The 72,089-nt window shown below is 39.7% G+C and overlaps 1 protein-coding gene across 1 annotated transcript; it reads left to right on the top strand.

The window, feature by feature from the left end:
- Positions 1–13,722: 13,722 nt before the first annotated feature.
- LOC119523758 (norrin cystine knot growth factor NDP) lies at positions 13,723–38,365 on the top strand. Its single transcript, XM_037822575.1, has 3 exons — positions 13,723–14,024; positions 28,242–28,619; positions 37,907–38,365. Exons 2-3 carry the CDS (start codon positions 28,446–28,448, stop codon positions 38,132–38,134), a joined length of 402 nt encoding a protein of 133 aa, XP_037678503.1. The 5' UTR covers positions 13,723–14,024; positions 28,242–28,445; the 3' UTR covers positions 38,135–38,365.
- Positions 38,366–72,089: the final 33,724 nt, after the last annotated feature.

The raw sequence follows: 72,089 nt of genomic DNA, 5'->3' as shown, positions 1-72,089 counted from the left end.
GCCTGAAGCTCTATTCCATATAATATAAGAAAAATATCTTTATTCTGGATGAAAAGTAAGTTATTCCCAATAGTACAAGAGAACTAAATGAAATAATTTATATGGAATTTTTTATCTATACACTAATTTATAATTTGAGGGAGATCTGCCAGAAAGAATGTCTTTAACTTTAGAAAAGCTTTTTCTGTACTTCTTATTACCTAGAGTTTCAGTAATCTTCTCAAACCTTAATATATGTATATAAGAAAATATTTGTTATATTTGTTATATTTGTTATATATAAGAAAATATTTGTTATATTCAGCTTGTTCAAGAGTGGTATCAGATCACTAAGAAACAAATTATCCATTTGTACTCTGGAGGACTGTAATTTTCAAAGTGAGTTGCACAGATATCTTTGTGTATGTGTATATATATGTATATATGTGTATGTATGCATATACATATGTATTTATTTATATCCCATCCCTCATGCTCTTTTTACAATAAGACATTCACAGTTCTCCATTGAGAGGTAGGATCTGTGTTCTCTCCCTTAAACCTGGGTAGACCTTTGTAACTGCCTTGATCAACAGTGTATGGCAGAAGTGACACTGTGTGACTTCCGTGGCTAGGTCATAAAAGATGATAGGCTCCCTCCTGGTTCTTTCTCTCTTGCTACATTCATGCTTAAAACCCAACCACCATGATGGGAGGATGTCCAAGCTATGCAGATGTGGGTGCTGCAGCTGACAGTCCGAGCTAGGCCCCCAGCCAATGGCCAGCATCAACCTCAGGCATATAAATGAGTGAGTCTCCAGACAATTCCAGCTGCCAGCTTTTGAGCTGGCCCAGATGAGGCCCAGACAACATAGACAGAGACAAGCTGTCTCTACTGTGCTGTGCCTGTATTCTTGATCTAAAGAATTCTTGAGAGATAATAAGCGATTGTTATTTTGAGCCACTAAGTTTTGGGTTAATTTGTTAAATGAGACATGCCCCAGTAATTCTTCTTTCCCCATTGATTTATGACATCATTGTTATATACTAAACTTCCAAATACACCTAGGTCTATTTATGAACCCTTTATATTTCATTGATCTATTTAGTAGTATCTATTGAGGAAGGTTTCCCTTTGTCTATGTCAGTATAGATAATGCTATGGTAAAACACACCCCCTTAAATCACTGTAGCTTAATATAACAAAGGCTTATTTCATACTCAGAGAAATTCCAGTATGGAATGGTGACTCTCCAGGTCAGTTGTCTTCTAGGCAGAGACTCAGTGTTACAGGCTCCTTCCACGTGGTGATGCCACTATTTCAGTATATGGCTTCCAGTTCACCAAAGTATGGGAAGAGAGAGCTGGAGAGTTTGTGCACAGGATCTTTTTTTTTTTTAAATTAAATTCAGTTTTATTGAAACATATTCACATACCATACAGTCATCCATGGTGTACAATCAACTGTTCACCGTACCATCTTATGGTTGTGCATTCATCACCCCAATCTATTTTTTGAACATTTTCCTTGTACCAGAAAAAGTGGAAATAAGAATTAAAATATAAAAGTAAAAAAGAACACCCAAATCATCCCCCCCACCCTATTTTTCATTTAGTTTTTGTCCCCATTTTTCTACTCATCCATCCATACACTAGATAAAGGGAGTGTGATCCACAAGGTTTTCACAATCACACTGTCACCCCTTGTAATCTACATTGTTATACAATCATCTTCAAGAGTCAAGGCTACTGGGTTGGAGTTTGGTAGTTTCAGGTATTTATTTTTAGCTATTCCAATGCATTAAAACCTAATAAGGGGGGGAAAAAACCTAAAAAGGGTTATCTATATAGTGCATAAGAATGCCCACCCAAGTGACCTCTTGACTCCATTTGGAATCTCTCAGCCACTGAAACTTTGTTTTGTTTCATTTCACATCCCCCTTTTGGTCAAGAAGATAATCTCAATCCCACGATGCTGTGTCCAGATTCATCCCCAGGAGTCATATCCTGCATTGCCAGGGAGATTTACACCCCTGGGTGTCAGGTCCCATGTAGCAGGGAGGGCAGTGATTTCACCTGCCAAGTTGGCTTAGCTAGAGAGAGAGGGCCACATCTGAGCAACAAAGAGGCATTCAAGGGGAGACTCTTAGGCACAATTATATGTGCACAGGATCTTAAATACTTTGACCCAGAAGTGACACCTTTTCTGTCCATTGACCAGAACTAGTCTCATCATCCCATCAAAGATGGGAGAGTATATGGGTGCTGAGTGAACAGTAAATATTTTTGCCATGGCCTTCATTAGTTATTGTTTTTATTTTCCCAGGCATTTCTTGGCTATTCTTACACATATATTATTCCTGAACCCTTCAGAATCCAATAAATTAAATTTTAATGGTGTTTATAATGAGAAAAAATGCAGAATTTTTTTTGTTTTGGGAAGGAAGGAAATAAGTTAAAACAAAGAGGGACCTAAATGATTCTCTATTTTATACTGCTGCACATTTTTATTTATTGTACCATTCCTACCAACCAGGACTCTTTCAGTTCCTGATTAAGCATTACAAATTATGATTCTCAGTCTAGTTCATTTAGTTTAGCCCACAACTAATTTCTGACCACAGAGCCAAAAGCAAAAGAAAGGTCAATGACATTTTCAAATTTCTTTGATGATTTCTCCTCAGAGTAATAAAGAACATAACAGTTATCTGAAGTGGAATAACCATGTCTGAAGCATCAATTGCTCCACAAATGAAACATTTGTCTGAGAAATCTAGACCTGAAGTAGAAAATAGACATATATTATGTGAATGGAATGTCCAATAATTTAATAGTTCTTTAGTTTGGGAGAGGGGAGAGTAAAATACAGCCCTATTAAAGATAAGATTAAATGTTATGTTCAAAAGAAAAATAAATCCTTCCCAAAAAGCTCTGAAAGAGGAGGTAAAGTATGGGATTTTGTCAATGTCCTATTGAGCTGGTAGGAGATTCTCTTTAGAAGAATAAGGAAAAAAGCCACTTAACCAGGCTTGGATCTCAGCCCCCTAAGCATGCCCAGATAGGGGCTGATGCTTCTTCAGTAATGAGCACTGATGTGGCACATCCTGCTATTAGTTTTCTATATCATACAGCTGTAATGCATGGCTTGGATACTCCCCTCACTTCCATAGCACCAGAAGAGGAGCTGGCAGGATAAGGACAGAACAAGGTTCTGCTGTATCATATTATTATCATATCCTGTTATGATATCACACCAGAGTAGGAACTGGTAAGCTAGGGATAGAGCATGATTGTACCGGATCGTGTTACTATCATATCCTGGCTCCTGATCATATCAGGAAAGAGGCTGGTCCTTCCCTAATCATTCAGCTTAAGAGCCCAACATCTGAAAAGTCAAGTCGCTTCCAACATCTGCCATCTCAGGTGAAGCCACCCCAGGTTGAGAGGCAATGGGGAACTCAAAAACCTGCTCTGATCCCACCCCCATGAGTTTTCCCCAAAGAACACTGTTAGAGCAGGTCTGGTCTGTGTGACATCGCATCATTTGTCCTTGTTGTGTGATAGGTGTTCTATTATGTCCAAATCAGAACTCTTGATTCTGCCTCCCACACCCACTATATGCATCGTCCAATCCTCCCTATTTCAATTAAGTGGGAACACCATTCAATCAATTGTTCATGGCAAAACCTAGGTGTCACTCCCAATTCCTCTTTACTCCAAACCATAAATTTGCCCATCAGCAAGTTTTGCACAAGCTCTACTTTCAAAATATATTCAGAATTCAATCACCTTTCACTCAACTAGCCTCCTAACCAGACTGCCTGTTTCCACAAAAGGCCCAGGGTCATCTTTTATAGAAATGAATCAGATCATGCCACCTCTAGTTCGAAACTCCCAAATGGCTTCCCATCACATGTAAATAAACTCTAAATTCCTTGCCATAGCTACAAGGCTCTAATTGATTGGGCCCTTGCCTTGTTTTCTTCTACTTCAGTCCCAGTGGCCTCCTTTCTGCATCTTGAACATTCTAAGCTGGCTCCCTCCCGAGGCTGTTCCCTCTGCCAGGCATGCTCTTTCCCCATCCCTTGCATGATTCTCTCTTCACCCACATCTCTGTTCAAATACCACTTCCTCCTGGGTGCATTTCCTGATCACCCAGTCTAATAGTATTTCCCTTCACCCTGTACCCCTTTATGCTTTTGAATTTTCTTAATTGCATATTTCCTTACTTGAAAGTGTATTATGTATTTGTTTATGAGTTTATTTGTCTTCTTAATGGAATGTCAGCTTCATGAAAGCTGGGACCTGCTCTGTCTTATTTGTTGCTCTATCCCCAAGGCCTAAAACTGTGATCGGGACATAGTAGGTGGTCAAGAATTATTTGTTGAATAAATTCATGAGTGGCACTGAAAAAAAGGTCTAAAAATCATTTTTCAGATTTCTTGGAAAATCAGAAGATATTTCTGAAAATACAATTATTCAGCAGTTTGGTAAGGAAAGGCAGGGTTTTCTACACTTAATAGGTGCCTAATAAATACAGATTGAAGTGAATGGATAAAATTAATCTGCCTTTATTCATCACACAGAACAACTGTGGAATACCTCTAAGCCTGTTATTTTTTTTTCTCAACTCAAACCACCAAATATGTTTTGTAAAATCTAGATTTAATTGAAAAAGTTATAAAATGTAGGGAAAACTGTTTAAATGTGAAAAAAAATCTCAGGAAAAAATACAGAAGTATCAAATATGATGAGTTGTACCAATTTTTTTTGTGGGAGATTAAGAAATATGACCTTTCTTTGAATACCCAATCACTATTTATTGTTTTGAAAGTATGCATTAACAATAAACATCAGTACAAACTCTTGCATTAATTATTTCTATGTGAAATTGACCTTAAGTAAGATTAAAACTGAACTAACACAAATATGTTGGGATACTAGTGAAGGTAGTTTGTATGTGATCCCTGATATATGCAAAGTTAATTAAAAATATATTTTTAAGTGAATGTCATTTTTTATACTAAAGGAAGTGATTATTTCTCAATACTTCAAAATTTAATAATTTGAGAAAAATAAGATGTGATGGTAGAGTCTATTATGTTATAGCAAGAACATAAGAAATTGAAATTCAAATATGGCTGAAACAATTCTATAGAGAAAGTTATTACTTCCTAGCCTGCCAGTAGTTTTATAGTCATCATAATATGGAAGTCAAAGTTTGTGGGCCTGTTTATAGCTGGGACTGAGTTTACCATTTCCTTAGGTGATCTCCAGTAGGGCTTTGTCTAACAACAACAGGGAGTGATAATGTTTTATATCTCAAACCATGGCAGTTCAACATCTCAAATAACCTTCACACTGAGCCTCTTAAATTAGTTTTCTTTACCCGTAAAACAGATGAAGTAACTGAGGCTGTAAGAAGTTAACAACTTATCACATAGGTGCAGAGCTAATGAGTTCCTAGGCAGGGGCAACTGTAGTGCAATTGAATTTGGGAATACAAAAAATGGAGCAGCATTAGAGAAGTTAATCAGTTTGACTTGGTACCCCATTGAGAGGTGGCAATGAGAGTTTTAAATGGAGATTTCTATTTGAACTTCAGAAAGTAGACTAAGAATGGCTATTGACATAGAAGTAACACCTGAACCATGAATTAGATAAATCACTCAGGTGGCTTAGCAATGTGAAAGGAGAAGTGAATTGAGGCCATGAAGGAAAAGAATGTCTTTGTTTACAGGTGGAATAGACTACTATAAGCCAAGGTAGAAGTGGCTCCTATAATATAAGTCTAAGGGAAGAAAGAATTTGAAGGAAGAAATGCTAATTTGTGTCAAATATTGAGAGGTCCTGTGAGAAGAGGGGAGAGGAATACTTTTGACAGAAAATAGACTTTGGGGTCCTTAACCTCTAACATGGAGCCACCTAGTAGCTTGGCAGAGTAATTATGGTTTTAATAACCCTGTTTGCATTAGCCAAGTTTCTCCGGAGAAGCAAAACTGACACGGTATATATATATATTTATATATATATATATATATATATAGGGAGAGAGAGAGAGAGAGAGAGAGAGAGAGAGAGAAAGAGAGAGACTTATTACAGGAGTTGGCTCATGTGACCAAATTCTGTAGGGCAGCCCATAAGTGGGGAACTCTTTGGTGATGTTGAATTCCTCAAGAGAAGCCACAACTTAGGAACTCTGATGAAGATGATGATAAATTCTGGCTGGCTGAAGTACAGATAGTAAATCTTCTTTCTGTCTGCTGAAATCCTGAGTTCTCCCTTTAAGGCCTTCAACTGATTGAATGAGACTTCTCCCATTGCTGAAGGCAATCTCCTTTGTTGATTGCAGATTTAATCAACCATAGGTGCAATCTGATTTAAGTCCATGAAATACCCTCAGTGTAACAATCAGGCCACTGTTTGCTTGACCAAACAGCTGGACACCATAACCTAGCCAAGTTGAAATATGAAATTAACCGTCACACTGTTTCTCACCTAAATAAAGGAAGGCTAATTTTAAAACCACAGGGAAGCAAGACTAGACACATTTTTAGAGGATTTGTGTCTTCCTTAAAGACAAGTCTTTCCCCCCTAAATGTTCTTTGGACAGCTTTGAATCCTTGTATTTTTAATTTTTGTATAAAAATAATTTTTACTATGTTTATGGAATAACTCAGGACAGAAGGATTTGTTTTTTAAAAAGGGGCAAGATAAAAATCTTAATTTTTCTATTACAGTAACAATGTTGCTCTTAAAGTAATTTTTAAAATAAAGTTCAAAAGGTGCTTAAATTTAGAGCCAAGAGCCATTTTTCTTCTGTCGTCTTTTTATAAGCCAAAGAGTGTCCCTGATTTATGTCTTTGAGGAGCTGTACAGTATGTTGTAAGAAAAGATGTCCTCTCAATGTTTTGAAGAAGTTCATAAAATGGTGGAAAAGATGCCAAAAAGATTATTCACTAAAATCAGCGCATACCTAGTTGGTACATTAGCTTGAATATCCATTATGGAATTGTTCATCCATTGAATTCAATGACTGGTGACATTTATAATGACTAAAGAAGGATTTTTAACCCAAATTCCCCTTTAAAATCTCTTGAGGAGCTTTCATAAATACCCAATGCCCAGCCCCCATCCCTAGCGATTCTGTTTTAATTAGTCAGGGTGAAGCCTGGGCATTAGGATTTTTTAGAGCTCTCCAGTCAATTCTAAAGTAGAGAATCAGAAAGCCAAAGTGCCCGTTCTCTAGTTTTAGGCAACAGCTTTCTAGGATTAAAAAGCAAAAGCAAAGCTATTTGTTTTTATCTTGACAACCCCCTCTCTGCCCTTTGCTTTTCCATATCACTCAATGTAGGTGAGCTCCAGGGCTCCATCCTACTTCCCAGGATCTTCTTTAGCTATTTTCTCTCCCTAGGTGATCTTAAATCAGTCACATAGCTTTATAGATCCTCCTCAGGTTTACAACCTCCTGATTTACAGCTCCAGCTCTGAAATTGCCCCTGAAATCCAGACTTGTATATTAAATCATCTTCTCTAAATTTTGACTTGGATGTCTAATAGGCATATCAAACTGAACCTGTTCCACACTGAGTTATTGATTCCAGTCTAATCTTCCACCAAATCTGGGTTTCCCTCAGTCCACCATGGGTCAGGATTTATCCTTGATTTTTCTCTTTTCATCATCCTCCATATCTAATCCAGAAGAAAGTCTTGCATATTCTACCACCAAAACACAGACTAAATCTGTCTACTTCTCTCCATCTCCACTACTTCAACCTTGATGCAAGGCACCACCTTCTGGAAGACTTCATCAAGCTCTCCCTTCAACTCTGTATCCCTGCCCACCTCTTCATCTATCTGTGATCCATCCCTACATATGAGCCAGAGTGACTTTCTAAAAATGTAAATCATTGTTTTAAACCCATCACTGGATTTCCACCTAATTACAAAAAATACCCAAACTCCCTAGAAGGATTTATGCGATATATATGATTCCTGCCTCCATTTCTTGCTGTATCTCCACTCACTTGTCCCTTTCACTGTTTCAGCCACATTGACACCTCTGCTTACCAAGCTTGCTCTTATCATTTAAATTCAAATGTCTTCTCCACAGAGAGACCAGCACTCATTATCCTATTAATTTAACCCCTCTTCCCATACTACCCCAGTTACTTTCAATCTCATTACTATTTCATTTTCCTTGTAGCGTTTGTCACATTCTGAAGTCACTTCATGTATATATGGTCTCTCTCACTGTGGCAGATACTACTGGTACAGGTTATCTCCCCAATAGCCATTTATCCTCATTCATTGCTAACAGAATCTCACTGTGTTTAGTCTGCCATGTACCCATCTCCAGGGCATGGATCAAAATTGGGCAGGGCCAATCAGGACAATTGTGTTTCCATTTGCAGAAATTGCTGTTGGGGTGGGCATGTGACCAGGCTCTAGTCAATGTGATGTAAGAAGTCTTTGGGGCTTCTGAAAAGATTTTTTTTACTGATTGAAGAAACATGCAAAGAGCAATCTCTTTTCTCCTTTCCTCTTAACTCCCAAATTAGCAGTAATTTCTAGAGTTCCACCAGCCAGCTTGTGTCCATGAGTTGGCCTGCCTGAGGAGAACAGAAACCAACATGTTGAGCATGATGGTATTGGAAGGAGCTTGGGTCTTTGATGATACCAACCCTAGAAGTGCCTACATCCTGACATCTTGTCATAAACCATAAATGCCCTTATGTTTTAAGCCAGTGGTAATCTAATTTTTGGTTGCTTGCATTATAAATATAGTTTCTGACATACTCCTTTTCCATTACCACAGAAACTTTTTCTTAGTCAATGCTGAAGCCCTAAGGATGAGAACAGTGTCTGGTATGTAGGAGACATTCAAAGAATAGTTGAATGAATGCACAGATGAATAAAAGTACTATTTGCACCCTGTGATGGTTTGGAGGTGTATGTACCCCAGAGTCATGTTCCTAAACTTAATCCATTTCTTATGAGTGTGAACCCACTGTAAGTAGAAACTTTTGATAAGGTTATTTCAGTTAAGCTGTGGCCAAGAATGGGTCTTAATCCTATTAATGGAGTCCTTTATAAGCTGAATAAAACCCAGATAGAGAGAAAGTTGTGGCAAGTAAGAGTTGAAGGTCAAAGGAACCCCAAAGAGAAAGGAGAGGCCAGGAGAGACCACCATGTGCATTGCCATGTGACACTGGAGACAAGTACCAAGGATCATCAGCAGCCAGCCCCAGATGTCAGTCTTCAGGGAGAAAGCATTGCCTTGATGACGCCTTGATTTGGACATTTTCCTAGCCTCAAAACTGTGAGCTAATAAATTCCCATTGTTTAAGCCAACCTTTTGCGTGGTATTTGCTTGAGCAGCCAAGGAAACTAAAACACACCCTTACTTGGCTTTGCTCTTCTGCTTCAGTCTTCATTTCCATTTACCTAACTTCTCCTCTATCTCAGACTGTCTTTTCACTCTGTTCTCTTTTTTCAAACCCCATATGGCTCCACCCTTGCTCACTACATGTTTCTGGACCACCATAGCATATATTTAGGCCTGGCCAAAATGTCCAACTGTGGATCACTCCACAAACTCACCTTTGTCCTCTGATTCCTACACATGTTCCTTCAAAGCCCAGGCCCAATGGAGTTCTCCTGCTTGCACCACCTCCTATCCTACTGTACCTTTTGCTTTTCTTGTGGCTCTGATCATATTCTACCTTGCAGTGTATTCAACATTTCTCTCTCCTCTACAGTCTCACAAACATCTTGAGAAATGGAACCCTGTCCTACTTTTATTTGTATTCCCCACAAATAACAGAGCATTACCATAAAGCAGCTGCTCAGAGAATTTCTGTTGAATGGGGGCAGCATGACAGAGTAATTAAACTATGGTCTTTGGAGACAGGAAAGCCAGAGTTCACGTGTGCCATTTGTTTGTTGTTAACCACAGGCAAGTCACCTGACTTCTCAGAGTCTCAGCTTCTCCATCTGTGAAATAGGGACAATAATAGCATTTATATTACAGGGTTATTGTATATCTCTCTGAATGAGATAATGCATATAAAATACATGGCACAGAGCCAAGCAGAGAGTAAACACCCACTAAATAGTTGCTGTTATCAATAGATATTTTTGAATGAATGAATACAAATACAATCATATTCATGAAGATGACTGTCTTAGTGTGCCAGAGCTGCTGTGATAAATACCACACAATGGGTTGGCTTAAACAATGGGAGTTTATTGACTCATGGTTTTGGAGGCTGGAAATCTAAAATCAAGGTCTTGACAGGATGAAGTTTCATCCTAGAGTCCATAGCATTCTGGTGCTGGCTTGCCACAACCCTTGGGGTCCCTTGGTTTGCATCTATGCCTCCATCACATGGAGATCTGTCTCATTGGTCTCCTCCTATGTCTTTCTCTGACTTCTGGCTTCTTCTGACTAACTGCATCTGAATTTCCTTTGCCTTATAAAGACTCCAGTCATACCAGATTAAGGCCCACCCTCATTCAATTTGGCTTCATCTAGACAAGACCTTTGAAGATCCTATTCACAAATGAGTCCATGAGCTAATTTAACATCGTCAAAGGTCCTATTTACAAATGGGTTCACACCTACAAGAATGTGGATTAAGATTAAACATGTCTTTATGGGAGACCCAACAATGGTAAAGACTAGCAGTTTCATAGATAATTGTAAACCATGTCTAGTAGTCAATGCTGCTATATTAGGATTACACACACACACACACACACACACACATGGCTATCTGTAGCCATGTAGATATGATGTCTTTCAGTGGGTATCTTAATAAGTACTTATATGTAAGAACCATAGATCTTGTATACTCATATAGGAATTTTCTACCTTTGAAATGTTATAGCCAAGAGTATAGCAGAATGGCAATGAATCTGAAACCATTTGTTAGGAAAAGTCACCAGGAGGCTACATTTTCATTTGTCTTAAATGATGTTAGCTTGCCTAAATTTGCCTAGATTTGGAAAATTCAATGTTCAGAGTAGGATTCCTGTTGCTAACCTCTGAAACTATCTCTAGCTAATTAAAATGGAAAGGCATTTATTGGCAGGATCTTGGCAGTGTTAGGATTGGGGGATGGTTCATAGAGTCACCAGGAAGCCTGGAGATCCAGGCTCATAAAATGGGGGCAGACATAAATGCAGTCAGAAGACCTGACTGCTAAGGATGCTGTCACAGGTCCTGTGTCCCCAGGGCACCCATTGTCACATTACTGGACTCATGCCCCACGGACAATGGCTGCTGCAGCCTGCAGGCACTCCAGTCCAGTGCAACTAACACTGAATAACCTCAGAATGTCTGCTAACCTTGGTCACTCCTCCTGGCTGCCACATCTGATGAGCCAGGCTAGGCCACAGCTGGCTCTCTAGTTGTCCTGAAGAGGGAAGAGGAAACACTTGCTCCCTTTAAGTTCTACTGAGAGGAGATAGGTCCTGCCTCCTACCTGCTTTGGGACTACCCATCCCACCAGGGGTGTTCAGATTCCTGATGTCTCCTACATATGTCCACTACACGTGCAAAAAAAAGAGAGATGCAAACTGGAAATAGGACCAGAAATTAAAGGCTCAGAAGTGGACCCCTGAAGGATTTCCTGTCCAGTTGTTGATGTCTCATTCTCCAAACTCTTCCTGCCCTAGAGTGCACATGAAATAACAGCAGGGGTATTTTCCTCCCTTCCTGTGAAGATGAAAAATTAAATGGAGCCCTTCTTTCTCAGCAATGTAAATAATGATCAGTAAAGTAACCATACGTGGCATAGTGACCTTTCTAAAAAGCATGGAGACTGTATTGAAAAGTGTTGCTCTTGCCAGGTACCTTATTGACAGGCTTAGAAATGGGTCCTTTGGAGCCCAATGGGCAGAGGCAAAGTGCCCCTCTTGAAACAGGCAGCAGATGGTATTCTTTGCCATCCCTGACAGTAACGGCTGGAGGAAACAGTGGGGTTCCATCTGGGAGAGAGCCTGCCTTCTCTGGCCAAACCGTCAATGTGTTTGCAGTCTTTTAATGCTTTCTGTTGTGCTCTTTCAGAAGGGCAGATTGTAGAAGGTCGGAAAATTCCGACCAGGAAGAACCACACCTTTTCATGCTACTTCAGAGAAGATTCAGTGACTCTGAGAATCAAAGGAGAAAGATGGCAGGGTGGAGTGGGGAACACATGTTGAGAATGCCACATATTATTTATTAAGAGAAATGAAAAGGTGGATGGACCTCAAGCTCCAATATTTGAGAGTGTTGGTGGCCAAGGGGTTTATCCTCCCCCCAAATTTGATCCACAAAATTTAGCCAGAAAATATATTCATGACTGTTTCCATGGCTCTTACTCAGCTACAAGTCATTTCCCCTTTCAGATTATTTCCATTTTTAAGGTCCAATTTCCATTTGCTTTTTGATCTTCTGATTTTGAGACATTTAGCCAATATTGTCATCAGCCAAGGGCCAGGTTTTCTTTCAAGGCTTTGAACCTATCCTGTCAGTGGATTCTGTTTGTGACTGGCTGGTCCAAGGTAGACTGGGTTTTCCTGACAGAGCAAAAGAAAAGGGACTTCTTATTAAAATTAAATTATTACAATTAAAGGGAAAATTTTAGTACACTTCTTGTAGACCTGAGTGATTGCTTGGGGTAAAGGGTCTGTGGAAAAGTGTTAATGTAATTATCAATTTATTAATGAATAATAAAGGATTTGATACAAGAGGAACATGACAGTTTCAGCATTAACAATTATATGGTGCTTCCAAGAGAAATTTCTTAAGTTTTATGATCTAGTTACTCCTCCATGAGCTATTGTTTTTTATATATCAGTTTAATTCTTCACCAGTGTTAATAATAAAAAATATATTCTTATGGGGCTGTGCCTACCTGACAGACAGATTATAAATGCTTCAATGGATCTTTGTATTACGCATAAAAATTGCTAATGGTTTTCTGTCTTAATTTTAAGCTTTTTAAGGACAAGCATTATGAAATATTTCCCTTTGTGAAATATTTTTTGAAATATTTCCCACAACTCATAGCACAGCATTATTCAGCTAGCAGGCACTTAGCCCACACCTTTGCCACTATTCTAGTCGTGATGTGGTCGGCTGGCCTTACCTGTTATTCCCACACTCATATCTCTCAAGAAGCCCAGGACCACACTTTGTCATTGTTTCTAAATCCTATCTCAAATTTATTCTAAATCATGCAGATGAAGGCGCTTATTAAAGTGCCATTGTGGATTTAATCACGTATACACTGCAAAAAAAAAAAATAATAATTTAATGGATGAACAACTCAGAAAGAAAGAACTCACACCGCCCACACACTTCTTGATGAAACAGGGCAGCGCTTTGCACTTGCTTCAACAACATTGCCTGGGAACTGTTTCTGATTCTCAGCTTTCCCCTCTGTTACTTAGAATTTCAACTTCATCACAGTCAGCTGCTGAACGGTTAAACGAAATGCTACTGTCTTTGTATTTCCCCAACTAGGTGTCTTTATTGCGGATTGCTCCCCTTTATGGCAGCCGCACGCTAGCTGGCAAAAGAATTAAATTCAGAATAGTCATTTAGCTCCCTATTATTTCCATAATGCCAAAAAAAAAAGAACCCCCCCGTCCTCCCTTGTCCTTGTTCTTCTGTGTTGTTCCCATCATAAAGATGCTCCGTGGAAAGGAGCCGAGTGGTGGGCAGCGGCTGCGAATCCCCGATAACGAGCGCCTCACATTTCCGTGGCATTCCCATTTGCTAGTGCGCTGCCGCGGCCGCACGCCTGATTGATATATGACTGGAATGGCACTTTTCCATTTGACATTCTCTCTCTCTCCCTCTCTCTCTCTCCCTCTCCCTCTCTCTCTCTCTCCCTGTGTCGCTTAAACAACAGTCCTAACTTTTGTGTGTTGCAAATATAAAAGGCAAGCCATGTGACAGAGGGGCAGAAGAACAAAAGCATTTGGAAGTAACAGGACCTCTTTCTAGCTCTCAGAAAAGTCTGAGAAGAAAGGAGCCCTGCGTTTTCCCCAAGGTAAGCAGGAAAACAAGCGCTGACCGCTTTCCTAGGAAATTACTTCTTTCCAAACGGAGCATTTCATCCTTCTCTCGGACAAAGAGGCAACTTTTAAATACCACTTAAATCTGCATTAACTTAATTTGCATTAATCTGTAGCATGCTAGCATTGTGGGCTTTTTTTTTTTTTCAATTAACGTGTCTTTGAAGTCTGTGACAGAGCAGGGGAGACTCACAGAGAGGTTCGAAAAATATCTTCTGGTTTGATTTAAAGAGATTTTCTTTTAAAACTCTCTGTGTAGTTATAAATACCTTTGTAATGGTTCGTATACTTGACCATGTGAAAGGGGACTGAGAAGCAGCCTTCTCGGACATGGAGCCCCAGCTATCTTCCCCTCATCCCTCTACAATGGGGGCACTATTAACGCAGGCGAGTCTGCAAGTTTAAAAGCGCACTGTTTACTTTTATTACTACTTATGTATGCTGCTGATCTCCTGCCAGGGCTCTGCCGGAGTGCTTAGAATGACTTCAAACAATAGGCAACATTTATTTCTAGCTTTCTGTGTCATGCTTTGCAAGAATCCTGTTCCTTTGCATTCTTCTCCCAACGTGCAGGACTCCACTTTCATAGATACTTTCAAGAGCGTGGGGCAGAGATGAGGATGCATTTACTATATGATTTTGATTGGGTGGAAAGTCTGAGGAAATGCATGCTATTTGCCTTGGCCTTATTGCAAAGGGTTATATATTTAGTAGTCAGCTTGTCCCTGCAGCGCTACTGACACTACAATGTGGCTGTCCAAGGAGTGACTGTGAAAGGATGCTCCCACCAGCCCAGGGAACAGGACCTGGAGGGAAGACTCCTAAAACCACCTGAGAAATATTTGGAGGGTTCTTTCAAACTCCTGAATACAGGTTCTCATTTTAAATGAAGAATTGAACCATAGGAGGCCTGAGCATAACTCTTTCTTGGGGGACGGGGCAGTTTCACTGTGTACAGAATGTTAATGATTCAGAACGCTGGTAACTGAGGCCAATTGTAATGGACAAGCCCAGACAAACCTTCATGAAAGAGGCAAACTCCCATCTTTACTGAGATTCAGGTGCGGGAAAGGCAGCTATTTGGCAAGATGGAAGTCTTGCACGCTATTCTTTGTAACTATCACCAATAACAGATATGGTTGCTGCAAAACATGCCTCATTTCATTTTTAATATTAGTGTATTTTAATTACAAGGAGCCGGCATTGGCAAATTGCTCCTCTGACACATAGTATTAAATACTAGGTGCATTTAAAAACAGTGAGATGCCTAAAACGTAGCTTCGTTTGTGGGCGTCTACCAAATACAGCGGGATTGCAGAATGTTTCTCAATTCAGTGTTTAGACCAAATGCAAATATCTGCTCATTTTCTTCTCACTGGTCTTGCTTCTGATAGTTCCTTTCTATATAAAGAATATTTCATGGAAAGTAAACTTTAGGGTCCAAGAGACCATTATTGATTGTGGAAAGGAGAAATGGTTTATGGGGCACTTTTCTGATTTTTTTTTGGTAACTAGTCTACCAAGCCTTGTTGAAATGGAAATCTGGCTTTTGAATGAATTAACTTACGACTTTAGAATGTTCACTATTGAAGAGAGCCTGTAAAAGATACTACGTATTCTATTGCTACACAATTCTACAGTGATTAAAAAAAAAAAAAGAAACTAGTGCCGTTAGCAATAGCATTTGGCCAAATCAAAATAATTTTCTTAAACTATTATTCAGATCATTACCTGAGAGTGTTTGAACACAAAAAATGTGATGCATTGCATCATTTGTTTTAATATACATTTGGTTCAGGTGAAGGGAGAACTGACTGAGACCCTTTTTGATGAATGTGTACCAAGGAGCTGACATCCACAGATAGAAATGTGCCTGTATAGTTTTCGATCTTAATTCGAGTTCCAAAGTCACTGCCAAGGGAAAAATAAATCATTTTTCAATACATTTAACTATTTCCAACTCATTTATTTTCCTGGGCCCTTGAAAATGTGGTGCATTTTTCAGTATTATAACCGCCAATAGTGGCTGACAAATTTTACTTTAAGAACTCACAATTCAAGTGCCATTATTATTTGTTAATTATTTATTTATTATTATAATTATTCCATCATTATTTTAATAAACATTTATTAAGCATTTTCTATATTCCTGGCACCATGTTAGTCTTGATGGGTGCAAAGATGAATAAGACATTATCTCTCACCCCAATTCTCAGTCTATATGCTACCTTCAGTTGAATTTTGGAACTGAAATAGGCTTTGCCATGGGTAAACTGAGCAATACTTTCCCTGTTATAAAGAACCATTTAAAATATCTGCTTGTATTCATATTCATTTGAAATGATTTCCACTTATCAGTGGGATTTTCTTTCCATTTATGATAAAGGCCCCTTAGGCCCTTGTCACCAGATCCTAGGTACATGTCACTTGCACAGCTAACACAGCCTAGATCTTTCCAGCCTGGGTAGAAGCAGCCTGGAAAAAAAATCTGCTTATCCTTTCTCTGCTCCCTTGAGCAGCCCTTGGAAAGGACCACCGCTGTCTCTGTCGGGGAGGAGTATGAGTCACCTACTCAGCAGCTGACATCAGGGCCACTTGATGAATCATTGAATTAGAAACATGCACGGAGGAAGATGTAGTCACTATCTCCCACCACTTACTTGTCCCACCCCCAGGATCAAAACCAGTGACCTCTGAGCCTGGCTGAAATTCAAAAGGCCCCTGGGAATAAGTTGCCGGAAGTAGTTCCCAAGACCCAGGTTTCTCTCAGAGCCACACACAGTGTTGCTTTCAAATAATCCAGTTTCATATTTTATGACGGGGTTAGGTTCCTGGGGAAAAAACCCTGAAGACAGCATCACCAGGGTCCTTAACTTGGTCCTTATCAGCAGATAATCCCCTGTGGTTGGTTTAAAATGCCTCTGACTCCCTGGGGTGCCTGACTCACCCTAGCCAGCCCTCAGCTTCTTGGCCAGAGGCCTTCAAGCCCATCCTCACCTCTTCCCATAACAGCCAGTCAATGCTATCCTCTCCAGGCCCTCTCACAGTGGGAGTGGATGGGATGGAAAGGCAGGTGGAAGGACTGAGAAGTACTAAAGCAGAGGAGGGAAGCAGGGCCATGTGAGGGTGGGTGAGTTCCAGAGCCCGGATTGCTGTGGCCTGCCCTGGCTGTAATCAGCTGTCATTTCCTCTTTGTGTATGACACTGTGGAACATATTAAAATTTCTCTGGGATTGTATGTTTGGAATTCCTCTGATGCCCCACCTCACCAACTTACCCGGACAATAAAAGCAAGGTTGTAAGCCTTTGAACAGCTGGCAGGCTATATATTTCCCCTCTTTCTTTCGCATCATCTAATTCAGAAAAGAATCCAGCTAGACTGGCAGTGCCATGTCTGGGCACTTGTTTCCTGCAAGCCCTTCCTCCACCACCTCCTTTCATCCTCCCAGGAATCTTCCTGGGTGGCATGTGGATTTTCTTTTCTTTTGCACAGCCCCACCCCACCCCCTTTATCCTTTACCTGAGTTCCTTCTACCGTGAGCTCTCCCTTTGCTCTGCCTGTCTTTTCCAGACAGCCAGGGTCCTTCTCCATCTGAGGAGCACAGCCCACTAGGGCTCCCCATCTCCATAGTATTCCCAGGATGTCATTCTTGGCACCAGCTCTGCCCGGCCGATAGGATTAGGGGGCTTTTCCTAGACCCGAGCCTGAACCCACTCACAGAGAGGAGTGACCACATGGCTCGGCTGCCCTTTTGGCTGCCGAAGAGCAGGGCTGAAGGGACCCGGGTTGGCAGGGACAAGCATACCGTCACAGTGATATGCACATCACTGGCGAAGGGCTGGGGGTGGGAGTGATGTGGGAACGCCTGGATGCACTTCGGCCTACATTAAGCCAACTGTGCTTATTCTCCATGTTTCAGGGGGAGAGTCAAGTGACTTGAAACAAAGTTCTCTGCTTCCTCAAGTCCTGCCCTGCCCCCTCTCCTTGTCCTTCCCACATCCTTCACTCCCCAAACAGAAAAAAAAAAAGAGAGAGAGAGAGAGAGACAGGGCTTTTAATTCGGTTAGCACAGGCCTGAATGTCTTTGTGAAACCCATTTGCTGAAAGGGAGGGGGGAGAAATAGATCCTGGATTGAGCTCAACTAAAAATGCATGGGGCTTTGGTGTTGGGGAGGGATTTTCCTTTCTTTCTTTCTTTCTCTTAACAGCAGAACAACAGTTTGGTTTATGAGCTGCAAAGGGAAGGAACTGGACCTCTCAATTAGAAATCTCCATTTAAGAGCCTCATGTAACCCCCTGTGCAGCATCCTTAAAAGATACTGCTCATGTCCTTGGGATGAAAAGGTATTAAAATGCAATCTACAATGTAGCATCCTATTCCCTTTCTCTGCCTGGGGGCTTTGGTAGTCTTTTCCGAATTAACTAAAGTACATTAAAAGACCCACAAGGAAAAGTTTAACACAGGCTGAATTAAAAGAAGTCTTTTCCTGTTGGCTTGACAAGAAAAGAAAGAAAGAAAGAAAGAAAGAGAAAGAGAAAGAGAAAAAAGAAACAATTCTATTCTTCTGCCACTTCTTGGGTTTTAATATGAATTATTCCATACAAGTCCCTAGGCTAGAGGATCTATTTAAAGATGCCTGGCAGCATGAAGGGAGAGGGTAAAAATACAACCACTCTTTTGTCCATCAAAGGTTTTCTTTGGGAGGACATTAAGAGCATTCCTATTTTCCTGTCTGCCCCTGCCAGTGGTGACATTCCAGCTGGTAGTACCCACTCCTCACCAGTCAGGTCAACAACCATGAACTTCTAGGTTTGATTCCAGGAGAAACCAAAGAGTGGGGAATTCTTCTGAAATGGCCCTGTGTGCGCGCAGTGGGGTGGGGGAGGCTGGTACTGAAATGAGCGCTTGTTTGGCTGTCTAGGTTGCATGCTGCAAATTCACACACCCACACACACGTTTTTGAGGAAGATTGTGCCGATGGTGTTATTTCTGATGCCAACTTTCCTCACATCTGCAAGGTTTTCTTTCTTTCTTTTCTTGTGTCTCTGCCAGTAGTTTGCTTGGCACCATTCATGCTTACTGTCCCCTTCATCAGAGGTTCTCACAGCCTTGATGGTTGAGAGTCACACCCCCTAGACCCATTTGGATCGTCAGAACTTAACACTCTAGATGGGCTTCACAGTTTGGAACAAGCATTTTCTTGTTAGCAAGAGTGCTGCCTCAGAAAAGTCAAAGAATGGGTAACTGCAGATGGCAACATATCCCCAGTGCTTATAATCAGGAATTCATCCAATTGGGTCCATTTCAACCTGATGTCAAAAACTGGTCACAGACTAGTAGCTTTAAAACCAGTTCTATAATATTTTCAGTAGATGTATTTTCCTTTTTGTTTTCCACAGAAGCTAAGAATTTTTCAGATAATTATTTCCCTTCCAAGGCCTGGCTCAACCCCAACTTTTGGTTTTAAGCTGTGATCCAACCAATTGCAGTATGCTTTAAAAATGAAAGGGCAACAAGTTAACCTGTTTAAGAAAGCTGATGAGCTGTCAGAAAATGCTTAGGGGCGGCATTTCCACAGTGCCACAAACCAACAATAACCCTAAATGCAATGTACCCTTCCATACTTTTATCAATGGGGAATAAAAATAAGAAGAGAGCAAGCTGCAGGGGAAGTAGCAAAAGAGAAGGAGGAAGCATTATTTTTGATGTTCAAAATCTGCCACTGACCTTTCTACTCTTTCATACAGCAAAATTACAGAAAGAGAAGCTTCCCTTTATTTCACCCACTCCCCAGGAAGAGGGGTTTTAACTTTGAAGTTGCCTTTTTTTTTTTTTTACCTGACATTAGAAAAGGAAGACAATTCCTCAAATGAAAAAATCTCCCGTTCTTAAATCTATGCAACCTGTGGATACCCACATTCTTAATATGGATGTGAAGTGTTATAGAAATCCAATCCTTAATCAAAGCCCAATTTTTCTTTAAAAGGTGAAGGGATATTTTAGGATTTGATACATTTCTGTGGTTTCCCCACAAATTATGGAAATTACTCCCTTTCAGAATATAAATTTTTCTTTTGAAGTTTGGAATCCATAGGCAGCAGACTAAGATTACTGCAAGAGAACTTGCCATCAAAAGACACAGCTATAATGTGCACGATCTAAGCAAAGCAAAATACAAACAGAAAAACAATAGCCCAATAACCTCAGGGTTCTTAGCAATATAAACAATGTAGGGAAATATATGTTTATGTGATTTTATTTTAGCCTTGCACCTGTGACCCAGGTTTGCATCCAGGAGTGTTAAGGATTGCAGTAGGATTGAACTCAGTCCTCAAATCCCATCAGTGGACAGAAAAGGCAAACTGAAAGGGGAATGGAAAGACTGAATTGCTCCTATTGTTTATGCCCCATTTCTAACTAAGGGCTCTACAGTTGTTAGGTGATATCACCATCCACCATTCCAAAACTTTGTTGCTGGTGAGATTTAAATGCAGCTTTGGAAACTCTTTGCTGGACACTTTGAAGAAAAGCCAATATACTCATTTGGCGCCAGGGTAAAACAGAGCCTTCACCCTACGCTAATGCTGGTCACCTCTCTTCTCCTAAGGCCACATCACAGCCAGTAGTCCCATGGCAAATCAAGTGTCAAATTACTTCAGCACAAGGGTCTCCAGAACACCTGGTCACCTTTTCTTTTCCACAAGAAGAGCATATGTTCATGTGTTTTGGCAGGTCTTGACTCTTTTGAGTTGGGTATCTCAGAACTCTCCTGCTTTTTTTCCAGAGGGTCTTACTCAAAGTGGAGGGTAGCATGGTTCTCATTCTTGCCATGAAAATCCCCTTCCTGTGAGGGAGTGGGTGAAATTAAGGGAAGCTTCCTTTTCTGAAATTGTGTCATTTGAAAGAACAGAAAGGTCAGGGGCAGATTTTGAACATCAAAAATAATTCCTCCTCCTTCTTTTTTGTTATTTTTTCTGTGACTTGATCTCTTCCTATTTTTATTTGCTATTGATGAAAGGATGGAAGGGAACTCCGTGTTTAGGACTATAGTTGGCTTGTGGCACTGTAGAAAGCCCACCCCTAAGCACTTTCTGACAGCTCTCCAACATATCAGTTCAAGCTTTTAGTGGGATGGCTAGATTTACATAAACAATCCAAACCCTGGAAGGAAGAGACCTACAAAATCATGCTTCTTGACACATTGGACCTGGTCTTTTCTAATTAATGCGGTTTGTGTTCCAAAAGTCTATTAGTATGTCAACCATTAAGAACTCAGAACAAGTCTTTCCATAGAAACTACAGAAGCCCACAGGAGTCCAGCACAGGATTCAAGAGCCATACCCAATGGAAAACTCTTTTAGACTGAAATTCCAGCCCAGGGCTTCAGGAATGTACATCCTCTAGCACAGAGGTTCCGTAGATACTTTATCAAGAAGAGTGCTTTGCTTTTGACCACCAGGACCATATTAATTCTTCATCTGTAGAGAAGAAGGTAACTCTTCTAACTAATCTTCCCCTCTCCTGGACTGGTGAGCATCATGGATGATCCCTACCAGGGCATGAGGGTCCATGACTCAAACTCTGTTTAGGAATAAGGGTCATTCATAAGTGAGGTGCAAGAGGGTTAACAACCTATGCCATTAAATGAAAGAAGCCTGGTTCTAGCATGATTAACTATTACCAGTTTTTCTCCTCTCCCAATTTATTCATTGGTGGAGATGGAAAAGAAACACAACAAATTTTAAGACCGCTTTACTTGAGAAATAGAAACTGTTTAAATATCCCTACTAACTGTTTCCTCTTATTAGAAGTACATTATTAACTTATGAACCACATTGCCTACATTGCAAACACTGAGCCAATTGGTTATTAAGGCTTATTTTATTTTAGACCACCAATATGGCCTCGTCAAGGGACAGATTTTTACAGCTCACCCTTCACTCTTGGCTCAGACGCCACATTAAAACTTGTTTGGACTTTCTGCAAACATTAACTCTTTGAGTAAGGAAGAAACTCTTTCTGAAGGATTGCTTTGGGGAATACGGAGCTCAAGAACAGATACTGTACTCTGAGAAGTTTGAGTAGGGTAAAGAGAATGCTAAAAATGGATAGAGGCTTAGAGAGTATCTAGATCAATCTATTCATTTTGTAGATAAGGAAACTGAGTCCCAGAGAAGGTTAGTGACTTGTTCAAGATTGCACAACCAGAATGGAAGGATAGGACTCAGGGCTTGAGGCTACTCAGATCAGCCTTCTTTCTACCATATCAGGCAACAGTACCATGAACTTTACATCTCAGAATGCAGTGGAGTAGTTATCAAATATTCTATTGAAATATAATGCAAATACATTTATTTATATATGTATATATATACACACACATACAAATACATATTTGCAAATATAGTGCAAAATTCTGGAAAATGGTATGCTGACAGCATAGGCTAGGTATGGGACTGGGGAGGAAAAGGTGAAGGCTGAAGGCAAGTGGGAGTTTGGATAAAAATGAGAGGTTCTTTGGATTTTCTGACAATGTCTTAAAATCAGAATTTTAAGTTTCAGTCAGTCTCAAGGTTGAGTCCTCCCACGTCCGTCCCTCCCCAGACAGTAAAACTATTCAAGCCAAGGTCACACACACAGGTGGGGCCACTTGACAGTTGGCTCATTACCAGAAATTTCTTCTATTCCCAGCCCTCCTTTTTAGAACCCTTACTTATCCCAGGATTGTGATTTATTGCTTCTTTCCCTGGCTATATTTCTCCTTCCCTTTTGCTTCTCCCACCTCTTTTCTTCCCCCGTCTCCTCCACCGTTGAGCTCAGCCACTACTTGGCTAGTAGTAGGCTGGAAGAACAGAGTCAGTCCTATCAGGCTGGGGGAATGCTGCTTCATTGCAAGGATGTCATCTTCTCTTTCCTAGGTGGTAGCATGGGGCCAGTCACTGCCTCACACTGTCCCCTGTCCGGCTGTAGAATAGACATCATGAGAAGAAAGGGGCGAGAGTCACTCCCTCCCTACTGACCCTGTGGCCATGCATTCTTGTAGATGCCTGAGGCTGGCAGGCTGGAGGCCTGGCAAAGTTAGCAGTCGGTACCACTGCCTCTGGGGCAGCCCAGGCTTGGCTTCTTGGCTGCCGTTCATGTGTTGCCAGATAGGAACAACATAAAAAAAAAACAAAACCATTCATTGAGCGCACAGGATGCTTTATAAAATCCAACATGTTGTTTACAGTTTATAAATTAAATGCCTTGGGAAGAGGAATCTGACTTATTCTCCAAGGCATCTAGTTGACTAGAACCATTTGGAATTCTTTGAGTTCCTGGGAAGGGGACACTTAGCACTTCACACTCTGATCAGACCTAGAGTGTCTTGCTTTCCTCATTCTAGTATGAAGTGCTATCTAGTGGCAAGTCTTCTTCCACACGTAAATTTCTGATTTCTTTATCTTGGAAATTCCTTTGAGAGAGGCTCCATTTTCTGCCATCTTTACCTTAATCATGCCTCGTCTTATGATTTTTTAAAAAAAAAAAACTGCAGTATTGTGCAATAAAATTAAATTTTTTAAATTACAGTAAATATCAAATAATTCTGTCTCTTATACTGACTCCATTCCAAAGTCATTATATTTTATCTGCTTAACTTGATCTTAGAAATGATGCAATGCATGTTGGAGCCAAATTAGATGTTAAAGGAGTTTATTAGTGTGTCCAAAAAATGATCCAGGAAAACAACAGGCTAAGTCTCTGTTTTTGTGGATGCAGGGAGCTAGATGAGGCATCTAAGATAGGACTTGTTTTTTCCCCTGACTCTTAACTCTTTTCTATTAGAGCTAAAGGAGGCACATAGTAGGTGCTCAATGAATATGTGTCAAATCAATATCGGTTGAAAGAAGCCGTGGGAGGGAATACCTGCATATATACAGGCTGCATATTTGCATGTCCAGCAAACAATCCAGGGGGAAAGTATGGATACCAAAGCACCATCCTCCCTTGCCAGGCAAGCAGGGCAAGAATAAGGCCATTCTTAGCATGTGATACTTGTCTTAGCCTGCTGCTGGAATAACTTGTGTGAAACCAGCACTTTACCCTCTGCCAGGCAGAAGGTCAGCCCAAGAGTGAGATGATCCCTGGGCACAATACCATCTCTCACCCAGGAGGCTGGGCCCTCTGTAAGCTCTGCTATATTATTTCGCTGAGGTGACAGGTGGGGAACTCTGGGCACCAGTTGTTCTTTTCCACTGGTATCGTTTGGAGGGTAGCTCCAAAGTCGGGCATGCCAGCATACGTGCCTCTCCTGCCGGCCGAAGCTCCACGTTGGAGCTGTTAGAATGTGGGCTGTGTACAACGGCCAAGTCCATGTCTCAGAGACTGTACCCAGAGCATGGGGCAACCACAAGGTTACCAAGTTCAGCAAGAGAGTGGTTCTTTCATTCCATCCATCATTGGCTGGGCCGAGGTTCTAAGTCTTGACAACTGGCATTTGTTACAGCAAAGTGAGATCAATTCAGTTTTGAGAAATTTGCAGAGGCTCCTACAAGGTAGAGATACCCCTAGGCTGCCATAAAGCAGGGATCGCAAATGGCTTAAGTTTCCTTCATTCCTGATATTCTTCTTTGTGAGCTCTCCATGGGAACTCTGCGTATTCTCATCTATGCACACCCTGACTCAAACAGTCTTGACTTAACATTGCTGTTTTCCTGATCCTTATTTGTATTTATTTTTCAACATAACAGTGTTGGTTAATTCAATTTGAAACATAAGTCAAAGCATTCCAACTGTATGTTGCAATAAGAATTGTACTTTTTTATTTTGAAGGTTCTGTGTGTCCTGTGGTATATTTTCACATCGTGGCTTGCTTTCTCTTAATATAAAAAGTGAGCAAAAGTATCATTATTTTTGGATGTGTTAAAATGGAAACTCTATTTCTTAATAACAGTGATGCAAAATTTCTTCTGTCACTCTTTATACTTTACCCTTATTACTAATTCTGCGCCCAGCTTATCATCTCTACAGGGAAAAACAGATAATAAAGTTACATTGTGTGTGACATTAACTATCTCTTTTATCAATGATTTGCCTGCAAAATCATTTTATTCAGCTTTCAGGAAAAAAAAGTCACTGTGCTTGCAATTCATGATGTTGCTACCAGGTGGCAATAGTGTGCAAGAGCTAAATGGTCTGGCTGGAAGACTATTTAAAACTATCATGTCTTCCCATCTTTATAAGAAATAAAAATATAAGATTATTAAAATAATCAGAGGCACAAACATTAAACACTCAGTAACTTGGTTACTATTCTTAAGCCAAGCTTTTAAAAGAGAAGGCATTATTACATTTTTATAAAAATGTTGAATATATGATATATTCACAAGTTCAAAACTATAAAATACCAGAAGGTATACAGGTCTGCCTTACATCTCCCACAGGTACCTAATTGTATTCGTTTTGGGGTATCCCCCCAGAGTTCCTCTATGAAAAGACAAATGAATATAAATATATACTTATCCCTTCCTTTCAGCACAAATCAGTACGCAGAGTAAAAGCATCCTTTTTTATATAGTTGCATAGTAGTCCATTGTATGAGTGTTTTATAATATATCTGATTTGTTCCCTATGATGGATATTTGTGTTGTTTCCAATTTTATGCTATTAAAACCAAGGCCATAGTGAAAAATCTTGTGTTCACGTGATTTCGCACGTAGGATAATCCTCAGAAGTGGGATTGCTGGGTCTAATTTATATACATTTACAGTTTTCACAGATATTGCTAAATTGACCTCTATAGAGTTTGTGCCAATTTATACTATACTTCTGCAAAAAGTGCCTGCTTTCCCACAGCCTGATTGACAAAGTACATTAACAGACATTGGAATCTTTGTAAATGTGATAAGTTAAAAAAAGTATCTCAAAGTACTTTAATTTTAATATCTCTTAAATGAGTGAGGTTGCACATCTAAGTTTAAGAGCCATTTATATTTCCTTCTTTTGTGGAAAAAATGCAAATACTAACATATACAAACACACTCACACATATATGAAGGGTTTTGTTATTGACATTGCTTGCTTTTTTTACCATCGTGCTCTACATGTTCTTCTTTAATTTGCTTTGCTCATTTAACCATACCTCTTGGCCATGTGTACATTTTTTTTTTTTTTTTTTTACCTCTGAAGAGAAGTTGCTGGCAGTATGGAGTGGGGAAGACAAGGACTAGAATGTCTGCTTTTCCTTTAATCTTTTTGCCATTGACTTCTGGGGGAAATATCTGTAGAGTGGAGTGGTGAAAGGAGAAAGCTAATAAATTCTCTTTCTGAGACTAATAGAGGTTTCTAAGAGACAGATAACCACTTGGAAGAATTTAGGCATATTGAAACTCATGAAGAAGTCAGTAGTATTGCATCCAAAGAACATGGAACTGTAGAAAGCTCTGACTCTCTGAGCTGAGGTCTTGGTGAGTTTCAGTGTAATATGGATAGGAAAACCCAGAATATGCACCTGAAAAGAAAACAAAAAAGGCTCTTCTGCATCCCTTGCTGATTCATAACTTTGGACTCAGTTTTGATCAATTTTCATGAGATTTTGTCATTAGTATGACATAAAGGGAAGTGGTAGAAAGGGGTATAAAAATTGGTCTCCTCAACTTTAGGATTATCTTCTGCATATGGAGTGGTGGTAAGTGAATCCATAGCTAACAAGTGTTGGCATTTTAGAGCAAGAGGAGACTGCAGACACCATCTGTTCTAACTCTTCTTCTCTACAAATGAGGAAACTGAGGCTGGAACAGTTTAAGTGACCTATGCAAGATCCCACAGCTAATTAATGACAATGACAGGACTGAAGTCCATGTGGTTTCCCTCATTGCTGGTCCCTATCCTTCTTGCAATTTATCAGACCTCCCTGAAACTCATGTACTAAGATTTTACTATTGCCAGCATTGCTGCTCTGAAACAGCCCATCTCGCAGCCTTTTTCCTCTTGGGACCTGATGCACCACACTTGCAGGACAGCTAATTGAGGCTAAGTGGGTCTTGGGCCACCCTAATAGGACAAAGCTAATTGGTTTATAAGGACTTGAACTTCTAATCTCAATCTTATCAACACTTTGCCATGTTTATTCAGACTGTCCTTGTGTAGGAAGCTAAAAAGTACTATGAACAAAACAATCAAACTTTTATCTGAAATACCTTTGAAAGATTTTCTGAAGCTTTAATTAACAGGCTCCTTTTGTTTGGGATATAACGTCAAGTCCCCCCAGTTTTCCTAAGTGTTTGAAAATACTTTTGATACTCTCTGTCTTCTGGTGTGATAGAAAGAATTGGAATTGGCTATGCCTGGAGGTTAATGGGGTGATTTGGGGAGATCTCTGGAATCCAGTCCTTTGTCCAAGAAGTGTGGTTAAATGAACAAAGCAAATTTCAGGAAAACCAGTGTGGTATAATTCCATTTTGATGGCTAGTCTCTGCGCCAACGACCATTTACCTTTTCAAATTGTACCATGTGCTCAGGCTACAAGGGCTGGGCAGAAATATGTTATTACCCTGTTGGCAAATACACATATGCTGCTTTAACCACACTGGAAGCCAGTTAGCAAAGTGTTTATTTCAGATGCAGTTTGCCATTGATGCTGGGCGGCACAGGGCTTAAAGCAAAAACAGGATGAGCCCAGTGAACAGAAGTGGAAAACTAGGTGGGTGGGTGGGTATGGACTTGGAAATGGAAAATGTGCCCCCCCATGGGACATGGCCTGTGTTCATTAGTGCTGACTGCCTCCTCTGTAGCCCTGTAGGCTGATGTTGACACCAAATCTTACAGAGAAGCTGAATAGACCCTCCAGCCTCCACCAACCAGGGTTGAAGATGAGACCACCCAACTCAGTTATGCTGTGGTCAAAACCACAGGTTTAATCTTTACCATGGGTTCAAGCTATTCTTGCCCCCATGAACATAGACCTCAGCAATTAGTCAACACGTGCTTCCATTAAACCATTGTGTCCACCTCCAAATAGTTATAACTATGTAGCATAAGCTGTGGGGAGGGTTGTGGGTGGAGTGGATGACAGCATATGCTAATGACACTCCCGAAACTGATATTCTTCACTCAAAATGACATGGAAAAATTCTACTCGATACCTCCTGGGTTCCATTAGCGTTTCTTGGTAAATATTTCTGGGGAAAATAATTTCTGTTTTCCTTCCAGCTGTGCAGCAGATACCGTGATGGATTGCAAGTGCAAAAAGTAAGACAAAATTCCAGCATATAAAGGACAATGACAACCAGGAAGCTTCAGCCAGATCCTGCTCTTTCCTTGAAAGGAACTCAATCCTAAGAGTTGAAGACATTTCCAGTTTTTAGTCCTCTGCCTCCCTCTGCTGTCATTCTTGAGAAGTTTTTCCTTACAACAATGAAAAATCATGTACTAGCTGCATCCTTTTCTATGCTCTCCCTGCTGGCAATAATGGGAGATACAGACAGCAAAACGGACAGCTCGTTTGTGGTAGACTCCGACTCTCGACGCTGCATGAGGCACCACTATGTCGATTCTATCAGTCATCCATTGTACAAGTGTAGCTCAAAGGTAAGATCAAGGTCTCCAGGAGGGGAGTATTATCTCTGGAAACATGAGAGAAGCCATATTTCTTTGTCAGGGGATGGGAAACTATGATCATAGTCCAACCCTGAGCTGTATGGCTCCCCACAGGGTTTCTGGAAGAATCATGCTTTTAGAGTTTCCCACCATAATTTGCACTTTTGCCAGTAAAGCAGCCTAATTGATCATGTGCACGCTCATCCAGCTTCTCTCTATTCAGGCTTCTAAAAGTCAATAGTAAAGGCTGGAGGGGTCTCACAATAAAATTATTGCTAAACATAAGAGAAGAGCGCTGTGTTTCCTCCCTGGCTGTTAAATTTATGAAGGGTGGTGTCCTTTTTCAAGAAAGAAAAATGGAATCTATGAGTTATCATAATTCCTTCAACCTCCACTAGTAATAAAGAGGAAGGGAATGCAAGGAATATGATTGAGCAATGAAGCATGATTCTTAGGAGTCTCTTCAAAGAGTTTCCTGGTGAAATAGTTGGCGACTGGCTTTGTGGTCTGAGCCTTTTCTCCATGTGCCACATTTTTGTTGAATTACTTAGGGGTTATGTGATTGTGGCCCTCCCTGAGGTAAAATGATTTCAGAAGATAAGATGTCAATTTGATTGTTGATCAGTTTTGCATTGATTATCCCAATGATTCTTGTTTGGCTTAGGCTGCATGTTTTGTGCACAGGCAATTTCATGCAAGTGATGTCGATATTGAGACAAGGTATAAGAAGGAATACTATGTTTAAAAGTCCACCAAAATGGGCCAGCTACATGGATCACCCAGAAGGGAGGCACATAGTAGGGGAGGAACAGGCTCAGAATCAGAGTTCTCGCTACTGTCATTGACCCCAAAGAGTCACATGAATGAAATTTGCCCACATTTGGCAAATACAAATTTACTTAGTCCAACCTTAGAGATTTTCACATTTAGTCTTAGGAACCACTTAAACATTCTCATATGGCAAGTATTTTTTAAATTACCGGTATAATTTTTTGTAATGTCAACCACTGAAATTCAGACCATATAAGTTAATCTCTCTACCCTCCATTTCAAAACATGACAACTTCTGTTTCCCTTTAAAATTTCCGTAACTTCTCTGATTATAGCTCATTGATGATGACTTGTTTTAGTTTGGGGGATCAAAATTTAAGTTAAATCACTTTAACCATTTTTATTAACAAGATTGACAACTCTGGGAAAAATATAGCGATTTTTACTTAAGAAGAACTTTCTGGCTCTTGTTTGTACTTGCAGAACTAAGAAGAAGGAGTAAGTACATGAACTTCAATTTTTGCAAAGCTTCAACCCCTTCTTAGGAAGAGAAAACTAAAACAAATTGAGCAAAAAGATGGGAAATATTTTTTCAACTGTGATGGCTTAGAAATTGTAGGCCTCAGTAGGGCTGACTAGAGCAATTATTAGCTTCTCCTCTCCATCCCTCGATAAAAGCAGACAGCACTAGCATTTAGTGTTTCTTATTCCACAGATGATTTATCCCTCTCATGAGTTGTCCTCCAGATAAGAGTTCTTTAAATAAAGGAATTATTTCAAAGAAAGCATCAATGTGATGATGGGAAGGAACAGAGTGCTAGGAGCATCTATAAAAACAAGTAAATGATCTAGAAAGATTTGGCAAAACGTTTACAGAAGGCCAAAGAAAAGACCTCATTAACGTAAACCCAACAAACTCATAGTGCTTGAGCCTGAGTCCTAGAAACAGAGTTTAGTCCACTTTTGTTCACCTCTGTTTCTTCCAGAATCTCCTGGGAAATAGCACATAATTGTGATAGTAGGAGAAATGTTTGTAATTTTATAGGAACAATCTGTTTTCAAACATCTCAAACTGTGCCAAATATAGCGCTAATTCTATGTAAATTGTTTGTAATTAGAGATCTTTCTTCCCTGGCTTTAAAATGTGACTGGAATGATATCAACTACCCAGGCCTTTTTGGTACAGATTTTCTCTCTGTATCCAGTAACGAAAACTGCTTTTCATTTTTTAAAATTAGTCTATAATTCTTAACTTTCACAGAATCAGGCCAGTCTTCTTTCTGATGGGTCTTATTTAATGAAAATGTCTGCCTTTTGAGAATTGGGATAAAATATTTAGCCTGTGCTTAGAAAATAGACAACAGGTGTTTATACAAAGAGCAGAGAAGGGTAAATGAAAAGGTATGAATCCTCTAATTGGTTTCCTCTCTGCCAAAATTTTCCTCCAAGATCATGTTCAAGGGGCATTAGCTAGATATGTGCCTACTGTTTGCTGCCAATTGCAGTGCTTTCTGACTTGCATTCGTCCTGTGTCTGACCTTGTGAAGACAGATGTAAGGGACTATGTGACCCAATTTCAGGGAAAGAAGGACACCTGATTGAATACCTAATATGAGCCAAGCACCTCATACTATGTTATCTCATCCTTGCCAAGAAAACTATGATGGGTGGATGCAATTATTCCCATTTTACAGGTAAGGAAAACTGAAACCTGGAAGAGGTGTTGAGTAGGTTGCTTTACGTCATATAGCCTGGGAGTGGCATTGTCTGTCTCATAGCATTCATCTTTATACTACTTAGACCTTTATGTTGGAGGAATGCAAAAAAAATGTAGGAGCCACTATTTAGATGTCTAGGCTCAGAAATTTTTCCTGAAAGAAGAAATAATAGGAAAGGCTTTCCTGGGAGCCTTCAATGAGATTATCTGTTCACCCTAGCCCTGAACTTGCAGCTCGTCAGCCACAGGATACGTTTGCCCAGCTCCTAGCAATTCAGGAAAGGGCTGAGATAGAGTCAGACAAGAGACTGACCACAGTGGTCCTCCAAAGAGGATGGTATGACCACAGATTAGGACTTGTCTAGTGGCTTTCAGTGGCTACACCTACTAGGATTTGGCACAAAAGATCCTGGGAGTGGCAAGTTCATGAGACACTGTGTTTTCTTCAAGTTCTGAGTGAATCAAGGATGTAGAGCAAGTAAGGCAAAATATAAAGTCAGTGATTAAGGGAAATGGGCTGATTGGGGAATCTTTATGGGATCTGAGGTTTTGAAGTACATAAGTCTGGTTTCACATTCCAGATCCGAACTTGCCAAATGTGTGACTTTGGGAAAGTTAATGAATTCTTTTGATCCTTAATTTCTTCCCATGTAAAATGGAACATGCTGTCTGCCTAAGGGCGTTGTTAAGGGCCTTGGTGATAATATTTGTAAGCATTCAACATAGTGTTTGGCATATAATAGATATTTAATAAATGACATTGTGATCTTGATGATAAAGCTATAAAAAATGGACAGGTGCTCAGACTCATTTTTCTATTTCAGTCACTACTGAGAACTCAGTAACTCTTGGGATCTCCTATAGCCTTAAAGGATTAGGAAAATGAACCTCATTGTAGTTCTTGTTAAACACTGAAGCCATGGGGGACAGAAGAGTAAAGTAAATGTAAGCCACCGTGCTGGGTGCTAAGAGGGAGGATAAAAGTAAAAGAGAATTAGATTCTGATGTCTGACCTCCCTTCCCAGGTGAATGGAGGAAGGGAGAGGTGGGGGTTGGGAGGTTCTGAACTTGGGCCAAGTCGGGGTTTTCAGGAGCAAAGGCTGGAAAAGGGAGCCAACAGTTCAGAAACTGAAGTCTGAGTTGGGTAAGGAGTGGGAGATGGAAGCCATAGGCCTCAGGTGTGGAACAAGGGTTTGGTTGTGTGAACTCTTAGGGCCACAGCGGTGGGTGTGGAGCCTGAATGGTGGCTACAACGGAGGAGGAGGAAGAAGAGGGTACAAGGGACAAAGCCTGGGAAAGTTCTCAGAGGAAAAGAGAACTTGGACACCAAGGGCTGAGCATTGGGATTGAGAGGGAGCTGTTATGATCCCCAAGCCATCTCCTACTACTGCCCACAAAGGTGATAATATGGTAGAAGAAAGAAGGGGAGTCAAGAATACTGAGTTTATAGCAGAATTACTTGAAAGATATGAGACTTGACTTTTTTTAAAGGAACAAATTTATTGTGAATTCCTATTATGTGCAAGTACTGTGTAGGTGCAGGAGGCTCAAAACTGGAAACTAAAAGACCAAGTTTATACCCTCACAGAGCTTCCAATTAAACAGGAGAGGGAGAGAAGGGAAGTGTTCTGTGTGCAAAAGCTTCACTCAAGTTACTTTGACTTGTGAACCAGATTTCAGTTGGAGTGAGTTGCATTCGCACTCACCCTTTCAAAGCTCCCAGTGCTCCCCTGTCACTTTGTTCCCTGGGTTGCAATTCTGTTTATGCCCTCAGCCTGGCACAGTCCCTTAGGAGGTTGATCAGGGTCCCTTGAGATGATTTGAACAGTCATTTACTGAGGGTGCTGATGTGGGAAGGAATGGAAGAGGAAGCATGAGTGCATCTTGTTCCTGAGAAGAAAGGAGGTGCTTCTAGGAGTGTCATGAGATAACACTCACTGCTGAAAAAGAGGTAAAACACATTTCCTGATCAATTGGTGTAAAATAGCCAAACCTCCATTCTAGATGGGAAATCTGGGTCTTTATTCCGAAGCTAGTGGAGACACCTCATCAACTGTGTCCTAACTCAGGAAGTCACGAGGCTCCACAAGGCAGGAGAGGAAAGTGGCTTTGACAATGGCAGGAGTTGCTCAACAAGGGGTGATGAAAACCATCTGTGTTTGGGTTTTCTCTCACTCAAGGGTAGTTGTATATTATAGCAAAAGACATAATTCTCTAAGAACTATGGTAGATTACCAGAGAGGGCAGTCCTTGGCCTGGACCCAGGAATCACAGCTTCCTGCAAAATTCATAGTATGACCTGAATGACCTGAACTTGCCCATGACCAACTTGAGCATCTTATGAAACCTGAGGGCTTGATAGGCTGACTTTTATGACCCACCAGTAGAGCATCACCATTAGGAGAAAGTGCTAGGGAGTCAGGATTTCTCCATTCAGAATCTTGGCTCTACCCCATTCAGCTATGGGAACTCCAGCTTGGAACTTCACCTTTGCTTTTTAATTTTCCTTTTAATAAATTCTTCATTTGCAAAATGGGGAGAGTTTACCTTTTGGAATTGTTATTAAAGAATCTAATTGCATTTGGAGAGCTTGGCACTGTGCCTGGCATCTAGTAAATGGTCAATACAAGTTATCGATCATTATCATTACTGTTTTTTATTATGATTGCCAAAGGACCTTTCATTACTCTTAGCCTCGGAACATGGAAATCAAATTAGAATGTGGAGGAGCCTGTCCTTGAGCTAGCACTCTGAACCCAGCAGCACTGTTCACATCAGAAGGGTCTGGCCTTCACATTCATCTGGAGCCAAGTGACCCCAAGTTTGAGGGGATTACAAAGAGACTGCTAGCAGAGGTGCCCAGCTTCTTAGCATCAAACCACTTGCTTTAGGAAAGTGAGATAAAAATAAAACTGGACAAAATGCAGATAATGTATATCTATTACTCTCCTGAGCTGTGAGAAGTTAATAGAAGGCCAGTGGTCATATAAACAATAACCAACTATGGAATCCAGTCCTTTAAAGGTGGAGCCCCATGTGGGGTTGTCCTGTGTCACCAGAAGTTCAACTTTCTTGATTGGAAAATGGAGTAGTGTGGAAGCTCTTTATTAAGAGAGGTTAAGTGCAGTGCAAAATGCAGAGGAGTCCTTCCGTGTTAGTAAAGCACAGACATATCAACCACGTTTTAGGAATGTGCATCAACCAAAACTTGGAGCCAAGGTATTTTGGAAGGTGAACTGATGTTTAAAGATGTCAAAGGCTTATTGCACTGAAAGATGAATTGGTTAAGGAGGTAGAGAGTGTGGTGCCATACCTTGGGGGTGGCGATGATATGTCCCAAGAAGCACATAAGAAAAAGGCCAGACTTTTACATCTCTAGCTTATGATATGGTTAGGGCTCTCAGAGGCAGATCAATGTTCATTAGAGAAAGGTGTGAGTTGGCCCGTGCTTTAGGAAAACATTTTATTATTAGGAGGGTGGATACTATAGTGGTTTGGATCATGAGTTTTGTTTCAGACAGACTTGGGTTTGATTCCAGCTCTGAATTTTACTTATAGGTGAGTTTGGGCAAGTTACTTTAATGTTTTAAAGCCTTAGTTTCCTTGTCTGTAATAATATAATATTACCCTTATCAGGTAATAATGGTGCCTTTCTCATAGGATTGTTATGAGGATTAAATGAGATGATTCACATGGTAAGCACTCAATAAATGTTAGCTGCCATTGTTATTATTAGCTAAATGATCTCTATCTAGGGATCCATCTAGAACAGTGCCTTTCAACTTTAATGGGTCCAGAGCCTTGCTACTCAAAGTATGGACCTCAGCCCAGCAGTATCAACATTACTTAAGATCTCCTAAGCGATGCAGAATCTCGGGACCCACCTCAAACCTTCTCAATCAGAATCTAACAAGATCCCCGACTAATTCACAAGCACATGTCACTTAGAGAAGCTCTGGTCTAGAAGAGGTCAGAAGAGGGTCATTAAATGCCAAAACACTGGTGAGGCATGACAGGCTAAAATTTGAACTATCAAGAGTGAACCCAGAAAGAAGATGTTTATCCTATCCATTCCTTAACATATCCCCATTTATGGATCTTATCTTCCAAACTCCCTGCTTTACCTTTCAAACACATACACACAAGACAGAGATAGATTTTGATATAGTTTCCAGCTTTGAGATGCAGTCTATATACTGGGAATCTCCCAGAGAGGGAATTTGCATGTGTGTGCTAAGAACATCAAGGGTCTGACAATTGTTTCATAGTCTCTTCTTCCAAGAGGGGCATTTGAATTTGGCCACAGAGGATAGGCAGGGTTACATTAAGCAGAGCCCAGTGGAGAGAACATTCCTGATAGAAGAAAGGCATGAACAAAGGCAAGAGGCTGGAAAATTCTGGACAGTTCCATGGACTTGTAAGTAGTTAGACTTAATTGGAGCAAAGGGTCAGTAATGGAAACAGTTGTAAGTAAGACTGGAAAGATACGAGAGACCCAGGACATGGAGGGCCTTAATTCCTGTTCAGGATTTTGGATTTTATTCTGAAAGCTAAGGGCAGCCACTGAAGTTGTTTATGCTACATGTCTGTGTGTTCTCCTTGCCCAGAAAATCTAACTCCTAAGGAAGGAGGACCAGGTTCATTCGAGGTGGCCCCAGGTTCTTTACTGCTGGAGTTCTTGTCCTTCAGAGTGGGATGGAGATGGGGTTGAGATTTTGAAAATGTTTCTGAAAAAGAGCTATCAGGTTAGCTCTTCTAGAAAGGGCCCTATGTTGCAGACTTGGTCAATTTACAGATAGCATTAATTGCCTTGTCATTTAAAGTCTAAGTTTGGTTCACCTGTATGTGTATCATTTGGGTATGATACACCACCTCATCTTTGGCCCTTCTGAATTAAGACTGTTGGCCCAGGTCTGCTATAGCTACCCATGACTGAAACTAGATCACCAAAGACTCCATTTTGGGGGTGACTGTTTAAATAACTGCTTAACGACCTAATAGATGATCCAGATTAGAGATCAGCAGATTTAAAAATGCTCAAAGGTGAGGTGTCAAGCAGTTCTTCCCATGTACTGGAAGGTGTGGGGAGAAAGGCCTGGAGAATACCTTGACCTCTTTCTGTCATTTGGAGGGATGGGGGTGGGCACCAGGAACTGGCCTGTACTACTGATCTATAACATAATCTCTCAAAATCTGTTTCAGATCATGTTTGTTTTGCCTATCAATGTGAAGAGCAGGTGGGATAGAATCAAAAGCTCTAATAAGCTGCATCTGCCATTGTCTCTCTGCCTCTGTGATCTTTCAGAGAAAATAAATCAGTTAGTCTGGTCCAGCTTATCCTTCACAGAGCCAAGCTGGTTGTTTTATGGTATCTCATATTCCCTTGGTGGTTGCTAAATGATGGTTGGATGTGTCCCAGCATCTTCTCAAATAATGATGTTAATGATCTATAATTACCACAAGTCATCTTTACCCCATTTGGAAAGAGGACAGGCCATTTCCTTCTTTTAATCCCTGTCCTATAGAATCATGCCAGAGATAATAGCTGGTGAGTCTTTAATAATGACTGCTAATTTCTAAAGTATAAGGTAAATATCCAAAGGTTTCATACATATATATGTATATTTTAATCTTTTATTTGAATAGTCCCATTTTTTTAATCTTCTTGGAATTATAGGGCAACTTTTTCTCCATTACTTAACATGAAATTCACCAAGGAAGACCCTCTCACGTGGACATGAGCCAGTAATTTCCACCCCTTCCCTACCCCAATATGTAGGTTATATAGCTTAATGAATCAAGTTACCCCAACCTAACCCACCCATGACTTCCTTTCCCAGGGTACCAACTCCTGCTGGAATAAATGTTTGTGGGATAAATGAGTCCCTAGTCCACCCCATTAAACTGTGTGTGAAATGTTGAGTGCATGTTTATGTACATTTTTATGGGGATAAGTTTGATAGTTTCCATCAGATTCTTAAAGGAGTCTGGTTCCCACAGGCAGGTTAAGAGCCACTGTAAAGAACACGCAGCCTCTTTTACTCCAGCCTTAGGTTTATTATCGTCCTAACCTCTATTTGGGAATGGAGATGGTTAGAATGGCTGCATCTTAATGACTCTGAAGATATGGTGCACAAATCTCAGACTTTCTGTGTATAAGTCAAGAAGAGTGATTGCAGGGTCTAAAACGTGACCCTATCTCTATTTCATTCTTTTGTCCCAAGTTGCAGTGCCCAAAATATTCAGGATTCCTTCTTTTTCTTCTTCGGAAGCCATGTTCTTTTTCTTTAGCTATTCTGTACACCCAACAGATTACTTATCTATGTAAGTCCTTCTTTATTTACTCCTTGATTTCAATTTGGAAAGATTTTCTGTGTTTGACACTATTAGAATTGGCATTGGACAGTGAGTAGGTCACTGCCTATCAGCAAAATCTTCTTTTATTCTTTGATTTTTATTTGCAAATCATGGTAGTGGGTGTCATTCAGTGATTCTAAAATCCTCAGTGCACTTCAGAATCACCTAAGAAACGCTGGAAAAAATATGGAGGTTTCGGCACTAACCCCAAGAATTTTGATTCATTTGTTGTGAGCAGGGGCCTAGGTGTGGACTGTTTTGTTTGTTTTTTTGGGTGATTGCAATGTGCAACCAGGGTTGAGAATTCCTGGTCTAACCCAGCAGGAATTGGCAAGGCAGTTATTTAGAGTGTTAGAAACTTCCAAAGGATGCTGTGTCACCTGGCTAAGGTTTAGCCGCCCTGAGGGGTAACCACCTCCTCTTCTCTCTCCAGATGGTGCTCCTGGCCAGGTGTGAGGGACACTGCAGCCAAGCGTCACGCTCTGAGCCCTTGGTGTCCTTCAGCAGTGTCCTCAAGCAGCCCTTCCGTTTCTCCTGTCACTGCTGCCGGCCCCAGACCTCCAAGCTGAAGGCTTTGCGGCTGCGCTGCTCAGGGGGCCTGCGACTCACCGCCACCTACCGGTACATCCTCTCTTGTTACTGCGAGGAGTGCAACTCCTGAGGCCTGCTGTTGAATGGCTTCTGGAAGGGACAACCTCCCCTAGCTAAAGCAGTTCAACCAGCCAGGGAGGGACTGGCAAGAAGAGAGTTAAAACAAGAAAGATGAAGCGATTCCCACGGGATTCTGCATATTCTAGCAATAAAGACTCTACGTGCTTGTTGACAGAGAGATACTCTGGGAACTTGTTTTGGTTCCCATCACCTTTCCCTGGTACAATTTCTTTTGGTTCCTTTTCAGATTTAGGCATTTTCCCCCTTGGCTCTGAACGCTGTTTGGGTTTCCAACAATTCAGTATTAATTCAGTATTAATGAATACTGTGCAATATTAATGAATACTGTGCAAGAGTGGGTCAGGCTGTCACTGCTGAATGCTTATTAGGGAAGAATTAACTTTGGAAAACAAGAAAGTGCAAATACTTCTGGGATATATTCTCTCTCTTTTTTTTTATCTTGTCATTTGGTCTAAAGTTATAGTTGCTGCTAAAGGTTACCAATTTCAAATTTCAGACACCAAGCACATGGATATGTTTAGGCAGGTTTACTCACAGCCGGCTTAATGACAAATAGCTAACAAACAGATTCTCTTATGTGATGCCAGAACACTTAACAGCTTTGATTACTATTCAGACATGACTTTTGGAAAGTGAAGGTGGCATAAAGAATTTGTCACCTAAAGGCTCTCTCAGATAAATTATGGTAAAATTTGGTAAGGGAGCAGACTTTTAAAGACCTGCATAAATAGGGATCCTGCACTGACTTTGAAAAAAGCATATATGTACTAGTGGCATGGAGAATACACTAGATTCATGCATGCAAATTAGACAACCAAATAAGAATCTATTTGTGGGTGTGCTATAGCATTAGCCATGTCGTGGGCATCGTTCACTAACTTCTACTTGTTCATGCCAAACTTGTTGCCAAAATGGTGGCCTGGCTCATCTTCTGAATGTTTGGTCCAAATATATTTTTGTCCTTGAGGCTCAAAATTTGAGTTATTCCCATAATTTGAAATAAAAAGAGAGTATCTTCTGAATTTTTATTGTGTATTTTTTTCCTCCTCAAACCATGATGTGGATTGTAGAATATATGTAGCTAGTGCTTGAGCATCTCCTATGGCATGGAGGATGAGGTCAAAAGTAGAGGGGAGATGGGGTTTTAGAAAGTGTACTGCTAGGGGGTATTTTTTCAAATCAGTGCACTGGGAGGTGGTGGGGGCTTATGAAATTTGGCTTTTAGTCTCAAAATTTACTCTATTAAATGACCACAAAATCAGATGCCTCTGGCTTCCGTAGAAGTTATGGAATGAAATAATGAAGACATCTAATTTTTAATCCCCTCACTTTTCTCAGAAGAGACTAAGTATCCATAAGTGAAGTCAGACTAACAAGCAGGAGGACAAATAGTTCACAAACAGTGGTTTCTGTGCCATCGACTGTATAGTGCTCCAGATGCTACCAGAATTACAAGGAGGAAATATACTCATAATGCTAGCATAGTGCTTTGTTCACTTCAGGCATATCAACACCAGATTGACAACTCAGTTTCCAGGGCAACCTTGACACCATGCTGTCCTGCCTGACTGGAGATAATAGTGCTCCCCACTGTTAGACCAGTAAACCTGTGAATTACATTTTTTGTAGAGTTGATGATTTTGCACACTCTTTGGCACGGTTTTCACACATTTTTGAGAGAGCCAGCAGGGTTAAATTTGTATTTCTGGCTTTGGAACAGAATGAAACCAATGTTATTAAATCGTGACCTTGACCTTAACCTTTATGATAACAGAGCCAGCCAGCCCAGTAAATTGAAGGTTCTCCCCATTCTGAAGGCAAATTGGAAATAGTAATTGGGACTATTACATAAAGAGAAATTTTGTCTTAAGAGAATTAAATTTAATACTGAAAGTTAAATGGTTATAATTTATAACTGGTAATAAAAGTATGAACTACTGATCACATTTATGGCTGTTCTTTCATGTCGCTAAATCAGAAAGTGAAAATAACACTTTTAGCCTTAAAATATCTCTTCCTGGCTTTGAAAACTTTGAGAGTCTATAACATATGTCCCTAACCCCATCTTTATTTCCTTACTACCATTTTGGGGCTTTAAGGGAGAGTTACATGACTCATAAATTCCAAACTCTTTAGAAGCCATAGAGAATTGTCCCTTCAAATCCTATTACATGATCTGTTGTCAGAGCTATTGTTCACAGAAATGAACAAAATATGGCTTGGAACACTAGAGAATCATAGAACAGTGAACATTGAGAGAGACATTAGAAATTATCCATCCTCTTCTCTCCTTTAATAAATGAGCAAATGGAGGCCTGTGGAAATCCAGGAACTTTCCCAAAGTCATAGTTAGTCTCAGATTTGGGACTAGAAACCAGACTTCCTATCCCCCAGCCCTGCATGCTTCCCTTCCGTCCGTCCCCCCCACCCCCCACCAGTGAAAGGAACCTCACTCCTTTCAAGATCTTGGATACTGAATATGGTGAATGAGCTGGAAAAGAGTGTGGCAAGACAGGGTAAAGTTTAATGGGGCATACCAAGGCTGAGAAAGAGGAAAGAGATTTATTTTGTCCCTAAAGACCTAAAAATAGCCCTGGGAACTGAGAGAATTCAGACTTATTGGATATTAAGTTACTATGGAATTTTTATTATGTCTTTTAAAAATTAAACATATTTAGCCTTAGTTTAATGCCTACTCCTAGGGCTTGAGATAGAACCAAATGAAAACATTGATCAATTAAAAACACTACTCCTGGAATTCCTGAGGAATGTTCATTAGTCTTCCCCATTTTCTATGCATTAAAAAAGGGGAAATTAAAATATACTATTATCTTAGTAGCAAACATCTTAGAAGTCTGTATTATAAGCCATAACGATGGAGGGCAAGCCTGTTGATGATCTTACCATCATCATTTATAAGCATTTGATAATAATAAGTTAATACTGCATGGAAGATAGAGGGATTTATGGACTTAACAACTGATTTTCTTGAGAGCTCAGCTTTCCAGACCAATCTCTTAAGTCTTACTCATATGAACTCCTGAATTTCTCCAGAAGCTTAGCATGAATGACAAATCAACCTTTCTTGGTCCTGAGGAAATAGTGGTTGGTTTCTTTCTAAACTCAAGTGCTTGTTAATCCATTCAACACATTATATGTATTAGGAAGAGCAGGCTTCATACACATAATGGAGAAGGAACTGTTTGAGTATGTTAATTTCTTTATTGCTACCTTAGAGGAATTACGGTATGGATTTATTTTCGGACACTTCTTCTGGCCCTCTCGAAAAATACATACTTGAGCAAGAGAGCAGCCCAGCATGGGACACCAAATGTGAGGGGACCAGAGGGTTGGGAAATCTTAGATGAGAAAAGGAAGCCATATTCTGCTGAAACTGCCCTCTTCATGACCCCAGGGCTGAGGCATATTTTGGTGGACAGACGTGTCCTTTCCCTTTGGGAACTAGAATAGTGGAGAAGCTTGGATTTGTGAAGAGAGGTTCTGCCCATAGCTGTATCATTATAACCCGGGGGAGTGCTTTGCTTAGTAATGCCTGGAATGTTACAGTGCACCAACAGGCACCACCTAGGAATTACTTGCTGCAGAACGACATTTCACAAGAAACCAACATCACATGCCAACAAATGATGCTAGAGCTCTTTATTTTCCGGTGTGTCTTCACTATGTTAAGTAAACATTTTGGTATATTATACCATAAATTTATGAGAGCATAAGTCTTTTCTTTTATTTGATTGTGAATGTAATTTTAAATTTCTCATTGATTAAAATAATTGTGTGCTCTCAAATGTTAATGCTAGCTTCTCAGGTGGTAGACAAAACATTTGAAATTTGGTGACTCTGTTGAACATGGAGATACACTGACCAGAACCCCCTTCAAGGAAGGATTTGTTGACTGAGCTGTCAACCCTTTCAGGGACTACCTCCATCACAGAGAGTCTCCTGGGCCAAGGTTATGGTCTTCCAGAGGAGAGAAGGCATACTTATATCCAGTCATTGCTCTCTATCTCCCTCCATCAGAACAGGAGGATAAAGGCCTGGCCATTCTGGTCCAATGAGGGACAACTCTAAGGAGCAAAACTCACTCCAGAGCTCTGTACTGGGTAGGCTGAAGTTTGTCAGTCCTGAACTGCAGCTCTCCTCCTTCTGCCCAATCCCACTCTTGAACCTCCCCTTCCACAGGTGCCGATCCCTAATAAATATCCTGCTTGACAAATTCCATCTCAGCATCTGACTTTTGAGAACTGAGCCTGCAATGGTGACTTTTACATATTTTATTGGCCTGGAAAAGGGAAGAAGTGCATTATTTCTGGATCTAAGCAGTCTAGTCTCATATCATGGTCCATAATACCTAAGGGTTCAAGTCAATGTTTCTGCTTCTTTTAAATGCATAGTTTAATAAATACATACAAGCACCTACTATGTGTCAGACAATATGCTAAATTCTGGAGATATAAAAATTAAAAAGTTGTAGCCTTGCCTTTAGTATGTGTATAAGCTAGAGAGGGTGAGAGATTACTGTAATAAATGCCATGAAGACATATAGAGATAATCCACAAATCTTGGATGCTTGGTTTTAAGGCTGCCATTTTAAAATAAAAGGATATGACTTTTAATAATAGCATTAGCTTATGCACAGTACTTTCATAGATGCTATCTCATTTGGTTTTCAAACTATCCTCACGAAGTAAGTTAATGATTACAAAAGTTTCAGATGAAGAAACCGAAGGTCATCTTCTGACTTCAAGTCTATGTCTCCTTTGTTATTCCAAAACATTTTCTTTTTACTAAAGGATGTGGACAGAAGAAAAGAACCATCAAATCATTTTGTGTTGATATCTGTCAGTTCTTGTTAGCAAACTATGATCATAGAATGTGAGGAGCTGGTTGACACAAAGTATACAGGGCTTTGACTCAATAGGCCTTTATTGATTATTATTCTAATGTGAGTTTCTGAAGAAAATAAATGCATTCCAAAAATATATGGAAAGCCAAAGCCTTGCTTATGAGTTTAAAACCCTATCATATTTAGCTGTAATACTTTTAACACCTTCAATATCCTAGTGTCATACACAAATGTTAACTTGGATGCTTTATTTGAAAATTGTTGGGAGTTGGACATGGCTCTCTAGAAGCAGTTTGATTTTTTTGGCATGTCATTGCCATTGTCATCATCATCATCATCATCATTTACAGCTTACAATGTGGCAGACATTTTGCTTAGTATTTTCCTTGCTTTATCTCATTCAATTCTCCCAACAGACCTTGAGGTAAACATTAATACCACTTTATGAATAAAGTGCTTTGCTTCCTAATTACTCAGAAGTTTTCTTCATTATCCTTTAAGTCATCACCAAAACTAATATTGCCATTGTGATCACAAAGCACATATAAAGTATCTGTGTATACATATGTGCTATGGAAATAAATTTTAAGAGGTAAATATCTCCCTATAAGAGCTGAAATTCTAGATTCTGCTTGTTGAATTAAATAACTAAATTCCTAACAATGTGTTCTCTTCAATCTTAGGTCTACTCTAGCAATATGGTTTTTCCCATAATCTTAACATATCTAATTATTTCTCTTGTTGCATTGGAGGGTATCTTTCTCTTTCCCATATTAGGCATCATAACACAGTTTATGATTCATGACTTTTTAGATAGCCATTGTTGAAAGAAGCATGAGACACCACAGGACTAACAGAATCACTGGTCTGAAAGGAATGTGGAGGGCATGTGGTCCAACTCTGTCATTCTATACAGGTTTTCAATCCTCTGTCTCTTCACTTCCCAAACATATCTTATCCCATTGGCCAATGCTGGGTTCTTGGTTCTTTTGCCTGACAGTTTCCTATGGACAACATAAAAGGATTCTTCACTGTTGTTATCGAAACCAACATTCTATGAATTTCTCTGTTTTCCCACTTTTACCTACTAATTAATTGAGTTCAACCCACATATTGTCATATGTAAAGAGCATGAACTCTGGGGCTAGACTGCCTGAGTTACGCTTCTCTGTTGTTAGTAGCCATGTGATTTTCGCCACGTTATTTGGCCTCACTGTGCCTCGGATTCCACATCTGTAAGATGGAACTCTTCTGAGGATTAAATGAGTTAATACATGATGTATAGAGACCTAGAACCATGCCTGGCACCGAGTAAGCACTCATATGTATTACCTATTGTTCCCACTATGTATTCCTAGTTTGAACAAGTTGTAACTTCTCAAATATAGTTTTTGGTTAGGCTGAATGTTATTCTTACCCATATTTCTTTTTGATTTCTTGTTATATTACTCTACAATAAAAAGTTTTCATTTTTTCTTTTAAAATTACAGTACTAAGCTGATAGAAATGAATCAGTTATTGGCATTCTATAGCTTAATTTTTAGCTTGTGTATTCTGCCTTAAAATTATATTCATACTAATGGCAACACCTATTAGATAATTTTATTTGTCCTCTTACATACCTGAACTGGGCTTAGATTGAAACAAGTAAAGCAATGAAATGTGCAAGTTTTCTAGCATTTTTTTCTGGGAAATAAATTCACTTTTAAATAGATTTACAGACTTCTCTTCCTCCCATCATCCAGTTATTCTCAGAAACACTGCTTCCCACCCCCAGCCCCCACCCTTTTAGCAATCTCTCTTTCAGGTATGAATTACAGAGCCTATTCTGAAGTATGTACTGAGTAGTGGCCTGCTGGAAGAACCTCATGAAGGTAAACCTCATAGTTAATTTTAAGTACAGGAATACCAGAGAGTCAGAGACTGTGTTCTACCCCAAGGAAGGGAGGATTTTAATAAATAGTACATGTTAAAAGATCAAAGTCATTATATTACTTTCCATTTTTCCAAAATAGTACAACTATTGATTAACACAATTTATACATTTTCCCCAAACAGCACAATTATTGGCTAGCACAGTTTAATTCAACAAAATCTTTTATCTCTTACATTAATTCCAGTTTTTCCAAAACAGCATCCATTTTTACAGAGCCAGAACCTCCTGGAACAAGGCTTAGGTTTGAACCAAGGGTAGAATATCAAATTAAAATAGGAAAATTACAATACTATATTGTCAAAGTCAGTGCTGTTTAATAGAAATGTAATGTGAGACACATATGTCATTTAAAATTTCCTAGTAGCCATATTAAAAAAGTAAAACGAAAAAGGTAAAATTAATTTTAACAATACATTTTACCTAATCCAGTATACCCCAAATATTAACATTTCCACATGTATTCAATTTGAAAAGTCAAAGTCATTAATGAGATATTTTACATTCTTTTTTTTTTCTGTGAAGTCTTTGAAACTGGGTGTGTATTTTACAGTCACAGCACATACTAATTCAAATTATGTATTACTTTTGAGATTTCATGGATCTACCAAAATCCCTGAGAAAACAAAGGCCGATATGATGGAAAAGTCTAAGAAAAAGGACAAGAGACTTATTGCTAACAATGCTTTGCACAGTAATCCCCTAGGAGTCTGGAAACTTTATTGCACCCCTCACTTTGCCACCCATGGATTTGGTCCAGAAAAAATCAGCTACATGCTTTCTACCTCTCAGTTTCTTAGATCAGATTGTGAAGGTCTTTTCCCGTATCCTGAATATTCTTTCTACACACATGCAGACACAAACATAAACAAACACACTCTGATAACTGTTCTTATCATAAAGGGGCATTTAAATAAAGGTCTTTTTCCATTGTATTTTGTCCATCAAGAGACCTTATAGTTTTACTTATCAGGTTTCTCCATTTTTCCTTTTCTTCTTCTCAAGGATTGTGAATGGGTAATTTTTTTATATAAGTGATTAAAAATTGGAGTAAACATTAAAATACTGTTTTGACCAATCTCAGAGCAAAGCTACCTTTATTATATTACAAAGGGTTGAATTGGTGATAATGCATCATTCATTTTGAAAATAAAAACAAATTTAATATGGAATACTCCATAAAAAACATGATACATCTCTCTTTTTCTTTTCCTCCCACCTCATTCTTCCTTTCTCTTCCATTCTAATATAGGTCCCAAAGAGCAGAAGGGATTGGGGTTCCTTTGGTGTGCATGTATCAGTCATCTTTTTGCTTTTGTGCTTTCAAGCCCTGGATATATGTTAGGGGTATTTGAGAAGAAAAGAGAGATAGGAGGGTTTAGGCAGAGCACTCATCCACAATTATGTTCTTAGTTGCAGGGCCATCAAAGGAAAATTTCAAATACCCTGGTGGCAAAAGCCACTTGCGCTAAAAGCAGAAGCAGGATTATGCAGGGGAATGGCAGGGCCAATGGCAGATACTCAGGAAGCACTGAGCCGAGAGGGCAGTTTGTGAGACAAAAAAAGGCCCTGGGCTGTAATGTCAGAAGGACCTGGCAAACATTTGCTGTGTCTGAAACTCTGAATCTATTGCTGGGACCTGTGCTGATGCTCAAGAACCTTAAGCCTTTCTTTGAGCTCTATGCTGTGTCAAACAGAAAAGTTTGATTTTGAGATATTAGCCAATGAAGTCACTCATGAAATATTGGCTATGCATCAGGCATTTTGCTAAGCAGTATCTAACTTACACTTTTCAACAATGTCAAAGGCATTAGTTGTTTGCCCCATTGACAGATATGGAAACCAAAGTTTAGCGAGGTTGAACGATTTGCCCAGAGTCACACAGCAAGTAAGGGGAAGAGGCCAAATTTGAACACCAGGTCTCTCTACATACTAAGTTTAAGATTCTGTTTTCTTCTGCTCCATCCACCATCCCTCCCCATACCCACCTGGATTTGACCCTCACAAAAGGCACATTCTCAATGGATTACTTCATCAAAGGACTTGGGTCAGGATCAAAATTCAATCTGTTTTCATAACCTCCTAGAACCCAAGTCTTTTTAAGACCTATTTTGAAAAGGTCCTTAGAACCATTCCAGCTCTTAGGGAATCTGGGGACACCAGCTAACCACTAGGGCCCTTGTAAACAGCCCATGGAAATTTTAGGTCAGAATTTCCTTGGTCTTGAATCCAAAGGATTCAAGTGAAACTTGGATGGGCTTAAGAACTCCATAACAGAGACCTGCCTGGATCATTTAATTTAGCAATCTGCAATAATATGAAATTGAAGTAAGGGACCAGGCCATCATATCACCTTCCCAGAACCTGAGACAATGCTAAAGCATTGGATTTTAGAAAAGGAAAGACCATTAGAGGTATTCTAGTTGACCACCCTTGTTTTATGGATAAGAGGGTCAGAGAGGTTAAGGTCACAAACCTAGCAAACAGCAAAACAGGACTGGAAGGACTTCCTGGAAGATGGTGGAATAGGTGAGGTGGAACAAACTTCTCCATGAAATAAACTAGAGAAGGGCTGGAGTATGCCAAGGACAGCAGTTTAAGGGTCTGAGAGGCCATAGAGAGACTTCTATAATACATGGTGGGGACTTGGATAAAAAAGTGGAGAAACTGTGTCTCAAAGGACAGGATGAGCTTATTCAGCTGGGACTGCCACCGGGGCTGGCAGCAGTGAGACATAGCCGAGCACAGGAGGGAGCAGCTCTCTACGTTCCATGCACCCATCCCAGCAATCAGCTGGGGAGATAATCCTCCACAGCCACATGGACAGGAGCTCGCATGAGGGAATTTGGGAGGCAGTGGACCAGTCTTGATTGCACTTACTCTCCCCACACAGAAGTCCATGGTGTGCATGGGCAAGAGGCAGGGATAGGCAATGGCAACACACAGAAGCACCAGGAACCCCTCCCACACCCCTGAGGTTCATGGGCACACAGCAGACAGGGAGTGGGGCATGTTTGAGCTGGAGGATAAGACACGCAGACCCATAGTGTTAGAGTGATCCACTTGGAGGCCCAGGAATCGCCAGACACATGGTACCCTTAAGCAGAGTCCCTGCAAAACTGCACAGGGCCCACATGGTACCTCCAGAGCAGGCAGCCACCAGTGCACATGGAGAACTGGTGTTCTGATTGGATTTCCACCCAGTTTGGACACCATCCAGTGAACAGGAGAAGTTGGGGGAAAGCTGGCTGGAGGGTGAAAAGTGGCTCAAGAGCTCCATCTGCTGGGAAGACAGGGAAAGTGCACTCCAGCAAGCTGTAGATCTGCCAAATTATATATATAAATGCTCAAATAATCCTGCATTTCCCAAAATAATCTTATCAAGATAAGCAAATGCTCTGAAGCCAACAGAAAATCATAAAGCACCTGAAGAAACAAGAAGATATGGGCAAGCCAAATGAACAAATTAAAAAGCCAGAAAAGACACAAAATTTGGAGGAATTAATTTAAGAAGTACACACAAATTTCCAAAACAGCTTCAATGAGATGGGTAAAGACATAAAGGACATAAAGAAGAGTCTAGAAGAGCATAAAGAAGAATTTGAAAGAATAAATTAAAAAAAATAGCAGATCTTATGGAAATAAAAGATACTGTTGATCAAATTAAAAATATACTAGAGACACACAACCACAGATTTTAAGAGGAATAAAAAAATGATACATAAGCTACAGGGCAGGGAAATTGAATGTGAACACCAAAAGAACAAGTGGTGAAAAAAATAAAAAAATTTGAAATGGATCGCAGGGAAATGATGGACAACATGAAGCACACAAATATAAGTATCATTGGTGTCCCAGAAGGAGAAGAGAAAAGGGCTAGGAAGAGTATTTTAAGAAAGAGTTGGGTAAAACTTTCCAACCCTCCTAAAAGACATAAATATGCAAATCAGAGATGCCCAACGAACTCCAAATAGAATAAATTCAAATAAACCTACTCTGAAAGCAGCAAGAGAGAAACGATTCACCACATGCAAGGGAAACCACCTAAGACTAAGTACTGACTACTCAGCTGGCACCATAGAGGTGAGAATGCAGTGGTATGACATATTTAAGATTCTGAAAGAGAAAAATTGCCAGCTAAGAATTCTTTATCCAGTAAAGCTCTCCTTCAAAATTGAGGGAGAGTTTAAAACTTTCACAGACAAACAAATGCTGGGAAAATGTGTTAACAAGAGACCTGTCCTGCAAGAAATATTAAAGGGAGTGCTATCAGCTGAGAAAAAAGGAAGGAGAGAGAGGTCTGGAGAAGGGCACAAAACTGAAGAGCATTAGTAAGGGTAACTTAAAGGAAAAAAAGAGAGAGGAGATCTGACAACTGAAAACCAAAGGACAAGATGGTTGGTTCAAGAATTGCCTTCATAGTAATAAAATGGAATGTGAATGGATTAAACTCCCCAATTAAAAGATACAGATTGGCAAAATGGATTAAAAAGTATGCTCCATCAATATGCTGTTTACAAGAGACTCATCTTAGACCCAGTGACACAAGCATATTGAAGGTGAAAGGATAGAAAAAAATATTCCACTCAAGCTGCTGCCAAAAGAAAGCAGGGGTAGCAAGACTAATATCAAACAAAATAGACTTTAAATACAAAGATATCATAGAAGACAAAGAAAGACAGTATATATTAATAGCAGGGATAGTTCTCAAAGAAGAAATAACAATCACAAATGTTTATGCACCCAATCAAGGTACTCCAAAGTACATGAGACAAACATTGGCAAAACTGAAGGGAGAAATAGACATATCTACAATAATAGTGAGAGACTTTAATACACCACTCTCTTCTATAGATAGAACAACCAGACAGAGGACCAATAAGGAAATTGAGAACCTAAACAATGTGATAAATGAATTTGACTTAATAGACATATATAGAACATTACATCACAAATTACCCAGATATACATTCTTTTCCAGTGCTCATGGAACATTCTCCAGGATAGATCATATGCTGGGGCACAAAACAAGCCTCAATAAATTTAAAAAGATTGAAATTATTCAAATCACATTCTCTGACCATAATGGAATGCAACTAGAGATCAATAACCAGCAAAAGAATCAGAACATTCACAAATATTTGGAGGTTAAACAACACACTCCTAAACAAACAGTGGGTCAAAGAAGGAATTGCAAGAGAAAATGGTAAATAACTAGAGATAAATGAAAATGAAAACACAACATATCAAAACCTATGGGATACAGCAAAGGCAGTGCTGAGGGGGAGATTTATAGCTCTACATGCATATATTAAAAAGGAAGAAAGAACTAAAATCAAAGACCTAACTGAACAACTGAAGAAACTAGAGAATGATCAGCAAACTAACCCTAAAGCAAGAAGAAGAAAAGAAATAACAAATATTAAAGCAGAAATAAATGATATGGAGTACAAAAAAACAATAGGATAATAAAATGAAAACCTGGTTCTTTGAGAAGATCAACAAGATTGACAAACCCTTAGCTAGACTGACAAAGTAAAAAAGAGAGAAGACCCAAATAAACAAAATCAGAAATGAGAAGGGGGATATTACTGTGGATCCTGAAGAAATTTTAAAAAAATCCTAAGAGTATGCTATGAACTACTATATGCCAACAAACTAGATAACTTAGAGGAAATGGACAATTTCCTGGAAACACATGAACAGCCTAGTCTAACATGAGAAGAAATAGAAGACCTCAACAAACCAATCACAAGTAAGAGATCCAATCAGTCATCAAAAAGCTTCTTACAGATAAAAGCCCAGGGCCAGATGGCTTCACAGCAGAATTTTAACAAACTTTCCAAAAAGAACTGACACAAATCCTGCTCAAACTCTTTCAAAATATTGAAGAAAAAGGAACACTACTTAATTCATTTTATGAAACTAACATCACTCTAATAACAAAACCAGATAAAGGTACTACAAGAAAAGAAAACTACAGGCCAATCTCCCTAATGAATAAAGGTGCAAAAATTCTGAACAAAATACTTGCAAATAGAACCCAAAGATACATTAAAAGAGTCATACACCATGTCTAAGTGGGGTTCATCCCAGACACGGAAGGATGATTCAACATAAGAAAATCAATCAATGTAATACACCACATTAACAAATCAAAAGGGAAAAATCAAATGATGATCTCAATAGATGCAGAAAAAGCATTCAACAAAATTCAGCATCCTTTTTTGATAAAAACACTTCAAAAGGTAGGAATTGAAAGAAACTTCCTCAATATGATAAAGAGCATATATGAAAAACCCACAGCCAGTATAGTACCCAATGGTGAGAGACTGAAAGGCTTCCACCTAAGATGGGAATGAGACAAGGATGTCCGCTGGCACTACTGTTTTCAACATTGTGCTAGAAGTTCTAGTCAGAGCAACCCAGCAAGACAAAGAAACAAAAGGCATCCAAATGGGAAAGGAAGAAGTAAAACTGTCATTATTTGTAGATGATATGATCATGTATTTGGAAAATCCTGAGAAATCAATGACAAAGCTCCTTTAGCTAATAAACAAATTCAGCAAAGTGTCGGGATACAAGATTAATGCACAAAAGTCAGTAATGTTCCTATACAGCAGAAATGACCAAACTGAAGAGACACAAGAAAAAAATCCATTTACAATAGCAACAAAAATAGTCAAGTACATAGGAATAAACTTATACAAGGATGTAAAAGACTTCTACACAGAAAATTACAAAACTTTATTAAAAGAAATCAAAGAGGTGGAAAAATATTCCATGTTCATGGATAGGATGGTTAAACATTGTTAATATGCACAGACATGTTAATGAGCGTGAACTTAAAGGTATGGGAATGGACTGGGGTGATGATTGTTCATTAATGGGATTATAAGTATCAGAGCTGCATTGAAAGCAAACATGATTGAAAGAGTTTGTTTAAAGGTATGTATCTCACAAGTGCTTGCATGATCTACTTCTAAGGTATGACACTGGTACAAAGAGTTAACAACATAATGGTATATGGGAAAAACTACATATTGCATATTATAGACTATATTTAATAGGAATATCTTACCAGTACCACACTAATACTAGGGATAAATAAACAGGGGCTGATAAGAGCTTTGGGGTGTTTTGAGTTATGATAATTGTTTAAAATTTGAGAGTGATGATTGTGCAACTAAGTGAAGACAATGTGAGACATTGATTGTTTATCTTGGGCAGAATATGTGTAATGTGAAATTAGGAACCCCCTACTTAATGAGTCAAGCCCTTGATCTTGAGGCTTGCTCTTGTGGAACTTATGGCTGTAAAGGGGAGGCTAAAGCCTACCTATAATTATGCCTAGGAGTCACCTCCAGAGAACCTCTTTTGTTGCGCAGATGTGGCCTTTCTCTCACTAAGCCCAATTTTGCAAATAAATTCATTACCACCACTCCCCCCGCCATGTGGGAAATGACTCCTGGGGTGCTAAATCTCCCTTGTGATGTGAGACACAACTCCCAGGAATGAGCCTGGCCTTGGCATTGAGTGTTTGAGAATAGCTTTTTAACCAAAAGGGGGAAAAGAAAGGTAGCAAAATAAGGTTTCAGTGGAGAGTTGAGAGGCTATCCTGGAGGTTACTCTTATGCAAGCTCCAGCTAGATATTCCAAATGCCCACAGTACACCAAGCCCTAACCAACAGTAGTCCTGAAAACCCTAAAGAATAGCTAGGTCCCTATCTGAGACTCTGTAGATGTTTCACTCAATAAATTTACTTTTCAGAAACAAATCCCAAGAGTGTTCCTATGCCAGTTAAGTCCCAAAACCTAGAGGCAGCAGCCTCTCCAAGAACATCATCCAGATGCACCCCCATTCTCCATAACGTTGACACCCCTTTTCAATATGAACAAGTTAGGGTGGTCACTGACCAGATACCCCTGAAGATTGAGACAGTGATGAAACGAGAGGGAGGGGTAGCAACTAACAAGATAAGATTTAACAATGGATTACAAATACTGAATCTTTACATAAATAATTTTTTTTTGGTTTCTAGGGTACCAGAGTAGCTAGAAGGAAATAACTGACATAATGGAACAGTAACATGCTTTGAAATTTGCTCTATACCTACTAGTTAAATTATACTTTGAAAGTTACCACATTTCTGTATATATGTTATATTTCACAATAAGGAAATAACTGAAATGTGGAATAGTAACCCATAACATTCTTTGAAATTTGTTCTATAATTTCTTGTTAAATCGTACTTTGAAAGTTATCACCTTTCTGTATACGTATGCTATACTTCACAATAATACTTCACAATAAGGAAATAACTGAAATGGTGGAACTCTAACCCATAACATTCTTTGAAATTTGCTCTCTAACTACTTGTTAAATCATACTTTGAAAGATATCAGTTTTCTCTCTATATATTTCACAATAAAAAATGTTAAAAAAGAAAAAGGAAAACAGTACCGGAGCCTGAATCTCTAGGTCCCAGGCCTATGACTGTCAGATGCCTGCCCTGCCCTTTCCCCACACTCATTGCCAACTTCAGATTGTGTCCACTGGCTGAGTGAATTTCCTGAGCTGGAGAATGAAAGGGCATCTACATGGGGAAACTGGCTCATGCAGCTTCTGATGAACATGGCCTAGTGTTTTACGTCTTTAAACAGACAAGCATTACAGATAGCATTCACCTCCCCAGGAATATAATAATCACATAGCATGCGATAATTGTTTACTGCTTCATTCCTGGTAGGCAATTGTTTTCAGTGTCAGACCCCAGAAGAATTATATCACCATAGCAAACAGCATTTTGAGGACTATTCACGCTGGAAAGAGATTTGGTCTGTAGCCTTTAGATGGTGCTAATGTTCTACTATAACACAGAGTCTGCAAAATACTCCCTCTACTAAGAATGGGGTTTTTGGAAACGACCTCAAGAGGCTAGCTACATTTCAAAACCCCTATGCCAGGCCCTGGAAAGACACCCAAAAATATGTTTGATGCATCATTATAAAAATAAATTTCTGGGCCTGAATAACATACCAAATTATTCTGGGCAAGTCTCATGCTATCCATGCAATCAGTCAATACTTTAAATGTGAATAGATGTCCTCATAATTTGTGGCTTTCTGCAGTAACTGAGGCCTGTGGAAATCTTGGGTCATAATGCCTGATTTTATAGCTAGATTTTGTGATGGAGCCATTCATTTTGTCACATGATTTTCTTCAGGAAAGCCTCTTTATTCACTTAAGAAAGAAATGAAACCAAGCATTAGTCATTATTTTTCTTGCTCTGAAAAGAGGGGTGGTGAAAAATACATCATACCATAGCAACCTTTCTGCAGCAGGCTTTTATGTCTTATTTCTTCTCTTTTCCACACATTGTGAGTTCTTAAGGCTCTATTTGTTTCCTAGTCCTGCCAAAAGAGACAATGCTTTACCTTCCAGTTTTTCTTTGCCAATGCAGAGGGTGACAGACTATGTCACAGTTGCATTGAGAAGCCCTGGACGTTATCGAGGTTTTCTATGCAAGAAGAAAAGTAACTTGTTTTCCATTCACATGGGTAGTTCTGAACACATAGGAGCTGACATGGGTTCCTTAAGTGGGATGCCACACTTAATGCATATACGTGGTGCTTGTGGGTGTGTGTGATTAGAGAAGAAAGACTGGGGAGGGGGTGAAGATCAGGAAGGAGGCGAAGTTCCCATTCAGATATTTAGTGAGAAAAGGGTTCAAGAGTGCCGCGACACTATTATTCTGAAGTTTGGAATTCTATCATAGTGGAAAAAAAATAAATTTGCCCAAAATGATTATGTAAGGGGCAGAATTAGATCCAAAGGGATGGAAATTGTGCTGGTTTGAATGCATTATGTCCCCCAGAAAAAGCCATATTCTTTGATGCAATCCTGTGGGGAAGGCATATTAGTGGAGATTAAGTTGGAATGTTTGGATTAGGTTGTTTGCGTGGAAATGAGCCCCACCCAACTTTAGGTGATAACTCTGGTGAGATAATTTCCATGGAGGCATGGCCCCACCCATTCAGGGTGGGCCTTGATCAGTGGAGCCATATAAATGAGCTGACAAACAGAAGGAACTCAGTGCAGCTGTGAGCAACATTTTGAAGTGCAGCTGAGAGTGACATTTTGAAGAGGAGCTACAGCCAAGAGGGACACTTTGAAGAATGCACAGAAGCTGAGAGTAGCTGCAGATGAGAGACAGTTTGAAGACGGCTGTTGAAAGCAGACTCTTGCTCCGGAGAAGCTAAGAGAGGACAAACACCCCAAGAGCAACTAAGAGTGACATTATTGAGGAACTGCAGCCTAGAGAGGAATGTCCTGGGAGAAAGCCATTTTGAAACCAGAACTTTGGAGCAGACACCAGCCACATGCCTTCCCAGCTAACAGAGGTTTTCCAGACACCATTGGCCATCCTCCAGTGAAGGTATCCGATTGCTGATGTGTTACTTTGGACATTTTATGGCCTTAAGACTGTAACTGTGTAACCAAATAAACCCCCTTTTATAAAAGCCAATTCATCTCTGGTGTTTTGCATTCTGGCAGCATTAGCAAACTAGAACAGAAATCTTTAGAAGAGGGATTTTGATTCAATTTCAGCAACGATTTCTATTTTTTTTAACAGTTTAAAAATTTTTTAATTTGAAAATAATTTCAAAGTTACAAAAGAGTTGCCAGAAAAGTACAAAGAATGCCCATGAACTGTTCATCTAGATTCCTCAATTGCTAATATTTTGCTACATTTGATTTACTACTCTATCTATTGTTTTTTTCCTGAACCATTTGAGCATAAATGGCACCATAATATCCTTCTATTCTTAAATATTTCATTTTGTATTTCTTAAAACTAAGGACATTTTCTTACATAACCACAGAAAAATGATCATATATGGAAATTTCACATTGATAAAACATCATTATCCAATATATACTCCATACTTAAAGTTCACCATTTGTCCTAATAATGTCCTCTCTAGCAATAATTTTACCTCTGATCCAGAATCCACTAAGATACATTACTGGTCAAATTACTAAGTAAGAGCTTATTAAGATTTAGGATTTTCAGAAATGAAATGGACTGCCACTGCAAATTTCAAATATCAGCTCCGCAAATAGGGGGATACATGCTTGAGGTGTGTGGCAGAACAAATGACCTACTTAAATAAATAACTTAAATAAAAGACCCTTCCCTTATGGTTAGAGCTTTTTGTATTCTGTGTACAACATTTTGCCTACCCCCAAATCATAAAGATATTCTCCTATGTCTTCTTTAGAAGCTTTCTGGTTCTAGGCTTTACCTTTAGATTTATACTTCACCCTGAATGTATTTTTGTCAATGGAGTGAAGTAGGGGTTTAGGTTCATAATTTTTTTCTTTCTATTCAGATCATTCAGTTCCATTTGTGTAAAAGATTAGAGCCCAGCTAATCCTTAGGTACCTTTCAGAGATGAAGAGATTTGGCCAAAATGTTGCACCCAGATATATAGCTGGGCACAGAGGGCATCACATTGAGAGGGAGAATTCACATGAAGGGAAGTGGGATTGCATATTTTGGCTTGAAAGTCCATGATTTGGAATTGGTTCTAGGGGTCTGAGGTGTGACCTGTGGTCTTTGCGCTGTTTGCTGCTCCAGAAAACACTCATCAGTGGCCTGGTCCAGTGGTAAGTTACCACTTGGGGGAGGTTGTTTCTGCCCAAGGAGCAGCCCCTGAGTGCCCAGAAGTGCCCCCAAAGGGAGTAATTATGTAGGTGTGAATTCCAACAGGAGGCTGTGCAAATCTGTTTCATGGGGATGGGATGGGATATAGTGTGTGTGGGGGGATATGGGGGATGGCTTAGTTGGAGGTGGTTACCCAAGGGAGACATTCAAGCTGGGACTTGAAGGATGAATTAGGAGACAGTTCTAACATGGGGGGGAGGGGGTTGGTGGAGGAGCTAGCATCCAGCAATAGGCAGCCTCAGAGACTGGGGTGTGGGAAGTGAGGCACAGGGATGGAGGAATATTGAGGTGAGAAGGAAAGGAAGGCAGGGGCAGACTTGCCTCTCCACGGCCTTTGAGCTGGGCTAGAAGTTTAGACTTGATTTTAGGTGCATTGTGAAGCTGTTGAAAGATTTTAAGTATCAGTGACTTTTCTGTCCAAAGAGCTTCCAAGCACAGAAAAAATATTCTTGCAATTATTTTCATCTTACTATCTAATTCATTAAAATAATAAATATAAAACTCTATATTTTCTTAAGCTTTTAAGCTCAATTCATAGGTTATATTTATAAACTTAGTGATTTTTGTATATGGAAAAACAATCATATTAATTGGTTGCTTGATTATGTTCAATTAATTCATAAATTCTTCTAAGTATTTAATACTGGTTCCATACTTAATTAATCAAATTAATCTTAGATATTTCAAACTACATTTACAAATGTAATATATTTGATTCTCTTGCTTTACACAGGCAGACTCACAAATCTAAGAGGAAAATTTTCCTAAACACTTTTGCACTCTAATAAATTTGGTTGATCAAATTCTCTTAAACATGTCAAGAATCTTAAAAAAAAAGACACCTGCTTGGAGTAGTGCAATACTTCAACACTTTTATAAACACAATGTACCCCACGGTGTACTTGTTTTTGATATCTTCCTGGTGTTACTAATTTATTTAGTCAAGCAAAGGGAAGAAATTTGCCATCCCAGTTCAGCTGAGATTTCTCAGTCAGAAATTTGATCTCTCAGTGACATTCAGGATGTGACACAGGCTACTGGTCATGGAAAGTCTGACCAGAAGGTTCACAGGTCCTGGGGGCCCCACCCAGAAGAAATAGGCGATGTTGGAAAGGACTCCTTTTTACAGTCAGCTTTCGTCTGTCATGTCACCTGCATCAGGGACTTAACTAATCACACAAATTTCAGGTTTTATGACACAGTATAGTTTAGCATGTTTTTTTATCTGAAATGATTTGTCTGACATTAGTGGGTTCCCTTTCCAGGTCCTCTGGTTTGTAAATCCCTTTTGCATAACCACTGGCAGTGCTCTACATTAAGGCCTATTATGTTATATAAAAATAGAATTTTGAACCCCATACTCTGGCCTCAGTTGCATCCTTTGTCTCTTTTCTCTTTCTAATTCTCATATACTTCATGGATCACTATTCTGTATTGCTTTATTCATTTATTCATGAAACAAATAATTATTGAGTGCCTAATATGTGCCTTGCATTGTTTAGGTGCTGGGGATACACCAGAGAACAAAACTGACAAAAATTCCTGTCCTCATGGAGCTTTTATTCTAGTAGGGAGACAGAAAACAAATGATACAAATAATAAATAAATTACTTGTATAGTACGTTAGAAGGTAAAAAACAAATGCAAGTCAGGGTTGGGAGTGTTGGCTCGGTTGCGAGAGCAATTTTAAATAAGATAGAAAGGGTAGGCTTCTCTGAGAAGGGAGCATTTGAGTGAAGGCTTGCCATTTGTTAATGGAGTGACATGATCATATCTGAAGATGAAGGCCATGGCTCTGCTGGCTACATCTGCCATCAGTCAATGGTTGGTGGAGGGTGTAATAGGAGAAACAGTAGTAGAGAGAGAAGGGACAATATGTAACTTACTGATGAGGTGAAGCATTTAGATGCATAAAGAGATGCCCTGTCAGCGAGCTGCTCTGCACATTCTGCAGGGCATGGGTTGCTGGCTCTTAGAAGCACTGTGCTGGGTTGAACAGGGATGGCAGTTCTCAACCCATAAATGGTAGTGGAAACCTTCTAAATGAACAAACTTAAGAGGGGAAACTAGGAACATCCACATTTAAGGGACAAGTAGAAAAGTGGGAAACAAGGAAGTCAAGGTTGGAGAGGATCCAGGAGGTAGTCAGCAGTGCCACCCATCCAAATGAGACAATTGGGAGAAGGAGTTTGTTTAGATGGCACAATAAGAAAGTCTTTGACAACCCTGGGCAGAGACATTCCATCAAAGTGCAGAGGAATGAGGTCTTAGATTGCCAGAGGTAAGGGTGAAGTTATGGCTACTGGAGGCCGCAGAAATGGAGACAGTGAGAGAAGTTTACTGTGCTTTTTCCAGCTTCCTGAGCAGAGAAGCAGAAAGGGTCCTGACTGGCAAACTCCCGTGACCTGCTCTACACAGACATCGTGAGCATCATCACTCTGAACAGGACCCATTGACCTCATACCTATTGTTCTCTACTAGCCTCAACTTGAAGCCCTATTCTTTCTTTTAAACAGCATTTGTTGTCTTACATCAATTTGCATGGTCAAGAAAACTGTCCTTCGTCCCTTCAGGGTAATTGCTGCAAGGAGGAAGGAAGTGCAAGAGTCCTGCTGTTTTGTCAAATGTTTGCATGCTTTCATGATCACTTTCTAGTACCTAAATTTTGCCTGTGGCATCTTTAAAACACATTTCCATATTTTTATTGATAGAATTCACTTCTAACTTTCTCTTTTTAGCCATTTCTGTTAAAACCTCTTTTTATTCTCTTTTTAAAGTAAATTACTCTAAATAACAATAGGGGCTTAGAGCTGTATTTTTTTTTTATCTGAAAACATTTCTGAGGAAATTCAACCATGGCACCATGGGAATCCTTTTATTCATCTGATTTATTTAATTTATACATTTTTTTTTTCTTTTTTGTCAGATTCTGCTTCTAGAAGACTGCATTGAAGATCAGAATATTAATATGCTAAATACTTGTCATTTGCTTCCAGTGTATAGTTTAATAGGATAACAATACTTGTCTGGAAATACGTGAGTTTTTATGTCATCATGTGGTGTCTTGTTCTACCACACCACCATGTGATGCTAAACAATCAAAGATTTTCAAAGCATGCCTGTTAATGTCTTGTATGGGATGCTGCACTGTATGTGGCATAAGCAATGAAAGGAGTATGGTCCTTCTCTCCTATGAGTAATACAAAGTAACATTTGTAGATTGCTCTGTGGTTTATATGTGTTATCATGGACATTATCTCACTAGACTTGCAAAATAACTTTGTGGCATAAGAAGGGAGTTATTATTATTATCATTATTTATCAACTGCATTTTACTGAAAGGAATTCTGGGACGGTAGTGGTGCTGGTAGCAGCATAGCGTTTGAATCTCCCCAAGAAAAAATACAGAGTGACTAAGATAATAAAGCTTGAAATATCTACAACAAGACCAAGTGGCAAAGAATCCTCACAAACCCCCAAATACAAGCAGATTGGAGACACACTACACTACCAATAGCTAGTATAGAATCAGTCACTGTGCATGAGCAAGCAGAGAAAAAGAATGGGAACTTTTGATGACCTTAAGAAACTGATAACTCAAAAATTGCCCATAGATTTCCTTAAAAGAACAAACAACTCCTAAGCTTGGAAAGCTCAAGGGGTCAGTCAATTTTAGAACAGCCAAAATTAGAAGGGTTATTTTCAGGTACCAACATGGGCACCATGTTAAGATAGGATCTTGATGGAGCAGTGTGGGCCTGAGAACTCTCAAAGCAGATAACCAATGGAAGCACCCTTCAGAACAAGTTCCTCAGGGGGTCTGCTGAGAACAGAGTTCAAACTGACCAGAAGCTTCCCTAAAGGAAAAAGAAAGAAAAGCAAAAAGAGGAGAGTAATAGAGCCAGCAGAGCTTCAGAAGGAATTCAAAAAAATCTTCTGGTAATCCACCAGAAGAGTCAACATCAAGACATATTCTAATAAAACTATTGGACTTTAAAGTTAAAAAAAAATCGTTTCATTATCCAGGCAAGAAGACCATGCCATTGATAAGAAAAATAAATCAGAGTGACATCAGACTATTTGAAAACAACCTTTATGGCAGAGAACAATGGAGTTATCCTATTTATGATACTAAAGGAAAGAAAATGTGAGTCAAAGTTTTTATTAGAAGCCAAGCTGACATATGGAGGTTAAAGGCAAACTGTTGTGAATCTACAAGCACTTGGGGAACATTATTCCTATGATCACTTTCTGAGAAATTGACTAGAAAATAAGCTTCAGAAAACAAAGAAATGATCTAAGAGAAAAATCATGGTTATATGGGACACAGTATGGTACGTAATGGTTATGTGCTGTGACAATATAAATATATAGTATTCAAATAATGGAATGTGAAAGGGAAGAGTAAATAGAAAGTAGGATAAATGTGTTGATTGCCTTATTGGGATCAAAAGGATACTACTTCAAAATTAGATACTGTGGAAAAGTGGAGGACGAAAGGGTTCACAAGCTAATTTCAATATTATTCATGGAAGGCACTATAAAAAAAAGAAGAGAATAAGGGTATTTACAAAGGCATTAGTATATATGTAACTGTACTAGTTCTCCATTGCTGCTGTAACAAATAATAACCGATCTAGTGACTTAACCAATACAAATTTATTATCTTACAATTCCGGAAGTCAGAAGTCTGAAATGGGTATCACTGAGCTAAAATCAGAGTGTTGGTAGAGCTGCATTCCTGTCTGGAGGCTCTAGAGAAGAATCCGTTGCCTTATCTTTTCCAGCTTCTACAAGTTTCCCATATTCTTTGACTTGGGGCCTCCTTCCTCCATCTTCAAAGCTAGAAAGACAAGTTGAGTCCTTCTCACATTGCATCTCTCTGACCTTGCTGCCACCATCATTTCTCCTTCTCTGACTCTGACTCTTCTGCCTCCCTCTTCCACTTTTAAGGAGCCTGTAATATAATTACATTGGGCCCACTCAGATAATCCAGGATGATCTCCCTATCTTAAGGTCAGCTGATTAGGAACCTTAACAATTCTCCCTTCCTATGTAACAAAACATAGTCATAGATTCCAGGAATTAGGACATGGGTCTGAGTTTGCCAGGATGCTATGACAAATACCATACAATAGGTTAGCGTAAGCAATGGGAATTTATTGTCTCTCAGTTTCAGAAGCTAGAAGGCTTGCTGGCTACTAGAGCTGGTAGCATTCTGGTGCTGGCTTGCCAGCAATCCTTGGTGTTCCTTGGCTTTCCCATCACATGGTGATAACCTTCTCCTTTCTCTTCTGGGTCCTGGCTGACTTCCTCCTTCTCCCTGTGGCCTTCTTCCTATAAAGCCTTCAGTAATCTGGATTAAGACCTACCCTCATTCAGTTGGGCCACACCTTGACTAAAGATAACATTTTCAAGAGGTTTTATTCACAATGGGTTCACACCCACAGGAATGCAGGTTAAGATTAAGAACATGTCTAAATAAGGGCACGTAATTCAGTCTACCGCAGGGGTCATTATTTTGCCTATCACAGTAACTATATTCTTAGTTATTTTTTAAAAAACACAAATTTCCTAAATGTACCCCCTCAAAAAAATGTATCCCCCCCCCAAAAAAAAAAAAGAAAGAAGGCAAATAAAACAGAATATTAGGAGGCGGGGCAAGATGGCAGACTGGTGAGCTGTATGTTTTAGTTACTCCTCCAGGAAAGTAGGTAAAAAGCCAGGAACTGCGTGGACTGGACACCACAGAGCAATCTGTCTTTGGGCATACTTCATACAACACCCATGAAAACGTGGAACTGCTGAGATCAGCGAAATCTGTAAGTTTTTGCGGCCAGGGGACCCGCGCCCCTCCCTGCCAGGCTCAGTCCCGGGGGAGGAGGGGCTGTCAGCTCCAGGAAGGAGAAGGGAGAATTGCAGTGGCTGCTCTTATCGGAAACTCATTCTACTGATTCAAACTCCAACCATAGATAGACTGAGACCAGACACCAGAGACTCTGAGAGCAGCCAGCCCAGCAGAGAGGAGACAGGCATAGAAAAAAAACAACACGAAAAACTCCAAAATAAAAGCAGAGGATTTTTGGAGTTCTGGTGAACACAGAAAGGGGAAGGGCAGAGATCAGGCCTTGAGACGCATATGCAAATCCCGAAGCAAGGCTGATCTCTCTGCCCTGTGCACCTTTCCTTAATGGCCCTGGTTGCTTTGTCTATTAGCATTTCAATAACCCATTAGATCTCTGAGGAGGGCCGTTTTTTGTTTTTTTTTTTTTTTTTAAATCCTTTTTGCTTTTTCTAAAACAATTACTCTAAGAAGCTCAATACAGAAAGCTTCAAAGAATTGAAATTTGGGCACGTCAAGTCAAGAGCAGAACTAAGAGAGCTCTGAGACAAAAGGCAATAATCCAGTGGCTGAGAAAATTCACTAAACAACACAACTTCCCAAGAAAAGGGGGGTGTCCGCTCACAGCCACCATCCTGGTGGACAGGAAACACTCCTGCCCATCACCAGCCCCATAGCCCAGAGCTGCCCCAGACAACCCAGTGTGACGGAAGTGCTTCAAATAACAGGCACACGCCACAAAACTGGGCGTGGACATTAGCCTTCCCTGCAACCTCAGCTGAATGTCCCAGAGCTGGGAAGGGGGAGCAGTGTGAATTAACAGAGCCCCATTCAGCCATCATTTGAGCAGACTGGGAGCCTCCCAACACAGCCCAGCAGCCCAGAACTGCCCTGGGGGGACGGCACTCACCTGTGACATAGCACAGTCATCCCTCAACAGAGGACCCGGGGTGCACAGCCTGGAAGAGGGGCCCACTTGCAAGTCTCAGGAGCCATACGCCAATACCAAAGACTTGTGGGTCAGTGGCAGAGACAAACTGTGGCAGGACTGAACTGAAGGATTAGACTATTGCAGTAGCTTTAAAACTCTAGGATCATCAGGGAGATTTGATTGTTAGGGCCACCCCCCCTCCCCGACTGCCCAGAAACACGCCCCACATACAGGGCAGGCAACACCAACTACACACGCAAGCTTGGTACACCAATTGGGCCCCACAAGACTCACTCCCCCACTCACCAAAAAGGCTAAGCAGGGGAGATCTGGCTTGTGGAGAACAGGTGGCTCGTGGACGCCACCTGCTGGTTAGTTAGAGAAAGTCTACTCCACGAAGCTGTAGATCTGATAAATTAGAGATAAGGACTTCAACTAGTCTACAAACCCTAAAAGAACCCTATCAAGTTCAGCAAATGCCACGAGGCCAAAAACAACAGAAAATTATAAAGCATATGAAAAAACCAGACGATATGGATAACCCAAGCCCAAGCACCCAAATCAAAAGACCAGAAGAGACACACCTAGAGCAGCTACTCAAAGAACTAAAGATGAACAATGAGACCCTAGTACGGGATATGAAGGAAATCAAGAAGACCCTAGAAGAGCATAAAGAAGACATTGCAAGACTAAATAAAAAAATGGATGATCTTATGGAAATTAAAGAAACTGTTGACCAAATTAAAAAGATTCTGGACACTCATAGTACAAGACTAGAGGAAGTTGAACAACGAATCAGTGACCTGGAAGATGACAGAATGGAAAATGAAAGCATAAAAGAAAGAATGGGGAAAAAAATTGAAAAACTCGAAATGGACCTCAGGGATATGATAGATAATATGAAACGTCCGAATATAAGACTCATTGGTGTCCCAGAAGGGGAAGAAAAGGGTAAAGGTCTAGGAAGAGTATTCAAAGAAATTGTTGGGGAAAACTTCCCAAATCTTCTAAACAACATAAATACACAAATCATAAATGCTCAGCGAACTCCAAATAGAATAAATCCAAAAAAACCCACTCCGAGACATATACTGATCACACTGTCAAACATAGAAGAGAAGGAGCAAGTTCTGAAAGCAGCAAGAGAAAAGCAATTCACCACATACAAAGGAAACAGCATAAGACTAAGTAGTGACTACTCAGCAGCCACCATGGAGGCGAGAAGGCAGTGGCACGATATATTTAAAATTCTGAGTGAGAGGAATTTCCAGCCAAGAATACTTTATCCAGCAAAGCTCTCCTTCAAATTTGAGGGAGAGCTTAAATTTTTCACAGACAAAGAAATGCTGAGAGAATTTGCTAACAAGAGACCTGCCTTACTGGAGATACTAAAGGGAGCCCTACAGACAGAGAAACAAAGACAGGACAGAGAGACTTGGAGAACGGTTCAGTACTAAAGAGATTCGGTATGGGTACAATAAAGGATATTAATAGAGAGAGGGAAAAATATGGCAAACATAATCCAAAGGATAAGATGGCCGATTCAAGAAATGCCTTCACGGTTTTAACGTTGAATGTAAATGGATTAAACTCCCCAATTAAAAGATATAGATTTGCAGAATGGATCAAAAAAAATGAACCATCAATATGTTGCATACAAGAGACTCATCTTAGACACAGGGACACAAAGAAACTGAAAGTGAAAGGATGGAAAAAAATATTTCATGCAAGCCACAGCCAAAAGAAAGCAGGTGTAGCAATATTAATCTCAGATAAAATAGACTTCAAATGCAGGGATGTTTTGAGAGACAAAGAAGGCCACTACATACTAATAAAAGGGGCAATTCAGCAAGAAGAAATAACAATCGTAAATGTCTATGCACCCAATCAAGGTGCCACAAAATACATGAGAGAAACATTGGCAAAACTAAAGGAAGCAATTGATGTTTCCACAATAATTGTGGGAGACTTCAACACATCACTCTCTCCTATAGATAGATCAACCAGACAGAAGACCAATAAGGAAATTGAAAACCTAAACAATCTGATAAATGAATTAGATTTAACAGACATCTACAGGACATTACATCCCAAATCACCAGGATACACATACTTTTCTAGTGCTCACGGAACTTTCTCCAGAATAGATCATATGCTGGGACATAAAACAAGCCTCAATAAATTTAAAAAGATTGAAATTATTCAAAGCACATTCTCTGACCACAATGGAATACAATTAGAAGTCAATAACCATCAGAGACTTAGAAAATTCACAAATACCTGGAGGTTAAACAACACACTCCTAAACAATCAGTGGGTTAAAGAAGAAATAGCAAGAGAAATTGCTAAATATATAGAGACGAATGAAAATGAGAACACAACATACCAAAACCTATGGGATGCAGCAAAAGCAGTGCTAAGGGGGAAATTTATAGCAATAAACGCATATATTAAAAAGGAAGAAAGAGCCAAAATCAAAGAACTAATGGATCAACTGAAGAAGCTAGAAAATGAACAGCAAACCAATCCTAAACCAAGTACAAGAAAAGAAATAACAAGGATTAAAGCAGAAATAAATGACATAGAGAACAAAAAAACAATAGAAAGGATAAATATCACCAAAAGTTGGTTCTTTGAGAAGATCAACAAGATTGACAAGCCCCTAGCTAGACTGACAAAATCAAAAACAGAGAAGACCCATATAAACAAAATAATGAATGAAAAAGGTGACATAACTGCAGATCCTGAAGAAATTAAAAAAATTATAAGAGGATATTATGAACAACTGTATGGCAACAAACTGGATAATGTAGAAGAAATGGACAATTTCCTGGAAACATATGAACAACCTAGACTGACCAGAGAAGAAATAGAAGACCTCAACCAACCCATCACAAGCAAAGAGATCCAATCAGTCATCAAAAATCTTCCCACAAATAAATGCCCAGGGCCAGATGGCTTCACAGGGGAATTCTACCAAACTTTCCAGAAAGAACTGACACCAATCTTACTCAAACTCTTTCAAAACATTGAAAAAAATGGAACACTACCTAACTCATTTTATGAAGCTAACATCAATCTAATACCAAAACCAGGCAAAGATGCTACAAAAAAGGAAAACTACTGGCCCATCTCCCTAATGAATATAGATGCAAAAATCCTCAACAAAATACTTGCAAATCGAATCCAAAGACACATTAAAAAAATCATACACCATGACCAAGTGGGGTTCATTCCAGGCATGCAAGGATGGTTCAACATAAGAAAAACAATCAATGTATTACAACACATTAAAAACTCGAAAGGGAAAAATCAATTGATCATCTCAATAGATGCTGAAAAAGCATTTGACAAAATCCAACATCCCTTTTTGATAAAAACACTTCAAAAGGTAGGAATTGAAGGAAACTTCCTCAACATAATAAAGAGCATATATGAAAAACCCACAGCCAGCATAGTACTCAATGGTGAGAGACTGAAAGCCTTCCCTCTAAGATCAGGAACAAGACAAGGATGCCCGCTGTCACCACTGTTATTCAACATTGTGCTGGAAGTGCTAGCCAGGGCAATCCGGCAAGACAAAGAAATAAAAGGCATCCAAATTGGAAAAGAAGAAGTAAAACTGTCATTGTTTGCAGATGATATGATCTTATATCTAGAAAACCCTGAGAAATCAACGATACACCTACTAGAGCTAATAAACAAATTTAGCAAAGTAGCGGGATACAAGATTAATGCACATAAGTCAGTAATGTTTCTATATGCTAGAAATGAACAAACTGAAGAGACACTCAAGAAAAAGATACCATTTTCAATAGCAACTAAAAAAATCAAGTACCTAGGAATAAACTTAACCAAAGATGTAAAAGACCTATACAAAGAAAACTACATAACTCTACTAAAAGAAATAGAAGGGGACCTTAAAAGATGGAAAAATATTCCATGTTCATGGATAGGAAGGCTAAATGTCATTAAGATGTCAATTCTACCCAAACTCATCTACAGATTCAATGCAATCCCAATCAAAATTCCAACAACCTACTTTGCAGACTTGGAAAAGCTAGTTATCAAATTTATTTGGAAAGGGAAGATGCCTCGAATTGCTAAAGACACTCTAAAAAAGAAAAACGAAGTGGGAGGACTTACACTCCCTGACTTTGAAGCCTATTATAAAGCCACAGTTGCCAAAACAGCATGGTACTGGCACAAAGATAGACATATAGATCAATGGAATCGAATTGAGAATTCAGAGATAGACCCTCAGATCTATGGCCGACTGATCTTTGATAAGGCCCCCAAAGTCACCGAACTGAGCCATAATGGTCTTTTCAACAAATGGGGCTGGGAGAGTTGGATATCCATATCCAAAAGAATGAAAGAGGACCCCTACCTCACCCCCTACACAAAAATTAACTCAAAATGGACCAAAGATCTCAATATAAAAGAAAGTACCATAAAACTCCTAGAAGATAATGTAGGAAAACATCTTCAAGACCTTGTATTAGGAGGCCACTTCCTAGACTTTACACCGAAAGCACAAGCAACAAAAGAGAAAATAGATAAATGGGAACTCCTCAAGCTTAGAAGTTTCTGCACCTCAAAGGAATTTCTCAAAAAGGTAAAGAGGCAGCCAACTCAATGGGAAAAAATTTTTGGAAACCATGTATCTGACAAAAGACTGATATCTTGCATATACAAAGAAATCCTACAACTCAATGACAGTAGTACAGACAGCCCAATTATAAAATGGGCAAAAGATATGAAAAGACACTTCTCTGAAGAGGAAATACAAATGGCCAAGAAACACATGAAAAAATGTTCAGCTTCACTAGCTATTAGAGAGATGCAAATTAAGACCACAATGAGATACCATCTAACACCGGTTAGAATGGCTGCCATTAAACAAACAGGAAACTACAAATGCTGGAGGGGATGTGGAGAAATTGGAACTCTTATTCATTGTTGGTGGGACTGTATAATGGTTCAGCCACTCTGGAAGTCAGTCTGGCAGTTCCTTAGAAAACTCGATATAGAGCTACCATTCGATCCAGCGATTGCACTTCTCGGTATATACCCGGAAGATCGGAAAGCAGTGACACGAACAGATATCTGCACGCCAATGTTCATAGCAGCATTATTCACAATTGCCAAGAGATGGAAACAACCCAAATGTCCTTCAACAGATGAGTGGATAAATAAAATGTGGTATATACACACGATGGAATACTACGCGGCAGTAAGAAGGAACGATCTCGTGAAACATATGACAACATGGATGAACCTTGAAGACATAATGCTGAGCGAAATAAGCCAGGCACAAAAAGAGAAATATTATATGCTACCACTAATGTGAACTTTGAAAAATGTAAAACAAATGGTTTATAATGTAGAATGTAGGGGAACTAGCAGTAGAGAGCAATTAAGGAAGGGGGAACAATAATCCAAGAAGAACAGATAAGCTATTTAACGTTCTGGGGATGCCCAGAAATGACTATGGTCTGTTAATTTCTGATGGATGTAGTAGGAACAAGTTCACTGAAATGTTGCTTTATTATGTAACTTTCTTGGGGTAAAGTAGGAACATGTTGGAAGTTAAGCAGTTATCTTAGGTTAATTGTCTTTTTCTTACTCCCTTGCTATGGTCTCTTTGAAATGCTCTTTTATTGTATGTTTGTTTTCTTTTTAACTTTTTTTTTCATACAGTTGATTTGAAAAAAGAAGGGAAAGTTAAAAAAAAAAAAAAGAAAAGAAAAAAGACAAACAAGGAAAAAAAAAAAAAAAAAGATGTAGTGCCCCCTTGAGGAGCCTGTGGAGAATGCAGGGGTATTCGCCTACCCCACCTCCATGGTTGCTAACATGACCACAGACATAGGGGACTGGTGGTTTGATGGGTTGAGCCCTCTACCATAAGTTTTACCCTTGGGAAGACGGTTGCTGCAAAGGAGAGGCTAGGCCTCCCTGTATTTGTGCCTAAGAGTCTCCTCCTGAATGCCTCTTTGTTGCTCAGATGTGGCCCTCTCTCTCTGGCTAAGCCAACTTGAAAGGTGAAATCACTGCCCTCCCCCCTACGTGGGATCAGACACCCAGGGAAGTGAATCTCGCTGGCAACGTGGAATATGACTCCCGGGGAGGAATGTAGACCCGGCATCGTGGGATGGAGAACATCTTCTTGACCAAAAGGGGGATGTGAAAGGAAATGAAATAAGCTTCAGTGGCAGAGAGATTCCAAAACGAGCCGAGAGATCACTCTGGTGGGCACTCTTACGCACACTTTAGACAACCTTTTTTAGGTTCTAAAGAATTGGGGTAGCTGGTGGTGGATACCTGAAACTATTAAACTACAACCCAGAACCCATGAATCTCGAAGACAGTTGTATAAAAATGTAGCTTATGAGGGATGACAGTGGGATTGGGAATGCCATAAGGACCAAACTCCACTTTGTCTAGTTTATGGATGGATGTGTAGAAAAGTAGGGGAAGCAAACAAACAGACAAAGGTACCTAGTGTTCTTTTTTACTTCAATTGCTCTTTTTCACTCTAATTATTATTCTTGTTATTTTTGTGTGTGTGCTAATGAAGGTGTCAGGGATTGATTTAGGTGATGAATGTACAACTATGTAACGGTACTGTAAACAATCGAAAGTACAATTTGTTTTGTATGACTGCGTGGTATGTGAATATATCTCAATAAAATGATGATAAAAAAAAAAAAAAAAAAAAACAGAATATTGAAGGGGAAATTGAAGCTCAGAGTTAAGTAAGCAAATAATTGGTGGAGCCAGGGATCAAACCTAGAACTTCTGACTCCAAATCCCATGCTCTTTTTATTGCTTCACATGATAAAGTCCAAGGAGAGATGGTTGCCATCTAATAAGCAGTGGAATGGTGATTGTCAATCTCATTCTTATAAATAGGAGTGTCTAAAGATGGAGAGATATATGAATATAATCAGGATTAGTTTCCTGAAGAATGCAAAAAAACTAATTGAGGAAGGTCAAGGAGGTCAAGAGAAGCTGAAGGCATAGTTACTATCATCAAATATATAATGGGAATTTCATGAGGGATTAATTGGGTTGTTTATTTTCTTAGAAGACAAAAAATACAGCAGTGGACTTAATTTAAAACTGCAGGAAATTTAGATCTTCATTAGAAATAAAGTATTCTCTTTTAAGAGGAAAACACTGGAAGAAGTTTCTAATGGAGAAAATAGGGACTCTGTGCTGGAGAACCATGAGAAAAGAACAGAATAACAATTTCAGAAAGGCTGTGGCAATTCCTCAGCCTTGAAGTGAGGGGCAGGCTAGATGGATGATTTCCTAGGATCTCTCCTGATTCTAATAAGAGATGACAAGATTTTGAGCACAGGATAGAGAATATGTCACAGCCCAAACTCAAACTGCTGTGGTTTCTGACAGTCACTGGGTAATCTGGAAAGCTCATCAGACCAAACTGCAAAAGAAAACTTGGATGCCAAACATTTGGAAAGTTAATGCTGTTTGCTTTGAAGGGATTTGACAGTATAATGGAAGAAACACCTGCATTACTACTCCAGTCTTGGAGGAAGCACTAGGAGTTGTCAGAGCATGTTTCAGGTTTCGATCCTGATTCTGCTACTTATTAGATGAGTGACCTTAGGCAATTTACTAAACATCTCTGAGACTCAGTTTTCTCATCTATAAAATGGGGAATAATAATACATACCCCAAAAGGTTTTTAGGAGAATTAAATGTGGGAATCTAAGCCAAGTTCTTAAAGGTGGGCTTGCAACATGACATACATCCAGTAAATGATATTCTCTTTTTCCCAGGCAAACCATGGAAGAGACTGCATTTGATTTGGAATGTTTTCATAATCCCATGAAGGAGCCTCAGCAACACCTCCATCCTGGGGATTTGCCTTTCTAAGAATGTGTCGTCTGTGCCTATAGTTTCTCTTTCCCTACCACATTCCCAACTCCATCTCAAATTTACATTTGGGTAACCCTCCAAGAAACAGATGTTGGGCGAATCAGTCATGCTCCTATTCTCAATGATATGAAGAAAATGAAATAGACATGAAAAGATCATTCTACAATGACATGAAAGCATTATGAAAGGTGTGAGACCAGCCACCAGACTTTGTGGTACCCTTAGGGGCATAAGCTGCTTGGCAAGGTGCAGGTAGCAAATCCGAGCTAGAGATCTGTGATCACCTGTTAAGAGGGTCAGGATCTTTGTTCTCTTAGACGCAATTTAATCAGGTGCTCTGGGGGACAAATGCCTTACTGTTGTTAACCCAAAGGAGTGGCTCTATTGGTGGAAGGTGTGCTATTGGTAGTGATGCTTCTTTGACTAATTGGGTCCTTTTTCATTCTCAAGTTACCCTACTCCATTACTGACTGCACATAAAATGCACAGGGCTGCAATCCCTATGACTTCAGCCTAGAAAGGAGAATTCCAGGTCTGGTCAGCAGAAGGGGCATCTAGGATCAATGCAAGAAGCCTTACTGAACATGCCTGGCTACTATTTCTAGCCATGTTTTGGCTTCTTAGTACATATTGCTGAAGGTCATTTAGATAAGTGAATTATGGCTGACTGGGAACTAAAGAATCACAAATGACCACAGATTCTTCTGCTCCCATCAAGAGTTGTAGCCTATTTC

The sequence above is a fragment of the Choloepus didactylus genome, chromosome X, assembly GCF_015220235.1.
Source record: "Choloepus didactylus isolate mChoDid1 chromosome X, mChoDid1.pri, whole genome shotgun sequence".
NCBI lineage: Eukaryota > Metazoa > Chordata > Mammalia > Pilosa > Megalonychidae > Choloepus > Choloepus didactylus.
This window is presented reverse-complemented; position numbering and strand designations above follow the sequence as displayed.

Coding starts and splice junctions, on each gene's coding strand:
- LOC119523758 (XM_037822575.1), top strand. CDS start 28,446: ATGAAAAATCATGTACTAGCTGCATCCTTTTCTATGCTCTCCCTGCTG. Junction 28,620..37,906: donor TGTACAAGTGTAGCTCAAAG/GTAAGATCAAGG, acceptor TTCTCTCTCCAG/ATGGTGCTCCTGGCCAGGTG.